This window comes from Dipodomys spectabilis, unplaced genomic scaffold (assembly GCF_019054845.1).
Source record: "Dipodomys spectabilis isolate Male_0828 unplaced genomic scaffold, ASM1905484v1 ptg000173l, whole genome shotgun sequence".
NCBI classification, from domain to species: domain Eukaryota; kingdom Metazoa; phylum Chordata; class Mammalia; order Rodentia; family Heteromyidae; genus Dipodomys; species Dipodomys spectabilis.
This window is the reverse complement of record NW_024870850.1, coordinates 12074215-12132500: the sequence shown is the minus strand read 5'-3', so window position 1 is coordinate 12132500 and position 58286 is coordinate 12074215. Positions and strand designations below refer to the sequence as shown.

The 58286-nt window shown below is 58.4% G+C and overlaps 4 protein-coding genes across 4 annotated transcripts; all 4 read left to right on the top strand.

Moving 5' to 3' along the window:
• Window positions 1-17172: 17172 nt before the first annotated feature.
• On the top strand, window positions 17173-25756 carry Yju2b (YJU2 splicing factor homolog B). Its single transcript, XM_042693734.1, has 10 exons — window positions 17173-17249; window positions 18364-18472; window positions 18997-19050; window positions 20300-20382; window positions 21013-21068; window positions 21680-21740; window positions 22807-22949; window positions 23034-23206; window positions 24891-25029; window positions 25166-25756. Exons 2-10 carry the CDS (start codon window positions 18470-18472, stop codon window positions 25624-25626), a joined length of 1173 nt encoding a protein of 390 aa, XP_042549668.1. The 5' UTR covers window positions 17173-17249; window positions 18364-18469; the 3' UTR covers window positions 25627-25756.
• A 708-nt stretch (window positions 25757-26464) lies between these two features.
• Window positions 26465-29982, top strand: Mri1 (methylthioribose-1-phosphate isomerase 1). Its single transcript, XM_042693735.1, has 6 exons — window positions 26465-26641; window positions 26728-26966; window positions 27636-27811; window positions 28526-28702; window positions 28781-29005; window positions 29778-29982. The coding sequence occupies exons 1-6, from the start codon at window positions 26510-26512 to the stop codon at window positions 29918-29920; spliced, it is 1092 nt and encodes a 363-aa protein (XP_042549669.1). The 5' UTR covers window positions 26465-26509; the 3' UTR covers window positions 29921-29982.
• A 689-nt stretch (window positions 29983-30671) lies between these two features.
• Window positions 30672-32654, top strand: CUNH19orf53 (chromosome unknown C19orf53 homolog). Its single transcript, XM_042693736.1, has 3 exons — window positions 30672-30805; window positions 31927-31982; window positions 32341-32654. Exons 1-3 carry the CDS (start codon window positions 30700-30702, stop codon window positions 32476-32478), a joined length of 300 nt encoding a protein of 99 aa, XP_042549670.1. The 5' UTR covers window positions 30672-30699; the 3' UTR covers window positions 32479-32654.
• A 6210-nt stretch (window positions 32655-38864) lies between these two features.
• Window positions 38865-55806, top strand: Zswim4 (zinc finger SWIM-type containing 4). Its single transcript, XM_042693733.1, has 14 exons — window positions 38865-39030; window positions 40600-40801; window positions 42781-43137; window positions 45695-45843; window positions 45936-46086; window positions 47206-47373; window positions 47810-48157; window positions 49115-49252; window positions 49554-49808; window positions 50374-50509; window positions 51482-51636; window positions 52847-53010; window positions 53685-53766; window positions 54851-55806. Exons 1-14 carry the CDS (start codon window positions 38878-38880, stop codon window positions 55714-55716), a joined length of 3324 nt encoding a protein of 1107 aa, XP_042549667.1. The 5' UTR covers window positions 38865-38877; the 3' UTR covers window positions 55717-55806.
• Window positions 55807-58286: the final 2480 nt, after the last annotated feature.

Sequence of the window (58286 nt, the reverse complement as noted above, 5' to 3'; positions counted from 1 at the left end):
CGGGCGAGGGGTGGGTGAGTGGGGGCCAGAGAATTTGACTTGGAAGAAATAAAGCCGGGCACGGGGGCTCAGGCCTGTCATCCAGCTACTGAGGAGGCTGAGAGCTGAGGATCGAGGTTCAAGGCCCGGGGGGGTGGCAAGAAAGTCCGTGAGACTCTTTATGTCCAATAGACCAGCAAAAGGCCGGAAATGGAGCTGTGGCTCAAGTGGGAACGCGCCAGCCTAGAGCGTAAAAAGCTCAGGGACAGCGCCCAGGCCCTGAGTTCAAACCCCAAGACTGGAACCAAAAAAGACAGACAGACAGACAGACAGACAGACAGAGAATTTAAAAAGCAACAGATACTAGACATCTTGCTCTCTCCCTTTCTCCCAAAAAAACTCCTGGGACAAGACATGTGAACGCTGAAACACCAAGCCCGGGAAGCACCCCACCCCTCCGGAGACGCGCTCCAACGGCCCCCCAACTCTGGGCGCACCCCGCACCCCACTTCTCACCTGCATCGGCTGACCCGCACGGCTACCAGCGCGCCCCCGGCCTGGGCGACCCCCGGGGGTCCCGGCCGCACCAAGTGCCGGGGTCCATCCCCCCCACACACACCCCGCGGGCGGGAGAGGGGGCAGAGAAGAGGGGGTGCGCAGGAGCAGAGCGCCCACAGAGGCAGGCGCGGGCGGCCGGGAGGGAGGGGGGACGGGAAGAAAAGCAGAGGGGGAGAGGAGGGCGAGGGAGGAGGAGGAGGAGGAGGGCTGAGGGGAGAGGGGGAGGAGAGGGAGAAGCGCGAGCGGGAGGCAGGAGGGGAGGAGAGGGAGGGGGGGGGACACCCCTCATTTACAGCCCAATGTTTGTTCACCCTGACCCAGTCAGGGGCCCAGAGTCAGCTCCCAACGACTCCTGGGGGCTGGGGGGGGGCGCGGGGCCGGGAGGGATTTCTCCCCCTTCCCAAATCTTGGGGTGACTCACAGCTCAGAAGAGAGGTCTCCTTTACGGAGACTGGCTTGGCCAAGGCGCAGGGGGCTGAGGAGAGGAGCGTGGGGAGGGGCGGCCGCGGGGGGGGGGGGGGGCCTGGCTGACCGTCCCCCCTCCTCGCTTCTTGTGCCAGAGAAAGAATTCGGGCTTTTGGCAAATTAGGGGCAGCTGCTAATCCAGGCTCCTTTCCATCTAGAAAAAGCTTCCCCCTCCCCACCCCCAACTTCCATCATCAGAGTAGGGGTGAGGGGTGGGGGTGCTTTTAGATGGAGAAAGAACTGAGAGGCAGGGTTGCGTCACCCTGACACACAAAAGCCTTGGACCGTGAGATGGTTGGCATTTGATATGTCCTCCAAATGCCTCACCTCTGTCTGCCTGTTTGTCTGCCTGTCTGTCTGTCTGTCTGTCTGTCTGTCTCTGTGTCTCTGTCTGATACTAGGCAAGTCCTCTCCAATGAGCTCCAGCCCCAGCCCTAATCACATCAAGAGAGAAGGAAGGAAGGAAGGAAGGTAGGAAGGAAGGAAGGAAGGAAGGAAGGAAGGAAGGAAGGTAGGAAGGAAGGAAGGAAGGAAGGAAGGAAGGAAGGAAGGAAGGAAGGAAGGAAGGAAGGAAGGAAGGAAAATATAACAAGCCAAGCACCAGTGGCTCACACCTGTAACCCCAGCCTACTCACAAGGAGCTGAGATCTGAGTGTCACCGCTCAAAGTCAGCACCAGCAGGAAAGTCCATGAGACTCTTTTTTTGTCAGTCATGGGGCCTGAACTCTGGGCCTGGGCGCTGTCCCTCAGCTCTTCAGCTCAAGGCAGCGCTCTACCACTTGAGCCACACACAGCGCCACTTCCAGTTTTCTGTGGTTCATTGGAGACAAGAGACACCTTGGACTTTCCTGCCAGGGCTGGCTTTGAACTGGGATCCTCAGATCTCAGCCTCCTGAGTAGCTAGGACAGGCGTGAGCCACCAGCGCCCAGCCATGACACTCTTATCTCCAATGAGCCACCAGAAAATGTGGAAGTGGTGCTGTGGCTCAAGTGGTAGAGCTCCAGCCTTGAGTGAAAAAGCTCAGGGACAGCTCCCAGGCCTTGAGTTCAAGTCCCAGGACTGGCTCACATACAGACACACAAAAAGACTGCATTAACTATAAAATAAGACATGGTCATAAGAAAGTATGGTGAGCTGTAAAATGTTCTGTAATATAAGATGTTATTAATATACACACACATGTAGGCTGAAAATGTGGTTTAGTGGTAGAGTGCTTGCCTAGCATGCATGAAGCCCTGGGTTCAATTCCTCAGTACCACAGACACAGAAAAAGCCGGAATGGGCACTGTGGCTCAAGTGGTAGAGTGCCAACTTTGAGCGAGAAAGTACAAGGACAGCGCCCAGGTCCTGAGTTCCAGACCCAGGACTGGCAACAAAAATTAATAAATAAAAATAAAGTAGAATGCTGGGCACCAGTGGCTCATGCCTGTAATCCTAGCTACTCAGGGGGCTGAGATATAAAGATCATAGTTCGAAGCCAGCCTGGACAAGAAAGTCCATGAGACTCTTATCTCCAGTTAACCACAGAAAAAGCCAGCAGTGGTGCTGTGGCTAAGTAGTTGAGCGCTAGCCTTGAGCAAAAAGGAGCTCAGGGACAGCGCCCAGGCTCAGAGGTCCAGCCCCAGGACCTGCAAAAACAAAAACAAACCAAAAAATCAAATGTCCTGCTTTTTCCTTTATGTAAATAAGTCCATCATAAGTCAACCCTCTCCGCCCAAGAACGGGAAGGTGTCAGGCTAGGCTGGAACCATTGGTGTCCACCGCCCTAAGGCGCTGGCTGGTCTGGGTCCTCCCCCACCCCCGGGCTTTGGATGTGACCACGTGACTCCACATCCCAGGCTTGGGGCTCCAGAAGTCACGTGGATTCCCCTACCCGGGCCCTCTCCCACGTCTGCTCTCACAGCTGTCCCAGAGGAGGAGCCCCACACAGATCAGCCAACCGACATGACCCTGGCCGATGGGGGAGACACAGACTAACCGCCTCTGTGTTCTAGACGAGCTGCGAACGACCCGCCGAGGGTCCTGACAAGAGCCAACTTGACTGAGCTAGAAGAAGCCCAGATAGCTGGAGGCATTCACAATGGCGATAGCAAAAGAGATGCATGTCTCACATCCTGCACATTTGCGAGCCTTATTTAGCCAGAGAAGATTCGAGGGCCATGTCCAACCTGAGAGGCGGATACAGCACGCGTGTCCTGTCTGCTGCCTCCAATGTCAGCCACGATCACCCCCACCGCGATGGCCTGAATCTGGGAAGCAGTCAGAGGCTCCCCAGACGAGCAGCTGCTGCAGCAGCACTCAGAGGGGAGAAGTGACTGGACCAGAACACGTCTGACGTCAGCAGTGGGTCTACCCATTCATAGGTTCTGATTGGACCAGGAGGCCTCTGACGTCAGCAGTGGATCTGTCCATTCATAGACTCTGCACTTGATGGGCCGGGGAGGGTAAGAAGCAGGCCTAGCGGAGGGGCGGGGTCCTTGAGGGGCATCCATGGACCCGAACCTCCGAAAACTCCACCCACTACCTTTCTGCCTTTAAGTCGACTGTCAGGCATTTCCTCACAGCCACAGAAAGCTGACCCAGGCAGGGGGCAGGGCAGCGCCCTGAGCGCAGGTGGAGACACCATGGACCACCAGCTCCCTCCCTTCATTTGCACCTCTCCACGGAGCTGTAAACACTACAGACTTTTATAGCTCTTCCTGAAGCCTCTCGAGACCTTGCTCATCATCTCCATGTCCTCCAATGGGCTGTCACTCACCGCTCCAATTATTTATAGTCTGCACAGTCTTCAGGTTTATTCTTGGATGTGTTCATCAAGCGTTGAACACTTCAAGGGTGCTGGCATGCTGTCGTTTGTCTGTCTCCCCTGGCCCGCGCCCCATGTCTGGCCCTGGCATTCTGGCTTATAAAAGGCAAAGCCCATGGCGGGGACAGGGCTCCACTGAGGGGGCGTGGCTCGGATTCGGGGGCGTGGCTCCAGCGAGGGGGCGTGGCTTCACAGTAAAGCCCGGGCTCAGCTTTCCTGAGGTGAGGCTCACAGATGGGAGTTGGCTCCTGTGGGTGGGGCTCCGCTGAGGGGGCGTGGCTCCGCAATCACGCCGGGCTCTCCAATGGGAGTGTGTCTTACACTTGAGACCTGACAAATTGGTTGGGGCGTGGCTCACTGGGGAGGGCGTGGCTCCACGGAGGGGCGGAGCTACGTGGTTGGGCGTGGCTCCACATACAGCTAGCTCTTCTCTAGCTAATATATGAAGCCCCTGCACTGCAAAAAAAGGGGGGGAGGGAGAAAGACAGACAACTTCCACAGTCTGGACACCGATTGTTCTTGTAGCCACCTCTAGCCCAGAACTACACAAGAAAATATTTTGGAGACATGGAGAAGTGAGGGGTTAGGGTTAGGGTTGGGGTAGTTAACCTCATCCATAGCCCTGAGTCCCAGCTGGGAGCCATGCCCGCATCTCTCAGCTTTGCCTGAACTTCTCCAAATGCCCGGAGCAATCATTTCCAAAGAAACAAAGGTGGTGTCGTTGACAATTTGGAGGGTCCAGCCCAAGTTTGGGTGACTCCCCTGGCTTGGTTCCTGATGAAGGCAGATGGAGGTCCCTCAGATCTCACTCCAGAATCTTGTCACACACCTGCTCCAACCCGTGCTCATTAGAGTTCTCACCAGCCCCATGGGGTGCCCCCCCCATCCTCAAGATGCTGATCCAGCACTCGGGAGTTCTATTATCTGGAGGAGGCGAGTTGTTAAGATTTTCAGGCAGGGTCTGGGAAGGTAGCTCAGCGGTAGAGCGCATGCCTTGCAAGCATGAGGCCCTGGCTTCGATTCCTCAGCACCACATAAACAGAAAAAGCCGGAAGTGGCGCTGTGGCTCCAGTGGTAGAGCACTAGCCTTGAGCTGAAGAGCTGAGGGACAGCGCCCAGGCCCAGAGTTCAGGCCCCATGACCGGCAAAAAAAAAAAAAAAGATTTTCAGGCATTGGGGCTGGGAAGGTGGCTCAGTGGTAGAGCGCTTGCCTTGCATGCCTGAGGCTCTGGGTTCGATTCCTCAGCACCACATAAGCAAAAAGAAAAAAGCCAGAAGTGGCGCTGTGGCTCAAGTGGTAGAGCGCTCGCCTTGAGCTGAAGAGCTGAGGGACAGCGCCCAGGCCCAGAGTTCAGGCCCCACGACTGGACCCAAAAAAAAAAAAAAGATTTTCAGGCATTGCCGGGTATAGAGGTGTACGCTTGTAATCTCAGCATTCAGGAGGCTGAGGCAGGAGGATCACAAGTTCTAGGTCAGCCTGGAACAGAAGGAGAACGTCCTCGGGAAGCCATGAGAGGAGGGAGAGGGAAAGGATATGGAGGTGAAGAAGACAAGTACGGCACATATGTATGTGTGCATACTTACATGTAGATGTGAAGACACCATCATGAAACCCACCAAAGTTTGAAGAAGAGTGTAAGAAGGGAGAGGAGCTATGGGACTATGACAAAGGGCATAAAGCACACTGCATATCTATACCATTATCCAATAAGACCTCTTTTTTACTTTTGGTGGTGGTGGTGGTGCTCTACCGCTTGAGCCATGCCTCCAGCCTGGCTTTTTTGCTGGCTGGCTTTCCTGCCTGGTCTAGCTTTGGACTGTAATCCTCCAGATCTCAGCCTTCTAAGAAGCTAGGATGACAGGCATGAGCCACTGGTATCCAGCTCCCCTTGTATTATTGGTGTATACGAATTCAAAAATAAGAAAAAGAAAAAAAAATACAAAAAAAGAAGAAAAAGACAAGTAATGCCCTCAACTCAGCAGTAAAAAAAAAAAAATCTTCATAAAACGACCCTGTAGCCCAGGTTTTTTTTTTTTTTTTAACTGCATGTGTTATGTAGGACATGGGTGGAGATCTGGAGTTGACAGTTGAAGTCACTGTTGCTTTTCCGGCAACACCAAGTTGATTTGAAAGAACTGACAGGCTAATTATGATGATTTAGAGTTGAGTGTTTGGCAGAAATCTTCTCAGAAATGAAGGGAATCTGCTGCTAGGGAAAGAAAACAACCGGCAGTATTTATGGACAATGATTAAATTTGAGCTTTCAAGAGAAGATCTGAATTTTGGAAGACTTAGACATCCACCAGGAATCAGACAACTCTGAGGCCTTGGATTTTTTTTTTTTTAATCCTGGTGCTGGAAATTGAGCCCAGGCCTTCTCCCATGCTAGGCAAGGGCTGCTCCTGAATTACGGGCCCCAAACCTACTGAAAGAACTTTTTTAGTTGGGCATGATGGCTTATGCCTGTAATTCCAGCTCCCCAGGAGGCTGAGATCAGAGAATTGAGATTGGAAACCAACTCCGGCAGGAAAGCCTGTGAGACTCTGATCTCCAATGAACCACGAAAAAAAAACTCAAAGTGGAACTGTGGCTCAGGTGGTAGAGCGCCAGCCTTAAGCGACAAAGCTCAGGACAGCTGCCAGACCCTGAGTTCAAGCCTGAATGTTACATTCCTTCAAGAACTCCTAGCTGCCTCCCAACTGGATCAAGACAAGCAGGACATCGTGTCACTAACCATGGGTCTGGTTGTCCCCAAGTGGTGGCAGCTCGGCAGAATCACAGCGTGAATCTGTCCAGCAGCAAAGGACCATGGGATTTCAGAATCACACACATTGTAAGCAAGAGAAGCAGAAACACCCTCCTGAAACACCACCCTTCAGCACCGGGACATATGGCTCCTCTTAAAAACCCCCAAAGCCAACATCTGCTCTCCATTGAAAAAGCCAATCGACCAGAGCTGTGAAGTTCTCATCTCTCTAGGTCTTGGGCAGCTTTCCAAACGGCAAATCTACCCTTCCCAAACAGGCATAGTGCGCCCAAAGACAGGCATGGGTTCATCAAGAAGAGAGGCATGAGGGCAGGCCCAGCAGCTCACTCCTGTAATCCCAACTACTTGAAAATGGAATCAGGAGGATCGATGGCTCATGGTAGGAAACCATGAGTGTCCCTTGGGAGAGGTGACAAGAGGACAAGTCCTCAGACATGTCCAAACTCCAGACGTCTGAGCCACACAGGGAACACAGAGGTGTCGTGGCTGACAAGCTGAGCAGGTGACAGGGGACACACATTTCCCATAGGAAATTTCTGTCTTCCCTGTGGCTGTGTTCTGCGTAGCTGATGATCAGTTAGTGTAGGGTGAACTGGTTATTAGCAATTTCATTTATTGTGGGCTGTTTGGCAAACCCCAACCTGGATAATAACATTCATTTTCATCACGCACATTTTCGGCCTGTAATTGTTCAATGAACAGACATTAAAGTCATGTATGCATCGAGAGAGAAAAGCCACAGCCCGGCCGACAGACTCACCAGCTCCCAAGTTTTCAGATGAAATTCCTTTTCTTTTTTTTCCCTCATCAAATTGTTTTGCTCTTGGCAAGGGAGAACAGGTGTGGGCGGTGCACGATCGTCTCCTAATTGGGGATAAAAACATAAATTTAAGACTTGATGGTTGAGAGGAGGTTACAGATACGGCTGTGAAGACATTGAAAAAAAAAGAAAAAAGAAAAAGGCTCAGGCTGGGAAGGTGGCTCAGTGGTAGAGAGCTTGCCTAGCATGCATGACACAGAAAATTCCAGAAGTGGCACTGTGGCTCAAGTGGTAGAGTGCTAGCCTTGAGACAAAAAAAAAAAAAAAAAGCTCAGGGAGAGTGCCCAGATCCTGAATTCAAGACCCAGGACTTGCCAAAATAATAATGATAAATAATAATAATAACAATAGTCCATGGCAAGTCCTTATGCCAGAATTCACCTTCTGTTGTTTCTTATCTCCCATCTACCCAGATCTGAAAAAAATGGAACAGGAAATGCCAGTGTGATACTCACCATTACTGTGATAAAATGGCCTGAGATGGATCTATGTAAAAAGAAGGAAAGGCTTAGCTGGCATGCCCGTGGCTCATGCCTGTCATCCTAGCCACTCAGGAGGCTGAAATTAATCCAGAGTAATTAATTACTCTCAAGATTAAGGTTCAAAGCCAGGCAGGCAGGAAAGTCTGTGGGATATTTTATTGGTCCTGGAACTTGAACTCAGGGCCTGGGCCCTGTCCCCGAGCTCTTTTGCTCAAGACTAGCATTCTACCACTTTGAGTCACAGTGCCACTTTGGTATTTTTGGTGTTTAATTGGAGATGAGAGTCTCACGGACTTTCCTGCCTGGGCTGGCTTTGAACCGTGATCCTCAGACCTCAGCCTCCTGAGTAGCCAGGATGACAGGTGTGAGCCACGGGCGCCCAGCTCTGTGAGACTCTTATCTCCAATTAACTGCCAAAAATCTGGAAGTGGGGCCATGGCTCAAGTGGTAGAGGGTCAGCCTTGAGTGAAAAAGCTCAGGGACAGCGCCCAGGCCCTGAGTTCAAGCCACAGGACCAGGGCGCCCCCCCCCCAAAAAAAGGAAAGGCTTATTTTGGCTGACAGGTTCAGAGGTTGGGGTTCATGGTCATTTGACACCCTGAAGCCTGAAGGGGAAGAGAGATAGGGGAATACACCTGCTCACCTCATGGTGTCCAGGAAGCGAGGGGAAAAAAAGGCTCAGGACAAGATGGAGTCTAGAGAATCACACCTCCACTGGCACCACTTCCCACAAGGAGAGCCAGGGCCACACCCCTAATGACCTCATTTCCTCTGAGGAGTCCAAACCCAGATGACATCACTTCCTCTCAAGAGAGTAGCAGCCACGCCCCCAGGCCACGCCCCCAGACCACGCCCCAGGTCACGCCCCCAGGCCACGCCCCCAGTCACCTCATTGAAGCTTCAACTCAGGACCTCTCGTTCTTGCTTAGCTTTTCTGCTCAAGAATGACGCTTTGGCCGGGTGCTGGTGGCTCACGCCTGTCATCCTAGCCGCTCAGGAGGCTGAGATCTGAGGATCGCGGTTCAAAGCCAGCCTGGGCTGGAGAGACCGTGAGACTCCTATCTCCAATAAACCACCAGAAAACCGGAAGTGGTGCTGTAGCTCAAGTGGTAGAGCGCTCGCCTTGAGCTGAAGAGCTGAGGGACAGCGCCCAGGCCCAGAGTTCAAGCCCCACAACCGACAAAAAAAAAAAAAAAGAATGTCCCTTTACCACTTGAGCCACAGCTCCACTTTTGGGATTTTGCTAGTTAACGGGAGCTAAGAGACTCATTGACTTTCCTGCCTGGGCTGGCTTTGAACTCTGATCCTCAGCTCTCGGCCTCTGGAATAGCTAGGATTACAGGGCCTGGCCTCACCTAACTTTCTATCAGAGCTGACCTTGAACTATGATTCTCCTGATCGCTACCCCTCGAGTTGCTGGGATTAGAGGCATGAGCTACCTCACCTAGCCCTATGGCTGGTTCTCTTCCTTTTCTCCCCTATGTTGGGGTACAAATAGAAAGGGTGGCATTGTCCTAATCTGCAAATATTGTTTAGAGCTGTTTCCATCTCAGAGTTTAATCTTCTGGTTAAAAACCAGTTTTATTACTAAGTCGCTTGACTAGAAACCTCCATAATCCAGAGAAAGTTCTTTTCTGCTCCCTAGGTTGTGGATGTTGAGAGCCAGCTCCATCCCTTGGGAGTCTGGGTGGGAGGGGGTGGGTGGGAAATGCACAAATTATTTTTTGTTGTTGCTGAGTTACTTTGGGAATTATAATCATTAAAAGCTAATGGTACTTATGAGGTACTTAACACATGTAGCTAATCACATTTGGGGAAATGGATCTAAAGACACCTCTGTACACAGCCCCGGGGTCTTTCCTGGCCTATTTGGTTCTCATTCCCTCCAGGCCAGGTAATTAGAAAGACCTGTTAATTGAGGAGTGTGGGCAGAGCTTTTAGCACACCTGCTCAACTGCTCTCTCAAGACATGTGACCAGGGCTGGGAAGGTGGCTCAGTGGTAGAGTGCTTTGCCTTGCATGCATGAGGCCCTGGGTTCGATTCCTCAGCACTACATAAGCAGAAAAAGCCAGAAGTGGCACTGTGGCTCAAGCGGTAGAGTGCTAGCCTTGAGCTGAAGAGCTGAGGGACAGCGCCCAGGCCCAGAGCTCAGGTCCCATGACTGGCAAAAAAAAAAAAAAAAAAGACACGTGACCAAAATCACATACTAAAAAGAAAAAGATAAGAAATGCCTGTAATCCTAGCTACTCAGGCGGCTGAGATCTGATGATTTGGGTTCAAAGCCATCCCAGGCAGGAAAGTCTCCAAGACTTTTTTTTTTTGTCAGTTATGGGGTTTGAACTTGACCTCCGTGCTGTCCTTGAGCTCTTTTCGCTCAAGGCAAGCGCTCTACCACTTTGAGCCACAGCGCCTATTGCAGTTTTCTGGTGGTTCATTGGAGATAAGAGTTTCACAGACTTTCCTGCCCAGGCTGGCTTTGAGCCTTGATCCTCAAATCTCAGCCTCCTGAGTAGCTAGGGTTACAAGCATGAGCCACCAGCGCTCAGCCCTATGAGACTTTTATCTCCAACTCACTACCATAAAGCTGGAACTGGAGCTGTGGTTGAATCGGGAGAGTGCTACCCAGGACTAGCAAAAGCAAAATGCATCTGTAACAGACATTTTTCTTGTCCTTATTCCCTAACCAATACAGAATAACGATTTACATATCATTTACATTGTATTTGATATTATAAATAATTTAGAGGCGATTTGAACTCCAGGATGTTTGTAGGTTATATGCAAATATGACTTCATTTCTTAAGGATTTTTTTTTTGTTTTTTTGTTTTTTTGTTTTTTTTTGGTTTTTGGCTTTTGGTTTTGTTATTTGGGATTCAACTCAGGCTCTCAGTCCAGGGCCGAGAATCTGCTGTACCTTTGGGCATGAGAAAGGTAAAGCATCTAGGCAGGGAGAAGATGGAGAAGGCCACGCCCACCAGGGCAGGGAGATGATGGAGAAGGCCACGCCCACGAGGGCAGGGAGATGATGGAGAAGGCCACGCCCACGAGGGCAGGGAGAGGAGAGAGCCACGCCCACCAGGGCAGGGAGATGATGGAGAAGGCCACGCCCACGAGGGCAGGGAGAGGAGAGAGCCACGCCCACCAGGGCAGGGAGATGATGGAGAAGGCCACGCCCACGAGGGCAGGGAGAGGAGAGAGCCACGCCCATGGGACCGGCAGTGGATGCGAAAGCCACACCCACTAGGGCTGGGAGCGAATGGCAGGTCAGAGCCAAGAAAGAGAAGACCAAGGGAGAGGAGAGGCAATTTCTTTCAAAGACACATAAGGATCCCCCCTACTTGAAGGTTCACAGCACCGGAAAGGTAGCAAGCCCTTACACACACACACACACACACACACACACACACACACACACACACCACTGGGCCCTTTATGTATTGTTTTTCAGGTAGAGTCTCACATTTTTGCTCAGGAGCCTGAGTCTTCCACCTCATACATCCCTCAAGGCTAGGTTCACAGAAGATACTACCAAGCCCTGATTACATATTGAGATGGGGTCTTGTGAACTTCCTTAACCATGATGACCTCCACCTGTGATTTTCTGATCTCCACTTCCTGGGTCGTTCTGGGATTTCAGACCTGAGCCACCGCACTCGGCTGGATGTCAACGACCTTGACACAAGGTGCAGCAGGGCCATCTGCTCCAAAGCCCGACAGAAGGGCGGTCCAGGAACAAATCAATGGGTGAGCAGATGCAGGCGAGGGTGAGTGGAGTTTTCCTTTAAAAGTAGGGACCTTAGGGGTTCGCTTAGGGGCCTTGACTTTTGATCACAGAATAAGAACTTCTGGACAAGTCACGTTGGTAAGAAAACTTGGCAGAGCTTTATTAAGTAAGCATGCAGACAAGCAGACAGACAGACAGAAGAGCAGGGGCACACTCTAATAAAGGGTGGGTGCTCTAGAGAGAGGAGAGAAAGAGAGACGCAGGGAGCTCCTTGGCTGATGAGGGGATTTATAGGGTAAAGGCAGGGGGTCTGGCTTCAAAGTTATGCTAAGCTAAGTGCTATAATAATCTTTGCTATAATCACTCCTGGTGCTTGGTGCTATTTTCTGAGTTTCTGGATATTTTGGACACTATTTCCAGGTGAGAATCCATCCTGCCATAAAACAGATCCTTATCCTTGAGATAAGGAAGGCGCCTGGCTATCTGCATTTGGGGGCAGGAGGTGGCTTAAATTTGGGGGTTGCCGGTGGCTCACGCCTGCCACCCTACCTACTGAGGAGGCTGAGATCTGAAGATCGTGGTTCAAAGCCAGCTCGGGCAGGAAAACCCGTGAGACTCTGGTTTCCAATGAACCACCAGAAAACTGGAAGTGGCGCTGTGGCTCAAGTGGTAGAGCACTAGCCTTGAGCTGAAGAGCTGAGGGACAGCGCCCAGGCCCAGAGTTCAAGTCCCACGACCAACAACAACAACAAAAAAAAGAGTTTGGGGAAGCATTTTTCTCAGGAAGGCGTACATCCTGTCCAACAAGTGTTCATTCTTGGGGTGAGGAATATATCCCTTAGAAAGGAATGCATCCTGTAGTCTCTCTTTGAAGCAAAGATGGCTCTTCTCTGTCTCCAAATACCATGTCTGTGAGTGGCCTTCACCAGTCCTCATTTCTCTCAAGTTTTTCTGCCTCATTTTCCCCCAAACGGCTTTGGTCCCTTGGTCTTAAGGGAAGTAGCAGGATGAACATGCCCTGCACTTGCTGGAAGCTCACCAGGCCTCATTTTCCCCTAGTCTCCCCTGCTTCTAACTCACTGTGTACCCAGCTCACACAAAGAGAGGTGAGGGAGAGGGAGAGGCAGGGATCCCCGAATTCCAGGTTTGACTGACCCCCACCCCACTTCCCTTCCAGGATGAAAAGATTCCAGAACTTGATAGAAGTGAGGATCGACAAGGCCGTGCATGCTTCCTTCCCAGTGGGCTTATTTTCCAAGAATTTCAGTTTTATTTTCAAAATGGGGGAAAAAAGTGCCGTACTGGGATGGAACTCAAGCCACGCCCCCTCTCCTGGAGCCACGCCCCCGCCGCCGCGGCCCGCCCACCGTCGTGGAACCACGCCTCTGATAAGGGGCCACGCCCCTATAGTGGAGCCACGCCCACTGCCGCTGAGCCACGGAGCATCTCACTTCACACCCAGGCCAGCCTGGCCTTCCAGCCTCCTACCCGAGCTGGAGGACAGGTATACGCCACTGTACACAGCTGTCGGCCGCTGTTGAGCTGAACTGTGAGATCCTCCAGATCGCCACCTCCTGGGTAGGATTACAGACTGGAGCCACCGCACTAGGCCGGCACTTCAAGTTTGATGAAGATGGAACAGTGTTATAGCTCAAATGCAAACCAAAGGCTCCCTCTGGCGGCAGTGTGGAGAACAGACCCAGCTGTGAGCCCCAGCGAAGGGCTGGAAAATCGGCAGAAGGGTCGTCTGGCCAACTGGAGCGAACCAACCATGTTCGTGATCCACCTGCTCTCAGTTAATAGCTAAAGGGGGGAGAGGGAGGGAAGGGGGAAGGGGGGGAAGGAGGGCGGCCCTGGCTTCCATCCGTAGCACCCGTATCAACCAATCAATCAAACAAAAGAACCGAAAGACAGGAATCGAGCACAGAGAAGTCTACTTTACTTGGAAAACACAGCCTAGGGATTTGAACCCCTTGGATGTTCTCAGCCAGGCAGGCGATGCTCCAGGACATGACTCGCAACAGCTCAGCTGCACAAAGTGGCCTTGATTTTTTTTTTTGGGGGGGGGGAGGGTGGAGGGAAGGGAGGAGAGGGGATCTGGGAATCTAAATGCATTGCGCATAAATCATTCTTGGCTCACTGAGAAAAATGTTCTATTTAAAGAAATCCTGCTGTGACCCCTTCGGTAAAGAATAATTAGTCACCACTGAGTCATTTCTTCCAAACTGAGCGTTGCTTCATTGCATCAAAAAGACGTTGGCTTGGCGAAGTCAGGTAAATTATAAATAGATGCGGTGAATAAATTATAGAGCGCTCAAAGGAAAAAGAGGAAAAGGGGAGTGGAACTGGCGCGTTGCTAAGCCTCACCCCAGCCCTCTCCGCCCCAGGGGCTGTCATTTGATTGAAAATGCTCTTAAAGAGCCAGTCACCAGTAGCTCACACCTGTCATCTCTGCTACTCTGGAGGCTGAGATGATATGAGCATTGCAGCTGGAAGCCAGCCGGGCCAGAAAAGTCCATGAGACGCTCATCGCCAATGAACCAGCAAAAACGAACGGAAGTGGCGCTGTGGCTCAAGCGGTAAAGCTCCAGCCTTGGATGAAAAAGCTCAGGGACAGCGCCCAGGCCCTGAGTTCAAACCCCAGAACCACCACAAATTCAGAGACAGAGACAGAGAGATCTGTAGAATGTCAGTGTTTGTCCGATTGGATAACGAAAAACATCTCACCCGAACTTGACCTAGTTAAAGCAAAAACCTCAGTTCAGGATTAAAAGGGAGTGGGGGGGGGGGGCGAGGGTTGGGGAGGCTCCGCCCTGGTTGTCATGACAACCGAGCTGGCGTCTGGGCGGCCCGCAGGAGCCCCGCCCCCAGCGCGCGCATGCGCCCCAAGCAGACGCGGAGTGAGTAACCCTGGCACAAGACCGGAATTCTCTGTCCCGGAGAATTAGGGTTCCAAAGAAGCCGCGAGGGATGGGAAGTTCGTCTGGGCTTCCACTTGGGGGTGAGCAAGACACACACACACACACACACACACACACACACACACACACACACACACGTATTTCTGGACAGTCTCCATCAGTTTCTCTACTTGTAGCCCAGGAGTTCACACCAAACAATAACTCAGAATAATGATCTTATTGAAATTGGTGTTGGTTAGGGTTGTTTTGTTTTTTCTCCTGCCAGTACTGGAATTTGAACTCAGGGCCTCAAGCTTGCTACCACTTGACCCCAAGCCCATGCCTCCAGCCCTCCTTACTTATTTATTTTTATTGTTTTCTTCAAATAGTTGTCCAAAGGGGGTGCAACGAATTATGTCTGTATAGGTGTATAATACAATTTGACCAGTCACGCCCTCCACCTTCTCCAATCCTATTTTAGTTTTTGCATTTGTTATTTTCAAATTGGCGTCTCACTGTCTGCCTAATTGTCCTTCTCTGTGTCATTCGTGATGGCCAGGAGGCACCATTGCACCCAACCATTGAGTGAGATGGTGTCTCTCAAACTTCTATGCCTGAGCCGGCCTGCAACTATCTCTGTAGTCCCAATATCTCCCCCTCTCCTATAGCTGGGATTACAGGCTTGAGCTGCCCTACTGGGCCCATGGAAATTGTTTTAATAAGGGTGAAGTGGAGCATAAGGGAGAGTTCTAGAGGGGGTGAGTTTGCCCAATACATTGTGCACATGTATGGGAATGTCACAATGAAACATCCTTGGTACAACCAATTTAGCCTAATTAAGAAAACCTCATTAAAATTTTTTCTCTGCATTCCCATGTTGAACACATACAAGGCAACAGTAAAGTTCAGATGCTGTGAACACAAGGTCTGGCATGAGCAGAAAGAGCTAAGTCCCACCTCGAGCTGTGTGGACTACATGTTTGTGTTACTCTAATGACAAGAGCGCCTGAGAACTTGCTTCTGAGGACTTCTGAGCCCAGGGATAACAATCTGGGCTCCAGTGGCTGGAAATGTGGCTTTGGGGTAGAGTGCTTGCCTAGCATGCATGAAGCCCTGGGTTTGATTCCTCAGTACCATAGAAACAGAAAAAGCCAGAAGTGGCTCTGTGGCTCAAGTGGTAGAGTACTAGCCTTGAGCAAAAGAAGCTCAGGGACAGTGCCCGGGCCCTGAGTTCAGATCCCAGGACTGGCAAAAAAAAAAAAATCTGGGCTCCAAACATTTTTTTGGTGTGGGGGTGGGGGAGATCAGTTGTGGGGCTTGAACTCTGGGCCTGGGTGCTGTCCCTCAGCTCTTCAGCTCAAGGCGAGCACTCTACCACTTGAACCACAGTACCACTTCTGGTTTTCAGGTGATTTATTGGAGTGAAATCTCCCGGCCTTTCCTGTTGGGGCTGGCTTTGAAGAGCAATTCTCAGATCTAAGTCTCCTGAGTAGCTAAGATGACAGGTGTGAGCCACCAGCACCCAGCTCAATTTATTTATTTGTTTATTTGTTTGTTTTGGGTCAGTTGTGGGACCTGAACTCTGGGCCTGGGTGCTGTCCCTCAGATCTTCAGCTCAAGGCGAGCGCTCTACCACTTGAGCCACAGCACCAGTTCCGGCCTTTTCTGTTTATGTGGTGCTGAGGAATCGAACCCAGGGCCTCATGCATGGGAGGCAAGCACTCTACCACTGAGCCACCTTCCCAGCCCTCTAATTTTTAAAAATTGTTTGTCATCCACGGACTTGAACTCAGGGCCTGGGCTGTCCTTGGGCTTTTTTGCTCAAGGCTAGCATTCTACTTGGATCTACAGCCTCATTCCTAGTTTTCTGGTGGTTAACTGGAGATAAGAGTCTCACCGACTTTGTTACTCAGGCTGGCTTAGAACCACGATCCTCAGATCTCAGTCTCCTGAGTAGCTAGGATTACAGGTGTGAGCCACACAGCGCCAGCTCCAAACAATTTAGCAGTATGGATGGACTCTTTTCCCCACTTTTCACAGTGCCTATGACAAATCGCCGTTTGGCACTAGTGGTCCTCTTTGACCCAATCCCAGGGGCATAGTACTCACTAAGGCAGCTAATAGCCATTGAATGAATCAGATTCTGGCTGGACACCGGTGGGTCACGCCTGAAATCCTAGCTACTCAGGTGGCTAGGATCTGAGGATCGCAGTTCGAAGCCAGCCTAGGCAGCCTCTTATCTCCAACTAACAAGCAACAATGTGGAAGTGGAGCTGTGGCTCAAAATGGTAGACAGGCCTTGAGTTCAAGCACACACACACACACACACACACACACACTATTTTATTTATGGACACTGAAATCTCACTTGTCACTTACAAATGATATATTCTTTCCTGCTCCCAAACACTTAATATAAGAACTGTTACTTGGACGATCATCACCTGCTCAGCTAATCCCAGGGTTTGAGCAGCTCGTGGGCCGTGTCAGGAAGCGGGTCTCGGATTGGTCCTCCGGGAATGACGGTGTGGGCGTGGCTAGGTGATTTACGCACGGCTGGGCGGGGCGATCCCGGATTAGTCCACTCGCGCGGTAGAGGGCCCCGCGGCGTCTTGGGACACCCAGCCAATCAGCGCAGCGTCTTGCCTAGCCCCGCCCCCGCGCCGGCCGGGAGGACGCGACGCCGTCCCGCAGGCCAGGGCGCACTTCCGGGACGGTCGCGGCGCTGGAGCTGGAAGAGGTCCGGTGAGTGCGGGCGGTGCGCGGCGCCGGGACCGGCCGTGCACGGGGTCTCGGGGCCCTGCGGACGGGAGCCCAATGCCTGGAGCCCACCCTGCGCCCGGCGGGTGAGCCGTGGCCCGAGTCCCCGTCATCGCTTCACCCGCGGGACAAAACAGAGGCGCCCGACGGTGGCGAGTCGTGGTTGGATTTTTGTCATTTGATGCGTGAGGCAGAACCGCCAACACCCAACTGATCGAGAACCTTCCGTCCCCCCACCCTCACCCGCACCCCCCAGTCCTGACAGCAATCGGAGCGGGTGGATACTTTGATCAAAATCCCATTTTAGAGATGGGGAAACTGAGGCCCCGGGACAGCCCGCGAGGCTAGGGATCAGCATGATGGCGATCTCTTTTCCCTGTGTCCATCACAGCCCGGCCCCCACCCGGGGAACACGCAGGCCCCGACCCCTCCCGTTCATCCGAGGGTGTCCTCTCCCCCCCCCCCATGGAGATGGGAGAGGAAAACTGGTGGGGGGAGGAGCTTTGCACCCCATCAGTTTCAGGGGGGCGCTCAGAGCACCCTCCCCGTGCCAGCTTGCCACGGGCTGCTTAGGGTGGTAGAAAACCAAGTAGCCAATTAGGGATGCTGCTGTTGTTGTTTGAGACAGAGTCTCCCTGGATAGCCCAGGGGCGAACCTTAGACTCGGTCTTCCTGCCTCCTTCGCAAGCAGGAGGCCCTAAATTCAATCCCCAGGACTGGCAAACAAGATTAAGGGGGAAGAGGAGTAATAGGGGGGTGAGAGGGAGGAGGGTCGGGGAGGAGAGGGATTGCCAGAGGAAAGTAGGGGGACAGGAATATTTTAAGAGATCCCCCAGGCTGCTTTGGGGGTGGGGAAGGCAATCAAAGCCAGGACATCAAGCTACAGCAGTCCAGGTGGAACATGGCTAAAGCTGGGTGGAGTTGGGGTCATGGAGGAACAGGCTCCATTGTAAAATCGCACTGGCCATGGGACGGGCAGGACTGACTGCCTTCCCCCCCCCCCCTCTCATGGAACAGACGCTGCTCTTGGGGGCCGCCTACATCTGCCAGGAGCCTCCTCTGTGCCAGCGCCACCCCTTGCCCCCCCCCATCTTTGCAGGGAAGCTGTAGCCTCTTTGCCAAGCTCTTTGCCAGGCGGGCAGGTCCAAGCAGCGTCCGCCTCACGCTGACCGCCCTGCAGGCCAGGGCTCCAGACAGCTGCCAAGATGGTGAGTAGCTAGCCCTGTACCCCAGGATTGAAGTCTGTGGGGTTCCAGAAGTAGCCCCAGTTCCTCTCCCTCCCAGAGCTCTGAGATATTTATTTCAGTTTGCTGGATACCATAATCACCCAGGGAATTTGTTCTCTTCTTTTTTAAAAAATTAATTTGGAGGGGATTTGAGATGGATGGGGTAAGTGCGTTCTCACTATGTGGCCCGAGCCAGCCTCACACCCACGATCTCCCTGCCTCTGCCTCCCTGAGGGCTGGGATTGCAGGCATGCATCACTGCACTCATGTGTCTGTATTTTTACTGTCCGTTATATCACAGTTCCTGCCCCCCCCCCCCCAAAAAAAAACCTGAAAGACACTACTGGAGGGAAGTGTGAACCTTATGTAATTTTTCCAAACTCTGGTGGCCACTGGCTGATGAAGCAGTGGATTATTGAGGGTACCCCCCCATCTCCCTGTGCCCCCCCCCCCCCCCCGGCATGACTGTATACACTCCGCTGACACCCCTCTGTGCTGTTCTGCAGGGTGAAAGGAAAGGCGTGAACAAGTACTACCCTCCGGACTTCAACCCCGAGAAGGTAAGGGCTCCCCCAGCCCCCAGTCCCCTCCACTCCACCAGGCACCAGGTCCCCACGTCCCAAGCGCTCGGGGCTGTGCGTCCCAGACACGTTATCCTGAGCACAGGCTGCGCTTTCTCTATGGGGAACTTTCCCCGTGTATCAGAGCAGTGAGGGAGCCAGTACCCGGGCTTCACCAGACCTTTGGGGGATTAAGGACCTGCGAGGCTCAGGAAGTGATGAGGGACCAATCATTGTCCCCAGTCGTCAGATAAACTCAGGAAGCTGAGGTTCAGGAAGACAAACTGGGATTACCAACACCCTCTCTCCCCTCCCCCACCTCCATGCAAGATCACACCTTTCTTTTTTTTTTATTTTATTTTTTTTTTGGTCGGCCGTGGGGCTTGAACTCTGGGCCTGGGCGCTGTCCTTCAGCTCTTCAGCTCAAGGCGAGCACTCTACCACTTGAGCTACAGCGCCACTTCCGGTTTTCTGGTGGTTTATTGGAGATAGGAGTCTCATGGTCTCTCCTGCCCGGGCTGGCTTTGAACCGCGATCCTCAGATCTCAGCCTCCTGAGTAGCTAGGATTACAGGCGTGAGCCACCAGCGCCCGGCTTAGATCACACCTTTCTTAAGCTCATCGCCACGGTGGAGAAGCTACAAACACACACACTATATCTCACCGGCTCTTTGTATGTATGGATGCAGCCAACCACAGATCAGAAATGGTCAGAACCCCGCTGGGGGCGCAGCTCCGGTGTAAGGGGCGTGGCTCACGTGGTGGATGCAACCAACCACTGAACAAAACTGGGCTGGGGGCGTGGTGAAGGCGGCCAACTACAGATCAGAAATAACGGGGCTGAGGGGTTGGCTCAGGCATTGGGGGCGTGGCTTATATGGTCCAGGAGGTGTGGCTCAAGTGGTGGAACAGTTGCCTCCCAAGTAAAAGGCCCCAAATTCAAATGAGGCAGAACTTCAGAACCAGCAAACTTCTTCCTCCCGGCTAGTGAGTGTACATAGCTCTGGCAGCATGTCACCTGCAGACAGAGAGTCTATGGGGATTTTCTGTGTGGACTCATAGTGTCCCACAATTTTGGTGCCCAAGGCATCTTGGATTCCGTCCTCCACAGTTACCAAGGGAGGGCCAAATTCCTGATGCCAGTCCTCTGCTTCAGCAAGGTCTCTGAGCCTCCTGCATTGCTGGAAGGCTAGGGAAACCTTCATTCCCCGAAATCAGCGATGCTGACCTACTATCTTCCCTCTGCCCAGCATGGCTCTCTCAACCGATACCACAATAGCCACCCCCTTCGGGAGCGTGCTCGGAAGCTGTCACAAGGAATCCTCATCATCCGGTAAGACTCTGGCCTTCCCTGAGGGTTCCCGCCTTATGTGTTCCCCTTCCTGGCAAGCACTACGGGGCCATACCCCCAAAGCAGAAAACTTTCACACTGGCTGTATCCATCAGCTATAGCCGCATAACAAAACCACAACATTGGTGATTACTAACAAGTCTGGAAGCTTCTACTGGGCTGGGCCTGGCTGTCTCGATGTCATTGGGGTGGCTAGCCAGGGACTGGCTGGTCCAGCAGGACCTTGGCCCTGTTCCATGGTGCTTTTCATCTTGCAGCGAGCTAGCCTGGGTCAGGGTTTCAAATCAGAGTGAACAGAAACAGCTCTTGAGGCCAAGGCCGGGACCTGTGCACTGTCCCAGTAGGACCTGGGACATGGTCATGGTCCAGAGGCACAGGCCACGCTCCTCCTGGACTAAAGAGCTGCAGAGCGATACTGGAAAGGAGGTAGAGGAAGGAGGGGAAAGCACGCAGGCTGGACGAGGCACCATGGCACAGACCTGCGCTCTCAGCTTCACAGGGGAGGCTGAGGTGGGAGGATGGCTGACACCCAGGAACTGGAGGCCAGCGTGGGCTGCATAGCGAGGCGTGACTCCAGACGAGCGCCAATAAAGATGCCTTGCGTTTCCGCAGATTCGAGATGCCGTATAATATCTGGTGTGATGGCTGCAAAAATCACATTGGCATGGGTGAGCCTTCCCCTCCGTGCCCCCCAACTCAGTCCTGCACAGGGCGACCCCCACAAGAGCCAGGCCCTGTGAGGAATTGGGAATCTGGCATGCAGGCCCCGTGGTTCTGATCCCATCTCTGCCACCTCCCAGCCGGGTGTCCTGCTGTGGGTCAGTTTACCGGTCTGTAAAATGGGTGTCAGACAAAAAAGAAGAAGAAAAAAAGGAAAAGGCCAGGTGTGGTGGTACACACCTGTAATCTCAGCACTTGGGAGGCTAAGGTAGAAGGACCATGAGATCAAAATGAGCAGGGGCTCTGTCTCAAAAAGAAATAAAGAAAGGAAGATGAAAAACTGTGAGCATTCTGGAAAGAACTAATGAGAGCCTGGCCTTGTTCCAAATGGATCCCTTGTCCAGGAGGCTTGACAAGGGTCCGAGATGGTCATGTGGTCATTACTGTTGAATAGACCAGAAACCAAGATCCCCAGGGTGAGGTGCCTAGCCTGAGGGGCACCAGCTGGCAGGAAGTGCCAGAGTCGAACCCGGGCCTCTGGCTCCGGCCCTCACCTTGGCTTTAGCACCTGCAGCGCACTGGTGTCACCAACCTCTTCCTGTCCCCCTTTCCCCTCCAGGCGTTCGGTATAACGCAGAGAAGAAGAAGGTTGGAAATTACTACACCACCCCAATCTACAGGTAGGGGTGTCAGGCAGCATCTGGGGGTGGGGCAGTGGGGGGACAGCAGATAAAAGGTGCCCACAAAGACATCCCGTGTGCATCTGGGCATCATCTTTTGATTGGGACCCTCTGTGACTCGCACCTGCTCCAGCCCAGCCCAGGCACTGCCAGCCCCCTCCAGCCCAGCCCAGGCACTGCCAGCCCCCTCCAGCCCAGCCCAGGCACTGCCAGCCCCCTCCAGCCCAGCCCAGGCACTGCCAGCCCCTCCGTGTCTTTACCCCCCCCCCCCAGTTGCTATACAGCTTCCTTCCCATGATGGATTTTGCTAGACATGCTCACTGCTTTGCGCCACGCCTCCTGCACTTTTTGCCTCAGTGGTTTTTCACATAGGGTCCAGGGCCAGCCTGGACCAAGACCTTCCCAATTTCTGCCTCCTCAGAAGCTGGGGTGACAGGTGAACCCTTACAAAGGGGACTTTTTGAAAGCAGAGGCCCCAGACACCGTGTGGTTGTGCTCTTCTCCAGGGCTGGACAGCTCCCTCTACTGCCCACAGTGCCCCTAGCAGGCACAAGCCTGGCAGAGTGGGCCTTGGGTAGGTTTGTTGAACAATAGAGGAGCGAATGGATGGATGGACGAACACAAGGGTGAAGAAGCCAAGTGTGTGTGTGTGTGTGTGTGTGTGTGTGTGTGTGTGTGTCTGTCTGTCTGTCTGTCTGAGAGAGAGATGACAGAGAGAGAGACAATGAGACAGTCCTGGGTCTTGAACTCAGGGCCTGAGCGCGGTCCCTGACCTCTTTTGCTCAAGGATAGTGCTCTACCACTTGAGCCACAGCGCCACTTCTTGCTGTTTGGTAGTTCACTGGAGATCAGATTTTCACACTTTCCTGCCCTGGCTGGCTTCAAATTGTAATCCTCAGTTCTCAGCTTCTTGAGTAGCTGGGATTACAGGCATGTACCACCAGCTTGCGGCTCCAGTGTCACTCTCGAGGAGAAGGTGTGTGTGTGTGTGTCTGTGTCTGTCTGTCTGTCTGTCTGCTTGCTGGGCCTGGGCCCCAGGGCATCGTGTGAGCGCACTGTCCCCCAGGTTCCGGATGAAATGCCACCTGTGTGTCAATTACATCGAGATGCAGACAGACCCCGCCAACTGCGACTACGTGATCGTGAGCGGTGCCCAGCGCAAGGAGGAGCGCTGGGACATGGAGGACAATGCGCAGGTGCTGACCACAGGTGAGCTGCGGCCCCGGCCACTCCGAGGGGGCCCCCAGGCCAGGACCCCCTTCTCACCCAACCACGCTGTTCTGGGCCTCACAGAGCACGAGAAGAAAGAGAAGCTGGAAACGGATGCCATGTTCCGCCTGGAGCACGGCGAGGCGGACCGCAGCACGCTCAAGAAGGCCCTGCCCAGCCTCAGCCTCATCCAGGAGGCCCAGAGCGCCTGGAAGGACGACTTTGCCCTCAATAGCATGCTGCGCCGGAGGTTCCGGGTGAGCTGGGTTCCGGGAGCTGGGCTTGGGAGGAGCAGGGACGCAGGTGGGAGGAGCTAGGAGGGGAGGGGCCTGGGGAAGGGCGGGGACGTGGGTGGGAGGAGCTTGGAGAGGAGGGCCCTGGGGAAGGGCGGGGACGTGGGTGGGAGGAGCTGGGAGGGGAGGGGCCTGGGGAAGGGCGGGGACATGGGGTGGGAGGAGCTTGGAGAGGGGGGGCCTGGGGAGGAGCGGGGACATGGGTGGGAGGAGCTTGGAGAGGAGGGGCCTGGGGAGGAGCGGGGACATGGGTGGGAGGAGCTTGGAGAGGAGGGGCCTGGGGAAGGGCCGGGACATGGGGTGGGAGGAGCTGGGAGGGGAGGGGCCGGGGGAAGGGCGGGGACGTGGGTGGGAGGAGCTGGGAGGGGAGGGGCCTGGGGAAGGGCGGGGACATGGGGTGGGAGGAGCTTGGAGAGGGGGGGCCTGGGGAAGGGCGGGGACATGGGTGGGAGGAGCTTGGAGAGGAGGGGCCTGGGGAGGAGCGGGGACATGGGTGGGAGGAGCTTGGAGAGGAGGGGCCTGGGGAAGGGCCGGGACATGGGGTGGGAGGAGCTTGGAGAGGAGGGGCCTGGGGAAGGGCGGGGACATGGGGTGGGAGGAGCTTGGAGAGGAGGGACCTGGGGAGGGGCGGGGACATGGGGTGGGAGGAGCTGGGGGAGGAGGGGCCAATGGGAGGGGTGGTTCACAGAGTAGGAGGAGCCTGGTGTGGGTGTGGTTGGGGGCGTGGCTCCAATCCAAGATAGGCAGCCTGGCTTGCCCAGTTCCTCTGCAGCTATTCGCAGGGGTGGCACCCCGCCTGTCCAGTGTCTGTGCAGCTACTGTAACAAGTCAGTCACTCAGGCTGGAGAGGACGACCATGATGCGGGGCCTCAGCAGATTCGGTGTCCAAACATGTCCCCTTTCGCCTTCGTACCTTCTAGCTGTTTCTTCACGGTAGAAGGGACGGACAGGTTCCCACCAGCCTCCAGGATAGGGCAGAATGTCACTCATGAGGACACCCCTCCTCTCTCCCTCCCCCGCCCGTGGGGCAGGTGCTAGATAGCTGAACCACGCCCCCAGCCGCGCGTGCGCGTGCGTGTGAGTGTGTGCATGTGTGTGCATGTGCATGTGTGTGCGTGTGTGTGTTACATTAGGGCTTCACCTCCCTTCCTTGCAGTCTCACTTGGCTTTTTCTGCCCAAGGCTGGCACTGTACCACTGAGCCACACCTCTACTTCTAGCTTCTTGCTAAGAATCTCATGCATGTGTCTGCCCAGGCTGGTATCAAATGTCAATCCTCAAATCCCATCCTCCTGAGGAGCTAGGATTACAGGAGTGAGCCACCTGCACCCCGCTCCCCAGCCCCTTTTCAGAGATGGAGATAAGACCTCCCTTACTGCCCCGACAAGCATGCAGACCACCACCCCCTTCCATTTTTATTTCCTATGAGGTTAAATGGAGGATTCAGATTCAACACAGTGGACAGGGAATGTGGCTCAAGTGGTAGAGCGCCTGCCTAGCAAACACAAAGCCCTGCGTTCAAGTCCCAGTACCAACACCACACACACACACACACACACACACACACACACACACAGAGTGAGGCAGAGCGGATGCTCTGAGACCCCTTCTCTGACAGCTGCCCCTTCCCGGCGTCCCCCGACCCTCAGGAAAAGAAGAAAGCCATGCGAGAGGAGGAGGAGAGGGACCAGGCCTTGCAGGCCAAAGCCAGCCTGGCCATCCCGCTAGTGCCTGAGACCGAGGACGACCGCAGGCTGGCGGCGCTGCTCAAGTTCCACACCCTGGACTGTGAGTGAGGGCTGTGAAGGCGGGTGGTCTAGCCTGTGCAGGTGATGGACCAGAGCTTTGCGCATGCTCCGCCCGCAGTCACACAACCCCCAGCCCCTGGGCGGTCCTTCAGCGCCCTGTCCAATCTCCTCTGCAGCCTATGAGGACAAGCAGAAGCAGAAGCGCTCAGAGGTCATCAGCCGCTCCTGGTTCCCTGCGGCCCCCGGACCCGGGGCCACGGGCAGCAAAGCCAGCGGTGTCCTGAAGAAGCTGTCCCAAGCTCGCAGGGCCATCGCACCGGCCAGCTCGCCCTTCACGGTGGGGGACCTGGGCATCGTGCGGCGCCGCTCCTCCCGGGATGGCCTGGAGACCCCGCCACACCCCGAGAGCCCCGCGGCCGGGGAGACGCAGGGAGCCGCACAGGACCCTCCGGCACCCCCGCAGGACAGCCATCAGGACACCCCCAACCCCAGCAGGCCGCAGACGGATGCACAGGACACAGCCCTGCCTGCCCCAGCCCCCGCACCCCACAGACCTCGAGGCCCCCCAGACGCGCCGCACCCCGACGGCCCCAACCCCTCGCTAGTGGCCGACTACTCAGGCTCCGAGAGCGAGTGAGGGCGGCCGGGACCCCGGAGACCCCGACACGGACTGCAGCCCTCCCCAGACCTCGCCTCCTCAAAGATGGAGTTATTTATTTGGTCTTGTTGACCGGCTACCCCACATTAAAGCCCTGTTCGTTGTCCCCCGCCGCGGGTTAGTGCTCGGGTGGGTGGCAGGATGCGTTCGTCCGCTCCGGGTCTGAAGATGGCGGCTGGGCGGGGCTGGGGGTCCAGGCGGGCTTCGGGGGAGGCGGTGGGGCGAGGCAGGGGCGGCCAGGGAGGGGTGGGGGCGGAGGGCAGCCTTCGCAGCTTCTGAAGGAAGTCGAGGGGAGCACCGGGCTGCGCAAGGGGCGGGCAGGAGTGGATGGAGGAAGGACGATCTCCTTTCCCTGCCTTCCGGGATCCTGCGAGCAAACACTCGGCCTTCTTGGCCAGCCAGGCTTGGGCAGGGCACACGACCTAGTACCCAGCAGGTACTCCATAAATGATGTCGCTTTGTGCTTCCCAGAGCGCCCGTGACGGGCCTGGTCCCCGGGTGTGCAGAGGATCTGCGGGCCTGGCTTGAGCAGGTGCCTCGAGCTGCGCCAGCTTCCGGCCCCGGGCCCCGCCCCTCCGCGCCGTCTGCCACGCCCCTGATCCGTGGCTCCGCCCCTGGGCGTGGCCATTTCATCCCTGCGCGCCGAAGTGGCTGCTGCGCATGCGCCACCATCCAAGGTACGGACCCGCCCCTCGCGCAGCCGTTCTCCCCTGGGTGCGCGAGCGGGTGTGTGCGCATGCGCGTGCGCCCTTTCCTAGGGAGGCCCCTCCCTCCGGCCTCGGCCACGCCCCTCCGCGCGTCCAGCCCCGCCCACGCGAGCTGGCGCTGCGGTGCTGCGGCGAGCGGACGCGGCGGCCGCGCCATGGCGCTGGAAGCCATCCGGTACTCCCGAGGGTCGCTGCAGATCCTCGACCAGCTGCTGCTGCCCCAGCAGAGCCGCTACGAGGCCGTGGGCTCGGTGCAGCAGGCCTGGGAGGCGATCCGCGCCATGAAGGTGAGGCCGGGGCCGGGACTGGGGGCCCGGGGCGGGGCCGGGCGCAGCGGCACTGACACCCGGATCCCCACCCCACCCCCGTGCAGGTGCGGGGCGCCCCGGCCATCGCCCTGGTGGGCTGCCTGAGCCTCGCCGTGGAGCTGCAGGCCGGCGCCGGGGGCCCGGGGCCGGCCGCCCTCGTGGCCTTCGTGCGAGACAAGCTGAGCGTGCTCGTGTCCGCGCGGCCCACCGCCGTCAACATGGCCCGCGCCGCCCGCGCCCTGGCCGACGCCGCGGCCCGCGCGGCGGAGGAGGAGGGCGCCACGGAAGCGGCGGTCCGGGAAAGGTCAGGAGGACTTGCGCCGAGGGGACACTGAGGCACGGCGCGAATCCGCAGCCCCTTGCACAACCCTTTCACTGAGGTCACCCTGGGAGCCGCCCAGCCTTCCTCCGCCCGTGGGGACCCCTTTCCACCGTGTTCTCTTGGCCTGGGGCTTGAACTGGGGGCCTGGGCGCCGTCCCTGAGTTTTTTCTTTCTACTCAAGGCTGGCGCTCTACCACTTGAGCCACAGCGCCACTTCTGGCTTTTTGCTGGTTCATTGGAGATAAGAGTCTCCTGGACTTTCTTGCCTGGATTGGCTTTGGATTGTGATCCTCAGATCTCAGCCTCCTGAGCAGCTGGAATGACAGGCGGGAGCCACCGGGGCCGGCTTTCGTGGGTGCTCTTGAGGAATGTTTGTGTCTTTTCCTGAGTTCTTCCATTCCCCTCCATGTTACCTGCCTTCAGCTGCCTCAGGGCCTTTGCACGTGCTGTTGCAGTACCCAAGTCTCCTGCTCTTTGCTGTCTGACTTTGCCACTTTTTTTTCCTTTTATTATCTGTTCCTCTGCCCACCAGCCCGCACACCTTTCAGCAATTTAGTATTGGGCCCAGGCTGAACCAAATTGGGCAGAAAGGAAAGCCAAGGTGGACTCTGAAGCCCCTGACTGATACTGAAGGCCCCTTGTCTGCCACAGAGTGATCTGCCACGCCGAGGACATGCTGGACCAAGACCTTAGAGACAACCAGCACATCGGGGACCTCGGAGCCCGCCACCTGCTGGAGCGGGCAGCCCCTGGGGGGGGCAAAGTGACGGTGCTGACACACTGTAACACTGGCGCACTGGCCACCGCTGGCTACGGCACAGCCCTGGGTGAGTCCCTGTCCTTCACCACCTGGAGTCATCCCTGGTACTGGAGGCTGGGAGTCGGGGGAAAGCCTGGCCTAAAGCATGAGACCCTGTTTCAGAAAGGAGGAGGAATGAAGAGGGAGGGAGAGAGTGTTGAGAAGAAACACATAAAAATAACAACAAACATACACTGTGTAGACAGACAGACAGACAGACAGCTAGCTAGATCTTTCTACAGAAACTAAGGGGGTTGGCTTCAGGTATGGCTGTATCCAGGAGCCCAATAAATGGACATCAGAACCCCTCTGTCCCATCCTTCAGTTCTGCCCTCCATTCACAGGTTGGGGGACCCCTGGAGTTCAGGTGATAAGGAAAGTAGCTGAGGGTGCCCAGAAGTCAGATGATGACACCTTGCCTGTCTCACATGATCATTTTGATGGGCCTGGCTTGAGCGAAAGTCCTAAAGAGTAGGCAGATGGTGGGCTCCTTGGGAAGAGTGACTTCCCAAAATTAACATCAAGGTAGCTGAGCCCAGGAGAGGGGGCGTGGCCGGGATGGGGCAGGCATGACTAAGTTCAGATCAGGTAGAGGCCAGGAGAGGGGCGTGGCCCCGCGGAGGATTGACAGGTCTGGGGCTGAGGATGGGAGGCAGGCTTGTGCCTGGGGGGAGCCTGGGAGCTGCAGCCCTCACCTTGTGCACCCTGTCCCTGCCCCCCATCCTCCTGCTCCTCCTGGCAGGCGTGATTCGCTCCCTGCACAAGCTGAACCGCCTGGAGCACGCCTTCTGCACCGAGACGCGGCCCTACAACCAGGGCGCCCGGCTGACGGCCTTCGAGCTGGTATTCGAGCAGATCCCCGCCACCCTCATCGCCGACAGCATGGCGGCGGCCGCCATGGCCCACAAGGGCGTGTCAGGTGAGCAGGCCGGGCCCGGGCTGGGCTGCAGGCCCCCGGGGACCTGTGTGTGACACCCCAACTTCTCCCCACGCACAGCCGTCATCGTGGGCGCCGACCGCGTGGTCGCCAATGGCGACACAGCCAATAAAGTGGGCACCTACCAGCTGGCCATCGTGGCCAAACACCATGGCGTCCCCTTCTACGTGGCGGCCCCCAGCTCCTCGTGCGACCTCGGGCTGCAGACTGGCAGGGACATTGTGATCGAGGAGCGCCCAGGCCACGAGTTGACCGAGATCAATGGGGTCAGGATAGCCGCTCCCGGTAAGCTGTTGGACACGAGAGGGGTCACAGGAGCCAGGAGTGGGGTACGGGGCATCCACAACCATGGCCCAGGATCAATCACGGTCTGAACTTACAGCTACCCAATTACACAAGGAGCAAGGATAGCCGGGCATGGGAGGGCAGCACTATAATCCCAGCGACTCCCGGGAGGCAGCAGTAGGAGGATCAGCCCTCTCCTTAGAGGCCAGCCCTGGCAACATTAGCCAGACCCACGGACAAGCTTAAAACCAACGCTTGCCTTGCATGCATGAGGCCTGGGGTTCCATTCCTCAGCACCACATAAGCAGACAAAGCCAGAAGTGGCGCTGTGGCTCAAGTGGTAGAGCGCTAGCCTGGAGCTGAAGAGCTGAGGGACAGCGCGCAGGCCCAGAGTTCAAGCCACGACCAACAAAAAAATAAAATAAAAACAAAGGACTAAAACTATAACAAAAAAAAAAAAAAAGCTAGAGCTAGAACAGCACGTCACCTGCTTTTACATACATTTTTATTTTTTTCTGAGCTCGTGCAAAGACCCTGAGGTCAATGCAGAGATCTTTAGGCAATAGTTAGGTATGTTGAAGAGATCAGGGCTGGCAGGGGCGTGTAACTTTTATCTCTGGGTTTACTGTTCATGCCTTGCAATTTGGGGATGAGGACTCCCAGGATTCTTCAAGGGTTCTCCAGGCTGTAAGAACTTTTGTGGTGGAGACCAGTGACCAGGCTGGGAATTTTCAGACTCGGTTCTCAGCCCCTTATCTCCTCTCACCTACAGGAATTGGGGTTTGGAACCCGGCCTTTGACGTCACACCCCATGAGCTCATCACTGGAGGGATCATCACAGAACGGGGAGTCTTTACCCCGGAGGAGCTCCGGGCAGCCCTTAGTGCCACCGTCCCCTCTGGGGGAGGACCCTAGGGGACCCAGCTCCCCCAGCCCTGCCCCATTCCTCAGGTTTTATAATAAATGTCTTGAACAGATTCATCCCAAGCCGATCTTCCTCCCTGCCCACAAATCCTTCTAGAGTTCACGCCTGTTATCCTCACTATTCAGGAGGCTGAGATATGGAGGGAGGATCGTTGGTACGAAGCCAGCCTGAGCAGAAAAGTCCGTGAGACTCTTACTTCCAGATTAAACACCAAATAGCCCACAGTGGAGCTGTAGCTCAAGTTCAAGGACAACGCCCAAGCCCTGAGTTCAAGCCCCCAGGATGAGCACACACACACAGAGTGTAGACTTTTAAATTTAATATTTAAAGAAACAGGGCTAGGGACACATAGCTTCAAGCCTACCATGGGTTAGCCCTGAGTTCATCCATGCAGCACCAATGATGATAATAATAATACTCAAATCACCATTGCTGAGGTTTTGGTAACCCCGTTAAGGTCTCTACTAACGATGTGAACTCCCTCATCGTCGGCCTGAAGCCGCCGGTGCGCTTTAGGAACATGAAGTTTTATGAAGCATTGACTCCCTGTTAACTGTCACCGCGCTGACACATTTTCCCTCCGCGAGCCCAGCGCTGTCCCTTTAACTGCGTCCCGTGAGCCCCCGCGCTCGCCGGCTCGCCCCGCTGCTACCCGTGAGGCCTCGCGCCCGCCCTGCTGTATCCCATGGTACCCGGCGGTTTCCGCCTGCCCTTTACCCCGCCCCTTCCGGAAGCGCGTAGGCCCTCCCCTTCCGGCGCGGTCCGGGCCATGGCGCAGGGGCAGCGCAAGTTCAGGCGCCGAAGCCCGGGAAAAGCAGGAAGGCGGCGGCCGGGGCGGCGGCGGCCGGGCGCAGCCGCGGCCCCGAAGAAAGGCGGTGAGGAGGGGGGGCGCGGGGGGCGCGGGGGGGAGCGCGGGGGGGGAGCGGGGGGCGCGGGGGGGGGGGGAGCGGGGGGCGCGGGGGGCGCGGGGGGCGCGGGGGCAGCGCGGGGGGGAGCGGGGGGGCGCGGGGGGGGAGCGGGGGGGGAGCGGGGGGGCGCGGGGGGGGGGAGCGGGGGGGCGCGGGGGGGGGGAGCGGGGGGAGCGGGGGGCGCGGGGGGGGGGGAGCGGGGGGGCGCGGGGGGGGCGCGGGGGGGGCGCGGGGGCAGCGCGGGGGGGAGCGGGGGGGCGCGGGGGGGAGCGGGGGGGGAGCGGGGGGCGCGGGGGGAGCGGGGGGCGCGGGGGGAGCGGGGGGCGCGGGGGGGGAGCGGGGGGAGCGGGGGGGGCGCGGGGGGGAGCGGGGGGCGCGGGGGGGAGCGGGGGGAGCGGGGGGGGGCGCGGGGGAGCGGGGGGCGCGGGGGAGCGGGGGGCGCGGGGGGGGAGCGGGGGGGAGCGGGGGGGGCGGGGGGCGCGGGGGAGCGGGGGGAGCGGGCCGGGCGCGGGGGGGAGCCCGGGGGGAGCGGGGGGCGCGGGGGGGAGCGGGGGGGGGGGGAGCGGGCCGGGCGCGGGGGGGAGCGGGGGGCGCGGGGGGAGCGGGGGGGCGCGGGGGGGAGCGGGGGGGCGCGGGGGAGCGGGGGGGCGCGGGGGGGAGCGCGGGGGGGAGGCGGGGGGGCGCGGGGGGAGCGGGGGGGCGCGGGGCGCGGGGGGGCGCGGGGGAGCGGGGGGCGCGGGGGGGAGCGGGGGGCGGGGGGCGCGGGGGGGAGCGGGGGGCGCGGGGGGAGCCGGGGGGCGCGGGGGGAGCGGGGGGGGAGCGGGGGGGGAGCGGGGGGGGGGGGGGAGCGGGCCGGGCGCGGGGGGGGGAGCGGGCCGGGCGCGGGGGGGGAGCGGAGGGCGCGGGGGGGGGTGGAGCGGGCCGGGCGCGGGGGGGGGGGGGGCGGGCCGGGCGCGGGGGGGAGCGGGGGGGGGGGGGGGAGCGGGCCGGGCGCGGGGGAGAACGGGGGGGGGAGCGGGGGGGCGGCGCGGGCGGGCCTGGCGAGGGGGGACGCGGCCCCAGCCTCACGCGGGCTTGTCTCTCCGCAGCTCGGGTTATCGCCCCCAAGAAGGCGCGCATCGTGCAGCAGCGGAAGCTGAAGAAGGTGAGAGGGGGGAGGGGGGCGCCCGGGCCTCAGTTTCCCCCCGTGTCGCGAGCGCCCGCGGGTGTTGACCTGGAGCCGGGCGCCGGTGCCCACGCCCGGAACCCCGGCGAATCAGGAGGCGGAGATCTGAGAGGCTCTGGGTTCGAAACCAGCCCGGGGCAAGAAAGGCCGCAAGACGCTGAGTCTGTCATTTAGCAGCAGAAAGCCAGAGGTGGAGCTGTGGCTCCAGCGGTAGAGCGCAGCAGCCTTGAGCGAACAAGCATAGGGATAGCGCTCAGGCCCTGAGTTCGAGGCCCAGGACACCCCCCCCCCCCACACACACACACACACATGTCGATGTAACCCCCTCGCCCCTCAGGACCTGGAGGTGGGGATCCGGAAGAAGATCGAGCACGACGTGGTGATGAAGGCCAGCTCCAGCCTGCCCAAGAAGCTGGCACTGCTGCGGGAGCCTGGCAAGAAAAAGGGGGCCACCTCCAGCCCCGCGCCGTCCTGAAGGCCACCCCCCCCCACTGCTTTCTTCCCATTGGGCGACCTCCAGGGACCGCCCCCCCTCGCCCCGCGTGGGAGCTGACCACCAGGTGTACAATTTGGCAGCAAGGACTTCTATGCCACTGGCGTCCCCTGTGTCTGCCCTATCTTAACCCAGCAATAAACCCGTCCTGTCCCTCCTGCCGTCTCTGCCCTCCTGTCAGACCTGGGTGTGTGCGCTCCAGGCCGCCGCCAGCCCAGGGCTGCAGACTTCAGCGCCTCCATCTCCTGCACGCGCTCCACGGTCGGTGGCGTCGATCTTCCTGCCTCTCCTAAGGTCTTGGTGCTGCTTCCATAAGGGTTACTGTGAGCCAGGCCGTCCTAGAACCTTCCACGTGTCACCCGCACCCAGGGACGCAGAGCCAGCATGGAAGCCCAGCTGGCAGCTTCCTGTGCCCCTCAGTGGTGTCCATGCTCAGCGGCTCCCCCGTCCGTGCCTGGACGTGCCAGGCCTCGCCCGGCTCCGCATGGCTGCTGCCGCCCCGCGCTGTGTGCGGTGCTGTGACTTGTCTTCCTCAGCCAGCACCGGAGCAGGTAACACTGACACAGCCTTGTTTTGATGTTTTGTGGTACTTGGGTTGTGATTTGAACTCGGGGCCTTGGGTGGCGACTTTTACCACTTGAGCCACTTCCACCCCAAGTGCTTGCTTTGGTGTGTTCTGATTCTGTGGTGCTGGGATGGACCCTGGCACCTGCGGGCACGCGCCTGCCTGCCACGGTTTTAATGTGTCTGGGACAAGGTCTCCCTAACTTGGCCAAAAACCCATAGTCCTGCTGCCTCTGCCTCCCAAGCAGCTGGGATTACAGGTATGCACCACCACGCTTCACCCGAGCATGTGGACTTGGTCTCCTAGGGTAATAATGATAGCAATAATAATAATGGTGGGAAAATATTCTTTCTTGGATGCCAGGTGTTCTATGTATTCATTTATTTTTGGTAGTGCTGGAGGATTTGGTTTGGGCTGCTGATATTACAAAGCCACGCCTCTAGTCCTGTTTGTTCTTTTTTTGGGGGGGGATCCGGTTGTGGGGCCTGAACTCTGGGCCTGGGCGCTGTCCCTCAGCTCTTCAGCTCAAGGCGAGCGCTCTGCCACTTGAGTCACAGCGCCACTTCCGGCTTTTTTCTTTTTGCTTATGTGGTGCTGAGGAATCGAGCCCAGGGCCTCATGCATGCAAGGCAAGCGCTCTACCACTGAGCCACCTTCCCAGCCCTCTTCTATTTATTTTTAGGATAAGTGGGCCCTTCCTGCCCTGGGCCACCAACTGCAGGCTTCCCTTCTCCCCATCCCCCTTCAAAAATATGCCACTTCTCCCAACTTGTTATTGTGTAGGTGGAGTCTTGGAGAGTTTTAACCAGGCTGGGCATTAAACTGCAATCCTCCTTTTCTCAGCCTCCCAAGGAGCTAGGATTATAGACCTGTGCCACTAGTCTCAGGAGGCTGAGGCAGGAAGATCAGGACTTAGAGGTCTACCTGGGCTCTACGGCAAAACATTCCCTTAAAACAGCTGTTCAGGAAGGTGGCTCAGTGGTAGAGCGCTTGCCTTGCATGCATGAGGCCCTGGGTTGGATTCCTCAGCACCATATAAGCAGAAAAGGCCGGAAGTGGCGCTGTGGCTCAAGTGGTAGAGCTCTGGCCTTGAGTTGAAGAGCTGAGGGACAGCGCCCAGGCCCAGAGTTCAGGCCCCACGACCGACAAGAACAAAAAAACAGCTGTTCTGATGTGTGCAGAGTCGTCATCTAGCGCCTACACCTCAGCCCCACGGGAAGGGGGCTACTGGGTCTTGAGCCAGAAACCTCTTACTCACCAGCCCACAGAACTTTCCTCATGCATCACAGTGGTGCCCCAGCCACTAACTACCAGTTTTCTGGTAGTTAATTGGAGATGAGTCTCAAGGAAGCCAGGTGCTGGTGGCTCACGTCTGTCATCCCAGCTGATACTCAGGAGGCTGAGAGCTGAGGATCAGGGTTCAAAGCCAGCCTGGGCAGGAACGTCCGTGAGACTCTCTCCAGTGAACCACCAAAAAGTGAAAGTGGCCTGGAGAGATACAACCAAAAAATACTGTCAAGGACTTGCCTGCCCCAGCTGGGCTTTGAGCCGGGATTCTCAGATCTCAGTCTCCGGAGTAGCTGGGATTGCGGTGTGTCTCTTGATGGCAGTTTGTCCCAGACAGTGCCTGTCCACATCCCTCCTCCACCCCCGGCCTTCGGTGCTCCTCCCCGCCAGCTGGGTTGGAGAACCGAGGTCCAGGCAAAGGCTCCCCACGGAGCTGCCCCAGCCCAGCCAACATCTCACCGCCATCCTCTGAAGCTTGGGATCCTGCTCTGCCAGGGCCGGGCCTCGGTTTTGTGCACCCCAGGGCCTTTGTCCATTCTAGGCTAGCGCTCTACCTGTTGAGCCACAGCTCCACTTCTGGCCATTTGGTGGTTCATTGGGGATTACCGTCTCAGACTTTCCTGCCAGAGCTGGCAGCCTCCTAAATAGCTGGCATGAGCCACTGGCACCTGCTGGCGGCCGTCGCCTGGCTCTGCCACAAGGGGGCGCCCTGCCCGGGAGCGCGGCACCCAGGCTAGCCTAGGAACTTCGTTTTGTTTTTCTTTATTTTTGCCATTCCTGGGGCTTGAACTCAGGGCCTGGGCACTGTCACTGAGCCACAGCAGTTTCTGTTTATGTGGTACTGAGGGATCGAACCCAGGAACTAGGCACACACACTACCACTAAGCCACATTTCCAGCTGTGTGTGTGTGTCCCAGGACTTGAATGCAAAGCTTGAGCTTTTACACTCAAGGCTAGCACTCTACCACTTGAGCCACAGCTCCATTTCAGGCCTTTTTGGTGGTTCATTGGAGATCAGCACCTCACAGACTTTCCTGCCCTGCCTGGTTTTGAACCTCAGTCTCTTGAGGATCTAGGATTACAGGCATGAGTCACCAGCCCCCCAGCGGAACTCCTCTGATGGTGGAATGTCAAGCCACCTGCTCTTCTTAGGCTCCCTGCTTCTGGGGAACCCCACCCCACCTTCCACATCAGGTTCTGCCCACCCCACCCTTGGCAGTATGACCTTGGTGCCCACGTCACTTGCCATCTCTGAGCCCCAGTACCTCCCTCCCACCCCTCAGAGTGGGGAGCTGGGGGGGGTCATTTGTGCTGCTCCCTTGGCAGCTTCTGTCTGGACATCCCCTTTCCACCACCCCATCTTGGCTCTCCAGACTCCATTGTTCTCGCTGCCCTCCTCTCCCCCGCCTGCAGGGCAGTGGGTGACACTTTGCCTATGAATAGGAGTTTCCAAAAGGAAGACGCTGGGCCAGCAAGGGACTGGAAGCCAGCCACGCCGCCCAGGCTGGCTTCTGGCCAGCCCGCGGGGTGCCAGGCACCCCCTGACCCCCCCAGCCCCCCACCCCCATCTGCACTGCATGGAGATGAAGCCTGTGTCCTCTCCCTACCTGAGCCTCCAGGGAAGCCCTATTTCTTCCAGAAGGCAGGGAGGATGGGGGGGACACACGGGTTTGGGGTCAGGAGTTTTGCATGCCCAGACAGTGAGCTCACCCCTACCCCTGCCAGCAGGAGGAAGAAATGTGGCCGCCGCAGTTTCCCAAGCCAGGGCTCGCTGGCGTCCCCAGAGGGGGTGAGCTGCCTGGCTGGAGCCCACGCCACCGCCTCCCTCTCCTAACAGTATTTTTAGCAAGGGACAGGCTTGAGAGGAGCCAGGCCACTTCACCTCCCGGTGGCCCCCCTGGCCCTTCTGACCCGCAGTGCATGCACCCCCCCCATCCCAGGGCTGTGTGGCCTAGGTCAGCCTGCTCACCCTCTCTGAACCTCTCTTTCCTCACTTGTAAGGTGCGGCTAGGAGCACCAGGTTGCCCTTCCCAGCTGCGAAAGGGGGTGCTGTCCGTGTTCAGACCTCATCACATACGAATGTGTCCAGCCCTGAGAGGCCCCATTTTCTGTTCCCTCAGCCCCCACCCCCTGCACTGGTTCAGGACCCAGCTTAAGGCTGGGATCCCACCTTGACAGGAGCTCAGAGGTACGACAGAGAGGGGTCCTGTTTGTATTGAAGCGCCCTAGATCCCTCCTGCGCCCCAGTGACTCCTGCCCCATAATTTCGTCCAAGTCATCCCCAATACCTCTGTAAGAGAAGGCCCAGGCTGGGGGCGTGGCGGAGCAGGGGAGGGGCTCTGATAGGGTATTTTGGTGGGCGTGTTTTCCTCTGTGGGCGTGGCTTGGCAGGCACTTGTGCGGTTGCTTGGGGGCGTGGCTCTGTGGTGCACTAGCTACGTCATGGCTTCAAAGTTGTCGGAGGGGCGTGGCTCCGCGGGCAGGTCCCCTGTGCCAGGCCCAGGGTTCCAATGGCCTCCCTCCGACCCTCCCCTGACTTCCGCCAGGCTGGCTCTTCCTGCCAGGTGACCTCAAGGCCAGCAGCTTCCTCTCCGAGCTTCAGTTTCCTCTCATTTGCAGCAATATGGGGAGGTTAACACTGGCTCTTGTGTCAGAGCAGGGCCTACCTGCTACACATGCATCACCATTATTAATAAGTATTATTATTATTATTGCTATTATTGCTGTGGAGCACTCGGCTTTTTTTTTTTTTTCTTGTTGTCGGTCGCGGGCCTTGAACTCTGGGCCTGGGCGCTGTCCTTCAGCTCTTCAGCTCAAGGCGAGCGCTCTACCACTTGAGCCACGGCGCCACTTCTGGTTTTCTGGTGGTTATTTGGAGATAAGAGTCTCAGGGACTTCCCTGCCCCTGTTGGCTCTAAACTGTGATCCTCAGATCTCAGCCTCCTGAGTAGCTAGGATGACAGGCGTGAGCCACCCAGCTTGGGACCCGTTTTAATACCACATTTTATTTAAGCTACATCTTTTCTAAAATGTCATTTCAGCACATAATCAGTGTTAAGTTTGTGTGTGTGTGTGGTGTTGGGGACGGAACCCAGGGCCCTGGGTGTAAACTAGGCCAGCAGCCTACCTGTGAGCTGTTCCAATCTCTACAAATCCTTAGGGAACTATGTCACCATGGCTTTCCCTGGGACATCTCGGGGCTGCAGTGTGTGTTTACTGTGGAAGCGCAGGTGTGCCAGCCTGGAAGGCCACTTGGTGACACCCAGGACTTGCAGGTGGGGAAGGAAGGGCTGGGGCGGCCTGACAGAGGCCTGGACTGGGGGTGCGGGGTGGGGGACAATCTGGCTTCTTAGGGTCCAGCATGCCTGCCCCTCCCCCTCTGCAGAGCATCTGAAGAAGACAAAAGGGCAGCACAGAAGCGGCCCCCTTCCGGAGGTCATGGCTTGAGCACCTACTGCATGCGAGGCGCTGTTCCAGGTCCTGAAGGACTCTGCCCAGCTCGGGCCTTGAGCGCTCGCAGTCCGAGGAAAACTTACACAGCCCCCCACGGGGATACCCCACGAACAAGGAGGTGAGCAGGGCGGGGGAGGGAGGCCAGCTCGCAGCCACAGGCGGTCAGAGGGCCGCGCGCATTCAAACAGTAGGAAATCTGTGGAGCCTAGGCAGGATGTGGGGCAAGTCCCGGATGGAGGCTCAAGGGGTGCTTCGTGGAACCCCCAAACCGAGCTCCGTTTCTGCACCCTCCCCTAGCTCCTCCAGGAAGGCTGGGGCCGCCGCCCCCTCTCCCAGCCTCTGTCTGCGCTTGACCCTGAACCCCGAGAGGCTGAGCGGGTTCCTCCGGGCCACACAGCCCCGCGGGCGGGAGACCCGCCGTCCTGTGTCCCTGGCGGCTGGGCCTTGATGACCGGCCCCGCCTGGCACCCGGAAGCGACCCTCGGTAAACAAAGCCGTGTGTGGGCGCAGCCCCAGCTGCCCGGGGCTCGCCGTCCAGCCGGAGGGGGCGGGGGAAGAATGTTGTGAATGAACGCAGGGCCCGCCCCGAAACTCTGCAGAAGGCCCGCCCCCGCTGGGGTTCTCTCGTTCCGATTGGCTCCTGACGCCTTGTGATTGACAGTCCCACTCGCTGCACCTTATGATTGGGTGAGCCGGAAAGGACTAACATCTCAGCGATCCAATGGGCAACGGCGGTCCGTAGACAGGTCTGCAGGCGCAGCCAATGCGGAGAGAGAGCCGCGGAGGCCGAGGGGAGTTCCAATGGGGACAGGCGCAGGGGGCGGGACCACCGCGGAGGATAAAGCGGCGGCCAGGCGGCTTTATTGTTGTGAACCGTCTTAAAGGGGCCGCGTCACCCGGCCGGCCCGGCTTGGGGCTGGGTTGGTGGGGGGACGGTGCGACGGGGGCCCCGAGACGGCGGTGCGCGGAGAAAGGACGCGAAGACAAACAAGGCGGACCGGAGCCGGCAAAGCAGAGCCGACCCCGGACCGACCCCGCAGCAGACCCCGCCGCGGCCCCGGCCCCGGCCCGGCCGGATGGAGCCCCCCGCGGCCAAGCGGAGCCGGGGCTGCCCCGGGGGACCCGAGGAGCGCGAGGCCGGGGCCGGGGCTGCGCGGGGCCGGGGCCGGCCCGAAGCGCTGCTGGACCTCAGCGCCAAGCGAGTGGCGGAGAGCTGGGCCTTCGAGCAGGTGACGGGGGGGCCCCGAGCGCGACCCGGGCCCGAGACCCCCCTCACCCCTCCCGGCGCCCTTCAACCCCGTGACCCACCGCGCCCCGCCCCAGCACCCCAGATCCCACGTGGGACATTTCCGCCCCCTCCCCCCCAACCCCAGGGCCGACCCCCGGGGTTCTCCTACCGACAGGGGCCTCTGAGCCCTACACGCCGCCCCTACTTGGGGACACTATCTCCCCCAGGCTTTCCTGGAGGACACCCCATGTCCCTAGGCCTCTGACCCCCACGCTCCCTTCCCCTGCCCCCCCAGATCCGGACCGGATTCCCCTGATTAGAAGACACCACCCCCACTGCCGCATCCCAGCTCAGGACACCTCTTCCGACCCCCCCCTCCACTGGGCCCCTGCACCTCCAGACCTAGCCCCCCTAGTTAGAGATAGGGATTACCGGGGTTCAGATTCTGCCCCCCCCCCCCCCCCCCGCGCATCCAGGCCTTCCCGAGGGCAGGCGGGAACCTGGCAGGTGCACCGGGAAGCGGCGCCATTGCTTGGGGAGCTCCGAGCGCCCTGGACGGCGCCCCCCACCGCCTCACGGGGGCTCCCCAGGGCCTGAGGGTGCTAGCAGCCCCCCCCACCTCTGTCCTCTTGGACTTTTCAGGGTGTTTGTTGCCAGCCTTTCTCAACTTAGGACTGGTGGGTTTGGTCGAGTTGCGATGGAGCTGGTTCTGATTCATGGACGGGAAAAATCCCTCCTTAGTCACCAGCCAACTGTCACTCACCCGGCCGCCGGCTCCCCGCTTCCCGGGAGCCTGGGTGGGAGGGGAGCTGAGGAGGGCCGCTGCCCCTGCTTAGAGTGCATAGTGAAGATCTCCTAAAACCACCCTCGAAGTTCTTGGGCCTGGCCCTGGCTGCTGCGAGAGAAGCCCCTGGAATCTTCTGTAACCCTTTGAGACTTGTCCTCACTCGGGAGAAACTGGGGCACAGAGAGGTTGAGAAACTTGCCTAAGGCCACCCAGCCAGTGAACAGCAAACCAGGATTGGAACCGGGGCTCGACCAGCTGGTTTCATTGCCTGGAGCCCACAGGGGTGGCCAGGACGCCCCTCCCTTTTGGGGGCCCTGCCTAAGGAATGGCACCACCCAGGCCGTGGATTCTGAACACATGAATTCACCCCACCTCTGAGCCTTAGACCCCAGCTGTTCTTAATGGAGCTCCTTGAGAATTAGGGGGAATCACATAGATAAAGATCTCAGCCCACACCATGGCTCAAGCCTGTAACCCTAAAACTCAGGAAGCTGAGCTCTAAGGATCAAAGCCAGCCAAAGTAGGAAGGTCCTTGAGACTCTTATTTCCATTTAACCAGCAAAAAGCCAGAAGTAGAGCTGTGGCTTGAGTGGTAGAGCACTAGCTTTGAACAAAAAAAGCTAAGGGACAGCACCAGGGCCCTGAGGTCAAGCCATAGTATGGCATGCATGCATGCCTGAACTAGGCTTCAGAGGTCAAGTGACTCGTGCAAGGCCACCCAGCTTGGAAATCCCAACACCAGGAATATTAGTCCAGATTTCTAACCCTCTGCCTCTCCTGCAGGTGGAAGAGCGGTTCTCTCGGGTACCTGAGCCTGTCCAGAAACGCATCGTGTTCTGGTCTTTTCCACGAAGTGAGCGGGAGATATGTATGTACTCATCCCTGGGGTACCAGCCCCCGGAGGGCGAGCAGGACGCCCGGGTGCCCTTCACACGCGGGCTCCATCTGCTACAGAGCGGGGCTGTAGACCGGGTGCTGCAAGTGGGTGAGTGTTGGCCCTGCCCCTGCCCAGGAGCTTTGGAGTGGGCGGGGCAGGCCTGGCGCAGAGGCCCAGGTACCACAATGGCACTAAAGCAAAGCCAGCCCTGCGCTCCAGCTGGGAGCCCAGATGGAGAAAACAGGTGGGAAGGGGAGAGGATCCGCCAGAAAGCTGGGGAGCAGAGGTGCTGGCCCTGAGCAACGTTCTCAAGACTCTTTGTCTCAGAAATAAAGTAAGCAGGGCACCAGTGGCTCTCGCCTGTCATCCTAGCTACTCAGGAGGCTGAGATCTGAGGATCGTGGTTCAAAACCAGCCCCGGCAGGAAAGTCCATGAGACTCTTATCACCAATAAACCACCAGAAAACCAGAAGTGGCGCTGTGGCTCAAGTGGTAGAGTGCTTGCCTTGATCTGAAGAGCTGAGGGACGGCACCCAGGCCCAGAGTTCAAGCCCCAGGACCTACAACAACAAAAAGGAAAGTAAAACTCAGAAGAGGTGGGGACATGGCTCCAGGGTAGAGCATCAGCCTTTGTCCCAAAGCTCAAGGCCCCTGGATTGAAACTGACTTCAGGTGTGGGTTCGTGTGAAAGCCGGGCACTCGGGTGAGAGGCTCTCGGCCCTGGTGATCAAAGGCTCACATACAGGAGATGACTGCTGTCCCCAAACATTTATTATGTTATTTTTATAAAGAACTAAAAGGCAGAAGCAGGAGGCCTTCAAACAGGAAGAAATGATAAAACATTTATAAAGCAGGAAAAGCCAATTACCAGGATCTGGGAGCCACACAGGTGGACAGGGGTGGAATTAACCCCACTGGAGCCCAGAAATACGCACAATGAGGATGTCCATTGAAACATAAAATGAAGACGTGAAACACTGGAACCGGCTGCTCAGGGCGCTGGGATGTGAGGATGACGGTTCAAAGCCAGTTCGAGCAGGAACATCTGAGACACTTACCTCCCACGAACCACCAAAGTGCCAGAAGTGGTGCTGTGGCTCAAGCAGTAGAGGGCTAGCCTTGAGTGGAAAAGCTCAGGGACAGTCCTCAGGCCCTGAGTTCAAGCCTCCGTGCCAGCTGGCCCTGTCAGCCCTATGTCTGGACACAGTCCAGCCAGCGCAGGCCCCTGACCACCTCTGGTATGAGGAAGCCCCAGGCACCGCATGACACAAGTTGTGCCCTGGCTGCCCAACCTGTTAGATGAGCCCCACGTGACATCCAGGCTGCCCAGAAGCCAGGGAGGGGGGAGAGGGGTGATCTGGCCTGGGCCTGCCCCAGTACCCCACACCCTCAAGTGATAGAGCCCTGGGAATCTTCCTGGGAAGTCCTAGGCTTCTAAAGCCAGCCCTAGCTGTATCCATGGTAACCAGAGGGGGCTTTAGCGCCTGGCTCTGTGAAGCACTCCTCATTAGAATAAGGCAGAAGGGGCGTGGCTTACATGCTAGAGCACCAGCTATGAATGGAGACTACAAGGCCTTGAGTTCAAGTCCCAGTACAGGCACACATAAACAGGACAAGAATAAGAATATGTCTAGGACTTGAAACTTCATGCAGTGCTCTGAACACCTGTCACGCATTCACTTGTTTATTACAACCACGTTGGCTTTTTGTGTTAGGTTGCTTTTCTTTGGGTATGTGTGCTGGGAGTGGGGCTTGAACTCAGGGCCTGAGGGTTTTGTTCGTTTGTTTGTCTTTGCCATCGCTTCTGGCTTTTGGGTGGTTAACTGGAAGATAAAAATTCTTGTGGACTTTCCTGCCTAGACTGGTTTTGAACTTTGATCCTCAGATCTCAGCCTCCTCTGTCTCCAGGATTACAGGCGTGAGCCACCAGCGCCAGGCCATGATGATTGGGGGGTTGGGGGGGAGGGGAATGAGGCGCGGCCAGAGCAAGCGTGGAACGCTAGGTTTCTCAGCTTGGCTGTGTACATTGCTTGCACCCCGCTGATGGGATTCTGGGGTGTCATGGCCTGGCTTGCCTTTGTTCTCAGGGTTCCACCTGAGCGGGAACATCCGGGAAGAGGGGAGCCCCGGGGAGCCGGAGCGCCTGTACCCGGTCTCCATCAGCTTCGACCGCTGCAAGATCACGTCGGTGAGCTGCGGCTGCCACAACCGGGGCCTCTTCTACTGCGCGCACGTGGTGGCCCTGTCGCTGTACCGCATCCGCCACGCGCGCCGCGTGGAGCTGCGCCTGCCCATCTCCGAGACGCTGTCCCAGATGAACCGCGACCAGCTGCAGAAGTTCGTGCAGTACCTCATCAGCGCCCACCACACGGAGGTGCTGCCCACAGCCCAGCGCCTGGCCGATGAGATTCTACTGCTGGGCTCCGAGATCAACCTGGTACACGGTGAGGCCCGGGTGTGGGGGAGGGACAGACAGCCAGGGCCACTGTGTGCCTCTGTCACGCTGTCCTGGGTCCCCTGGGGCCTGGCATGGCTGTACCTGCCTGTAATCCCAGCACTAGGGAGGCTGAGGCAGGAAGGCTCCCGTTCAGGGCTCAAAGAAAGACACTGCCTCAAAAACAAGAAAGAAGCTGGTAGCCTGGAGCTGGTGGCTCACGCCTGTCATCCTAGTGACTAAGGAGGCTGAGATCTGAGCATCATGGCTCAAAGCCAGCCCAGGCAGGAAGGTCTGTGAGGCTCTCTTGGCTGTGGGGCTTGAACTCAGGGTGTGGGCGCTGCCTCTGAGCCTCTTTGTGCTCAAGGCTAGCGCTGCACCGCCTGAGCCACAGCGCCACCTCTGTCTGTGAGGCTCTTCTTTCTAATAAACCAACAGAAAACCGGAAGTGGCACTGTGGCTCAAGTGGTAGAGCAGTAGCCTTGAGCACAAAGAGGCTCAGAGGCAGTGCTCAGGCCCCAAGTTCAAGCCCCACGACCAACCAAAAAAAAAAAAAGAAAGGAAAACCTGGTGAGGGGCAGGGGTGAGGGGAGAAGAGGTGAGTCACACACCACTGCCCCCTGTGAGTCCGAGGAGCAGGCTGGGAGGGGTGGGGAGAGGTGTTGTCAGGTGAGCGATGAGTGGAACCAATATGGCAGGAGGTCGGAAGGACTGGGAGAATCCTGTGCTTCCCCAGTCCTGTCGGGAAGACTACAGATGCATGAGAATTGGGTGGTAGCCTTGGGGGAAGAATTAGGCGTGGCACTGGGTAGGTGTGGGCTTATTGGGGTGAACTGATGGTGGGGTGAGTAATAAGTGATCAAGTCCAACAGGGACGTCATTGAAGGTGGGGCTGGACAGGAGGCTGTGATTGGATGATGGAGGGGTGGGAGAATAGGAGAACCAATAAGTGACCCACAAGGGGATAGGTGGGCAGGCTCAGGGAACTTTCAGATCTGTGGACTGACCGTGGCAGGTGGCAGGGAGAGGGGCTGCATGTGCCATGGTTGTTGATAGGCTCAGGGAGCCCCAAGAGGCACAAGGATGGGGGATGGGGGAATGGACAGAGCAGGGGTGGGGCATGTGGTGGCAATTTTGTGAGATGGTTGGGTGAGTAAGTGGAAGCAATGGATGGTGACTTGGGTGGGAGGAGTAATTAATGCACTTGTAGATGGATATGCAGACCTGCGCAAGAGTTTTAAGAAATGAGTGGATTGGAGATGTGCAGATCAATCAAGGGATTGGTTGGTTGGATCCATGAGTTGATAGGTGGGTAGGTGGATGAATAGATGGATGGATAGGTGGGTGGGTAGAAGGATGGATGGATGGATGGGTGGATGGGTGGATGGATGGGTGGGTGGATGGATGGATGGATAGGTGGGTGGGTAGATGGATGGATGGATGGGTGGGTGGGTGAATGGACAGATGGATGGGTATATGGGTGAATGGATGGATGGATGGATGGATGAATGGATGGATGGATGGATGGGTGGATAGATAGGTGGATGAATGAATGGATGGGTTGATGGATGGATGGATGGATAGAGGAGTAGATGAATGAATGGATGAGTGGATGTGTGGATGGATGGATAGGTAAGTGGGTAGATGGATGGGTAGGTGGATGAGTGGATGCATGGGTGGGTGGTGGATGGAGGGATGGGTGGATAGATGGATGGATGGATGGGTGGGTGGGTGGGTGGATGGATGGATGGATGGGTGGGTGGGTGGATAGATGGATGGGTGGTGGATGGAGGGATGGGTGGATAGATGGATGGATGGATGGGTGGGTGAGTGGGTGGATGGATGGATGGATGGGTGGGTGGGTGGATAGATGGATGGGTGGATGGATGGATGGATGGGTGGGTGGGTGAGTGGGTGGATGAGTGGATGGGTGGGTGGATGAGTGGATGGGTGGATGGGTGGGTGGATGGATGGATGGATGGGTGGGTGGATGGATGGATGGGTGGGTGAGTGGGTGGATGGATGGGTGGATGGATGGATGGATGGGTGGATGGGTGGATGGATGGATGGATGGATGGATGGATGGGTTGGTGAGTGGGTGGATGGATGGGTGGGTGGATGGATGGGTGGGTGGATGGATGGATGGATGGATGGATGGGTGGGTGGGTGGGTGGGTGGGTGGATGGGTGGATAGATGGATGGGTGGGTGGGTGGATGGATGGGTGGGTGGGTGGGTGGGTGGATGGATGGATGGGTGGATGGATGGATGGGTGGGTGGATGGATGGATGGATGGATGGATGGATGGATGGATGGATGGATGGATGGATGGGTGAGTGGATCGATGGATGGATGGATGGATGGATGATGGATGGATGGATGGGTTGGTGAGTGGGTGGGTGGGTGGATGAGTGGATGGATGGATAGATGGATGGACAGATGTGTTTCTTGTGGGGTGGCTGGAACTTTTGGACACATCTAGGGACTTGGGGAAGTGGACAGACATCCTCTTTCCACACCCATCCCGGTCCCACCTCAGCTTTCCGCGGTCCCCTCCCTGTCCCCGCAGGCGCCCCGGACCCCACGGCGGGCGCGGGCATCGAGGATGCCAACTGCTGGCACCTGGACGAGGGGCAGATCCAGGAGCAGGTGAAGCAGCTGCTCTCCAACGGCGCCTACTACGGGGCCAGCCAGCAGCTGCGCTCCATGTTCGGCAAGGTGCTGGGGGAGGGGGGGCGCGGGAGGCGCGGGCACGGGAGGGGGGGACCCCGCCACCCCTTCCTCACCCCCGCCCCTCCCGTGCCACCCAGGTGCGGGAGATGCTGCGCATGCGGGACTCGAACGGGGCGCGCATGCTCATCCTCATGACCGAGCAGTTCCTGCAGGACCCGCGCCTGGGCCTGTGGCGGCAGCAGGGCGCGGGCATGACGGACCGATGCCGGCAGCTGTGGGACGAGCTGGGTAAGGCCCGGGCCTGGGTGGGCGACGCCCATCGGGTACCTGCAGTCCTCCAGCCCCTGCGGCTGCCAGCAAGCCGGCTTAAATACTAGGGGGCGGCTGGGCGGGGCTTAGCGACGGGGCGTGGTCTTCTGTTGTGGGCGGGGCTTGTTAAATGTAGGCGGGGCTGGTGACCTCTTGATTAGGATGCGTAAGGCTCTAGGCTCCATCCTCAGCAAATCAAATACATGAAAGGGGGGTGGGGGGAGTTACCAAGTGGGCATGGCAGTGTTCTAGTAAAACTTGTTTTTTGTTGTTTTGCCAGTCCTGGGGCTTGAACTCAGGACCTGTCCCTGAGCCTCTTTGTACTCAAGGCTAGCACTCTACCACTTGAGTTACAGCTACATTCCAGCTTTTTGGTGGTTCATTGGTAATAAGAGACTTTACTGTCTGGGCTGACTTTCAGCCAAGATCCTCAGATCTCAGCCTCCTGAGTAGCTAGGATTACAGGAAGGAACCACCAGCACCTGGCGATATTTTTATTTTTTAAAATACTTTCTCCCAGCTTTGGGAGAAAGTATGTGGCTCAGTGGTGGAGCACTGGCCTAGCATGCATGAAGCCCTCGGTTCGATTCTTCAGAACCACATACACAGAAAAAGCCGGAAGTGGCGCTGTGGCTCCAGTGGTAGAGCGCTAGCCTTGAGCTGAAGAGCTGAGGGACAGCGCCCAGGTCCAGAGTTCAAGCCCCACGACCAACAAAAAATAAAAAATATAAACAAAAGCAACCTTAAAAAATATAAACAAAAGCAACCCAAAAAGCTGCCCATGGTGGCTCATGGCTACTCAGGAAGCTGAAACCTAAGGATTGAGGTTCGAAGCCAGCCTGGTAGTTACTCTAGAAGTAGAATCTCAAGGAGTCTGCAAGAAGCTAGAAGTAGAGGCATGGCACAAGTAGTACAGCACAAGACTTGAGTGGACAAGACAAGCAGAAGTTCAAAGTCCTGAGTTCAAGCTCCAGTTGCGCACGCGCGCGCGCACACACACACACACACACACACACACACACACTATTAAGCGGGACAGTCTTCAGCAGGGCGCTGCCCCTGTGGCTCGTGCCGGACCCCCACCCCATGCCTTCCCAGGGGCCTTGTGGGTCTGCATCATCCTGAGCCCCCATTGCAAGCCAGAGGAGCGTGCGGGCTGGCTGCAGCTGCTCGCCACGTGGGACAAGCTGGACGCGTGCCCCTTGGAGGAGGGCCAGTATACCTTCCACGGCCCAAACCTGCAGCCCACAGCGTCTCCCAGCCAAGGTAAGAGCTGTGCCCAGAAAAAAAACCGCATCAATACCTCCGTCATGACTCTGTGTCTCAGGAGACAGACGGAGTGTGAGGAAGGGAAAGGGGAATGCTAACCATTTAGTGTCCTCCCAGCCAGAGGGAGGAAGTATTGAGGGCAGGAGCAATGGTGGCTTGGAAGGCGTCTGCAGCCCTAGGCTGGTCTCCTGGCTCCAAGCAACGGAGGATGGAGAGAGAGAGAAGACAGGTGGGGGAGGAGTAAGGAGAGGAAGAGATGCAGAGATGCAGAGAGAAGAGAGTGGAGGAGATTGGGGCAACAGACAGACACAGGATTGATCCTGTCTTCACCTCAGGAAAGCTGGTCTAGCCCCAGGTTGGTGCCCGGTGGAGGAAGCTTCCCGGCCATCTGTGTACATCCCCTGACAGGACCCCATTGGCCTCTGTTCCGCAGGCTCGGAGGAGGAGGAGGGGACCGCCGCCAGTGCCCGCCACACCATCTTTGGCCGTGCCCTGCAGGCGGGGCAGCTCCACTGGGGAAACACACACCTGCAGAGCATCCTGTCCAGCGACTCCCACGGCCCCCACCTCCTGGGCAGCATCGGCCCGGACAAGACGAACTTTGACCCTCAGGGCCGCCCTCTGTGGCTGGGCGAACCTCTCCCCATTGCCTGCGCCCGTGTGGACACCCTGCGGGCCCACGGCTATCCCCGCCAGGCCCTGCGGCTGGCCAGTGCCATCATCAACACGCTCCGGCTGCAGAGACGCCACCAGCTGGAGAGCTACAAGCAGAGGAAAAAAGGTGGGTACAGATGCTGTCCTGGGGGGGAATGGGGGCCTGCACACCCCAGTGCCAACCACACGGGGGCAGCAGCGAGCTGGACGCGCCCACCAGCCCTCCAGGTGTCCCGAGCAGGAAGGAGCTTAATACAGGGTATTGAAGATGGCCCAGGCAGTGACAGAAATCCTGGTCTCATTTCCTGGCCATCAGCATCTGGTGCAAAGGAGTCTGGGAAATGTGGCGTGGTGCTGCAGGGAGGCGCCGGCCTCCTGAGAGGCTTGGAAGACGGGGAGTTGTGGATGTGGAATGCTTTTGACTTTGTGTTTCACATAAACCAAAGACCCGGAAGCCAAAGAAAGAATCGTGAGCCGGGTGCCGGTGGCGCGCCCCTGTCCATCCAACTGCCCGGGAGGCTGAGAGCTGAAGGCCACGGTTTGAAGCCAGGCCAGACGATTAATCTTCAAGTAGCCACCAAAAAAAAAAAAGCCAGAAGTGGGACTGTGGCTCAGCTGGTAGAGCACTAGCCTTGAGTGGAAAAACGCCAAGTAAGAGAGCACAAGGCCCGAGTTCAAGCCACAGTTTCAGTAGAAAGGAAAAGAAGCAAAGAGACAGGGGACAGGGAGGCTTCCACGACATTTCTCCAGGAGGTGGGGGTGAAGAAGCCATGACCCGGAAGTCAAACAGGATGACAGTGATGGAAGGGCCGAGGGGGGGGGGGCATACTTGTTCAGAGCCCTGGCCACCCCCCCCCCCAGGTCCTCCAGAGGAGGCGGGAGGTTAGTGGTAACGGGGCAGGAGCGCAGTAGAGCCCAGGGCTTGGAGGAGGGGCTTGGTGCAGCGCCTCCAGTCAGGCAGGACTCAAGCTGTTTGGACTCAAGTGTCAAGACTAGGAATTGGGAGGGGGCGATGAGGAGGCGGAAGCCCCCCTCAGGGGTCTGGGTGGATGGCGGGAACTGAGCTGCCTCGCTCCCCCTGCAGATCTGTTGGAGAAGGGGGTGAGCAGCGTGGTGCACGTGGAAGGCTGGGTGGGCCACCCCCTGGACCCCATCGGCTGCCTCTGCAGGGCGCTGCTGGAGGCCTGTCGCCTGGAGGAAGAGTCGCTCTCTCTGTACCCAGGTACCCACTTGGGGGACCCATGGCGGGGGCGGGGCAGCCCCCACTGTCCTCCATGCCCCTGTCACCTTAACTCTTGGCCACGCCTCGGGGTTGTGCCAGGAGCCAATAAGCTTTCACCTCTCTGGAGGGTGAGGTCACCATAGGCCTCATTCTTGCTTGAAACGCAGATCCCGCCCATTGGCGAATGTTGGGAAGTTTGGGGTGGCCTCCCCCCCCAAAAAAAGCACCCCATCCTACCCCGGCCTCAGGGGTCCCCAAGGAGGGGCTCTGCCCTCCTTAGCCCTGGCCTCGTCTCCCCCAGACTCAGGCTCCGAGAAGAGGAAGGTGTCCTACCAACACGTGCCGGTGCCCGGGAGTCCTGGCGAGTCCTACCTGGCGCTGGCGCTGGAGGTGGCCTTGCTGGGGCTGGGCCAGCAGCGGGCCCTGCCCGAGGGCCTGTACGCCCAGGATAAGGTGGTGCGCCACGAGGAGCAGCTGCTGGCCATGCTGGAGGAGGTGGAGCTGGACGACCGGCTGGTGCAGGTGCTGCGCAAGCAGGCGGGGCTGCTGCTGGAAGGTGAGGCCCCGCCCCTGGCCCCGCCTCCCGGGCCTTCCAGTCACTCATGCCCCCCAGGGCAGCTCCTAGTGGTCAGATCAGCTCGCGGTCCCGCCTCCACCGGTTTCTGGCAGCCAATGAAGGGTGTGGCCCTGCCCCTTGCTTGTTGGGAGGCCTCATCCTTGATACTGGAATGGGAGGCAGGCCCACCCCCGGGAGTACCATATGCTCCACCTCCTGGGCCTCTTTGGCCCCGCCCCTGGCGTGTTTTTATTGGCTTGTTAGCTGAGACTCCGCCCCATATTGCAGCAGAAGCCAATCACCGCTGTCCTCTGCAGATCCTCCAACGTGGTTGGGTCAGCCTTGCTGGTCTTGGGTCCGAGGCTGCACCCCAGTGGCAGACCGGCCTCTTGGACCTCCAGCCCCACTCAGCTTAGGAGTCCTGCCCCCACCAGGCTGCACTCTGGGACTCTTCTCGCACTTTCCAGTGCTTGTCTGGGTCTCTGCCCAGAGCTCCTCCCATCCTCCACCTGGCATCTGGGGGACCCGGGAGCGGGGGCTGGCTGAGCTCAGGCTGTCCCTGCAGGCGGCCCCTTCAGCGGCTTCGGGGAGGTGCTCTTCCGGGAGAGCGTGCCCATGCACACGTGCGCGCGCTACCTGTTCTCCGCGCTGCTGCCCCACGACCCCGACCTGGCCTACCGCCTGGCACTGCGAGCCATGAGGTGAGCGCGGGCCCCCGGGCGTCCCGGGGGGGGCCTGCAGCCCTCGGGCTTGCACTCACAGGGCCTGCTTCTTCAGTCTCAACCTTGGCATCCGGTGCCACCCTGGCCTTTGCATGGTTAAATGTATGGTGTAGAGCTGGCGCTCTACCCCTTGAGCCATGGCTTCACTGTGGGCTTTTTTGATGGTTCATTGGAGCTGAGAGTCTCATGGGCTTTGCTGCAGTGGCTGACTTTGAACCAAAATCCTCAGATCGCAGCCTCGGATCCCCCCTCTCCCTACCCGCAGGCTCCCATCCCCAGTGCTGTTTTAGCCTCCTTATGTGGGAGAATTGATGTTTGGCCAATTTAAATGGTTGTCCTTCAGATCTGTCCATGTGGCTGTGAGTGGCAGGACTTCCTGCTTTTTTATGGCTGAATAGTATTCCATTGTGCATATAGACACACAGTGTCCTCTATTGCTGGACCCAGGGTTGACTTTATATCTTGCCTGCAGTGATGAGTGCTGGAGGAGAGACAGGTGCACGGTCTACAGTAGGTTTGTGTGTGTGTGTGTGTGTGTGTAATGCAGATTTCCATACCAGCTGCACTTATTTACATCCTACCCAAGGCAGGCTTTTTCCTCTCACATACTCACCAGCAGGTGTTTCTCTTTTCTCTTTCTTGTGTTGAGACTGGCTGTGCAGGCCAGCTTGGCCTTGAACTCACCATGTGGCCATCTTCCTGCCCCAACCTCCAGATCTTCCCACCTTAGTCTCCTGAGTGCTGGGATTACAGGCATACTCCATTACACTTGGCTCACCCTCTCTTATAAACAACAGCACAATGGGCATCTTGCTTACATGCTTTCCCTTCTTCCTGGGTGCCCAGGATTCTGCTGGCCAAAGAGGGGAAACTGAGGCTAGGGGTCTATGGGGCTCTTCATCCAAAGATCACAGCTTTGTCTCACAGCAGCCTTGTTGGTTTCCTGCCCAGACTGCCGGTGCTGGAGACTGGGTTCCGGGCCGGAGAAACTCATCCCAGCCCGCCGGGCTCCACCATGGGCACCCGCGTCCCCCGCTGGTTCATTCTTGGGCACCTGGAGACCCGCCAGTGTGAGCTGGCCTCCACCATGCTGACCGCCGCCAAGGGTGAGGATCTCTGCTCTGGCCTCGCTTCCTCAGCCTCCTCCTCTTCCAGCCTCTTCTTTCTTTCCGCCGTTCAGGACCTACGTGCTGTTTCTGGGCTTTCAGGGTCAAGACTGGTGCTCTACCCCTTGAGTCACAGCTCCACTTCCAGCTTTTTGAGTGATTAGTTGGAGATAGGAGTCTCATAGAGTTTCTTGGCAGGCTGGCTTTGAACTGCGATCCTCAGATCTCAGCCTGCTGAGTAGCTAGGATTACAGGTGTCACCACGCCCTTTTTTTTTTTTTTACCAGTCCTGAGGCTTGAACTCAGGGCCTGGGCAGCTGTCCCTGAGCATGTTTGCTGAAGGCTAGCACTCTACCACTTGAGCCAGAGCATCACCTCCAGCTTTTTCTGTGTCTGTGGTACTGAGGAATGGAACCCAGGGCTTCGTACATGCTAGGCAAGCACTCTACCACTGAGCCACCTTCCCAGCTCAATCCAGGGCCTTTTTGCATTCGGATCTAGTGCTCTACCCCACAGAACCATGCCTCCACTACGATCCAGACCTTCACTGCTGAGCACACTAAACCATGCCCCTGCAATCTAACCATTCCCTCAGCCAGTGAGCTACAGCCACCACAAACCACACCCCTGCTGCAGAGTCTCCCTTCAACTACTGAGCCACATCCTTTACTTTGTAGGGTATTGGGGAAAAAATCAGCTAAGAGGGGTGACTCATACCTGTCATCCCAGCTACTCAGGAGGCTGAGCTCTAACGATGCCAGAGCAAGCCCAGGAAAGAAAACAAACAGCTAACATTCATGTATTGCAGGTTCTCAGGGACTGGGAGGCAGGTACCTACGTTGCTTTGGTGTAATGCATTTTACAGATGGCTCAGCAAAGACCCAGAGTGGGCAAGTGGGTTGCTGAAAACCACACAGCGCATGAGTGGCACGATGGGGATTCAAATCCTAGCATTCTGTGTCCAGAGTTGATGCCTTTGGTGATGACCCGATGCTGGTGGCGCGGGAAAGGGAGCGCAGAGTAGACCACAGGCATGGAGGAGGAGAATGATTAGGGTGTGGATCTTTGCAGAACTGCCTGGACTGGCTGTAGACGCATGCGCATGCCCCCGGTAGTGGAAGCCCTGTGGGCAGGGCCTCCGGCTGCAGCGCAAAGTGCCGGGTTGGGGAGAAAGGGATTCAGCCACGTCCTCGTCCCTCCTTCCACCCAGGAGACCCCAAGTGGCTGCACGCGGTGCTGGGCTCCATCCAACAAAACATCCACTCTCCGGCCTTGCTCTTCAAGCTGGCGCAGGACGCCTGCAAGACGGCCACCCCGGCCAGCGCGCCGCCGGACACCACGCTGCTGGGCATCGCGCTGGAGCTGGGGCTGCAGGTGACGCCCAGGTGGAGGGAAGAAGAGCTGGGGCCTGAGAGATCACCACGCCTTCGATGGGGCGTGCCTTCGCATGGCCACGCCCCGTGGGCGGGGCCGACGGCCTGTCTAGGCATAGGGGTGTGCCCCTGTGGTGAAGATGGAGGCCACGCTGCAGGAGCGCAGCAAGCCTGGGGGCGGGGCTATGCGGCAGGGGCGGGGCCACGTGGCAGAACCCTTACTTGGCATTCCAGCCTCCTCCAGCTCGGGGGAGGGCAGGGGCGGAGCCTGGGTCTGCTCCCTGCTGCTACTGGTTAGGGACCATGAGTGTGGGCGGGGCTGAAAGGAAGGATGCCACAAAGTCAGCCAATAAGGAGCACCCTTGGGGGCGGGGCTTGAACTCGGCCTGGGCGCTACCCCTCAGCTCTTCAGCTCAAGGCGAGCGCTTTACCACTTGAGCCACAGCGCCACTTCCTTTTTCCTGGTGGTTCACTGGAGTTCAGAATGTTACGGTAGCCTGGCGCCAGTGGCTCACGCCTGTAATCTTAGCTATTCAGGAGGCTGAAGATCTCGGTTCAGATTTCCTTGGGCCCCTCAAGGGGACTCTCCCCTTCCCCCCCTCCCTCCACGGTAGCTCCCCAGTCCGCCTGGAGACTCTTTAAGAGCTCCCTTCTCTTCCCTGCACCACGCTGTAGGTGATGCGGATGACCCTGAACACCATGACGTGGCGCCGGCGGGAGATGGTGCGCTGGATGGTCAGCTGTGCCACGGAGATGGGTGAGAGCCGGGGAGGGACGTGTCGCCTCCCAGTTCTGGTTCTAGATATCTCTGGGGGAACTGAGTGGAGACTTTTCTGGGGATGCAGACTGTGCTGGGAGTGGAGAGAAAGAGAGAGGATGGAACGGCCAGGCACAAGCAGAAAGAGGTCTCAAATCCTAGCCTTCCACACCTGCGGTTCCAGCCCAGTACACTTTCCCCCTGCTCCATCGGAAAGCTACTGAGTTTCTGTCCACATCTAGTATGGTAACGCACACCTGTAATCCCAGCACTCGGGAGGCAAGCTAGAGCAGGAGGATCTCAAGCTGGGCTGCACTGGGGACAGGTGGCTTACGCCTGTAATCCCAGCTACTCAGAAGACAGACCTGAGAATTGTGGTTCCAACCTAGCCTGGGTAAAAAAGTCCCAGAGGTTTTTTTTTTTCTTTCGGTTGTGGGGCTTGAACTCAGGGCCTGGGCGCGGCCCCTGAGCCTTTCCACTCAAGGCAATGCTCTACCACTTGAGCCACAGCGCAGCTTCCAGTTTTCTGGTGGTTCATTGGAGATGAGAGTCTTCATGGACTTCCCTGCCCAGGCTCGCTTTGAACCATGATCCTCAGATCTCAGCCTCCTGAGTAGCCAGGATGACAGGCCTTCTTATCTCCAACTAGCTACTCCCCCCCCCCCAAAAAAAAGGTGAAGCAGAGCTGTGGCTCAAGTGGTAGAGTGCCAGCCTTGAGCGAAAAAGCCAAGCCAAGTGAGAGGGCCTGGGGTTGGGGATTTAGCTCAGTCAAAGCAAAGCCCTGAGTTCAGCCCCCAGCTCTGGGGCCTGAGTTCAAACCCCAGTCTACCACACCCACAGCCAACGTCTAGGGTGGAGTTGCGGCTCAGGTGGTAGAGCACCCATCTAGTCAATCCAAGCCCCTAATTCCACCCCAGTATCGGAGAGAGAAAGGCTCGGTCCAGCACGGTGAACGAGTGGTTGGGCCATGGCCACCGGGCCTGGCTGTCCAGCGCGATCGCCTCCCCCCCCCGTGGGTGTGGGTGCGGGGCGCACGCGGGTCCTGCGGGGAGGGGGTGTCTCTGAGCCTCGCCCCTCCCCCCAGGCGCTCCCGCCCTGATGAAGGTCATGAAGAGCTGGTCCTCGCTGTTCACGCCGGTGGAGGCGGCCACCCTGGTGGCGGTGACGGCCACCACGCACGCCACGCTGCTGCGGCTGCAGCTGGACGCGGCGCGGCGCGAGGAGCTGTGCGCATGCGCGCGCGCGTTGGCGCTGCAGTGCGCGCTGCGGGACCCGCAGAACTGCGCGCTGCCCGCGCTCACGCTGTGCGAGGGCCACCAGGCCGCCTTCGAGGCCACCTACCAGATCGTGCTGGACGCGGCGGCCGGGGGCCTGGGCCACGCGCACCTCTTCACGCTGGCGCGGTACATGGAGCACCGCGGCCTCCCCCTGCGCGCCTACAAGCTGGCCACGCTGGCGCTGGCGCAGCTCAGCATCGCCTTCAACCAGGACAGCCACCCCGCCGTGAACGACGTGCTGTGGGCCTGCTCGCTCAGCCACGCGCTCGGCCGCCGCGAGCTGTCGGCCATCGTGCCGCTCATCATCCGCAGCGTGCACTGCGCGCCGACGCTCTCCGACATCCTGCACCGCTGGACGCTGCCCGCGCCCGGGCTCGGGCCCCTCGGGGGCCCCCGGCGCGCCGCCAAGCCGCCGCTGGGCGCCGACCGGGCCCCGCTGTGCCAGCTCCTGGACGCCGCCGTGGCCGCCTACATCGCCACCAGCCACTCGCGCCTCACCCACATCAGCCCGCGCCACTACGCCGACTTCATCGAGTTCCTGGACAAGGCCCGACGCACCTTCCTGCTGGCGGCCGACGGCCACGTGCAGTTCGCGCAGTTCCTGGACAGCCTCAAGCACACCTACAAGGGCAAGAAGAAGCTCATGCTCTTGGTGCGGGAGCGATTCGGGTGAGGGGGTTCGCGGGTGGCCAGGGGGGACCCCCCCTACACACACACCCCGATCTCCTGGCACCTGGGTCAGTATTAAGTCAGGGAAAGAGTCCCGAGGGGAGGGTCCCGCCCCGTCTGTGCCTAGCCGTGTGCCATTCGTGTGCCAGAGACTCAGGAGCAAAAGCCATACCACCACCACCCCAGAGGCCCGGAGGGGGGGCGGTGTATCGGGTCCCCCCCCCCACATTAGCAATAGGCAAGCTCCCCACTCTCCAAGTCCCGGGCCTGGCCGAGTCCCCTCCCCCCACCTGAGGAGCTGCGAGGCAGGGCTGGCCAGAAGCTGCCCCCCCCACAACATGGCAGACCCCCTGCCCACCCAGGGCCACCCCGGAACTTATATTAGCTTGTCTGAACCCCTTTTCCATTTTTCCTACCCACTCCCCACTGCTCAGGGGCCCATCCTAGCAGCCCTGCGCCCCCAGCCAGAACCAGGAAGGATTTCAAGAGACCGATCGTAGGCCTGCGTTACATACCTCACCCCACCCCTAGGCCTCTGTCCAGCCAGCACCCCCCTTCCCTTAGGCACCAGTGGGGCGATCGCCACCCCACCTCAGTCACTGGATGCATAACTCAGGAAGTAACCTCAGCCTGGCTACTCCCCAGCTAGGTGCTGGGGATACAGACACGAGAGCCAGCGAACCCCGCCAACCCCCCTCGACCCCATCCGGAACTAGGGGCAGCTTGGTGTATTCTGACTGTCCATCTCCTGCCAGCTTCACCCCAATGTCCCCCTCTCCCCAGAGAGGGGACAGGGTGCCCTGCCCCGACCCAGCGCTCTGGCTTCTCCTTGGTTGTACATTAAGGAAAAAGTTGGCGTCATTTTGTAACTTCCTTTTTCTATTTATTGAACCAGACATTGTACTGCCTTTGATCCTGTCTTTATTTTTTTCGAAGATGGGCACGCAGCCTCGTTGCGACCTTGCGCCCCTGGGTGAGGCCTCAGCGCCCCCACGCCACCACCGGGCCAGGGCCACCGAGCGGTCCTTCTGCAAAAAAGAAAAAAAGTCTGCAGCTCCCTTGGGGCGCTCGATGGGGGCTGGAGAAGCAGCCATCCTCATTCATCGCCGGCCGCATCCGCAGCCCCGGCGCCGCCGGGAGCGGCCGCCAGGGGGCGCCCCGGCCGCGCGCGCTCGCCATCCCGGGTCACTTATCCACAGGGGAATCCTGAGCTGAGGTTAGGCCCCGCCCCGCGGGGCGTGGCTTAGAGTGTTTTCCTCCTCCCCATTGGTGGGTGTGGTCGGTTTGCTTACATGTTGTGGGCGTGGTCAGGAGGTGTCTGAGCTTTTAGGCAAATGAGGCTCCCCAGACTCCAATAGATCGCCACGTCTGGGGGCGTCAAGGAAGTCGCTGGCAGTCTTCCTTCGGTGGCTCCCCGAAAAGCAGCTCCGTTCCAGCCTTTCGAATCTGACCGTGTCCCGCTCCCCCCCTCCTCCGGGGCAACCGAGGACAGTCGGCCAGGAGGGGAGGCGGAGCAGCTGGTGGGAGCCTCGACTGCGCGCGCAACAAGGGGCGGAGCTTCGACCAGCGCGGGCCTGGTGATTGGCTAGCGGCCCCGCCTTGCGAGTCTGCGCGGGCGGATCCCGGGGCGGCTGCGTGTCCGCCGCGCCCCCTGGCGGCCACAGCTGCTGCTGCGCCCGCCGCGGCCCTTGCTGTCTCCAAAATGCCAGCCTCGGACCTGGGGGTCCCCAAGTTCCACCGAAACAGATACCGGGCACCCAAGTAGCTCTGCCCTCCCCTCCAATCTGGGTAATCCGCTAGGTCCCAGCCCCCACATGGGGTCACCCTGCCACCCCCGGGACACCCTGACGGTCGCGCTTCGAAGCCTCTGTCCTGGGGAACCCATTTCCACCTCCCAGGGAGCGGATGGGGCCTGGGGGGGGACGTGGGGGGGCCAGGAGCCCAGCGCGGCTGCGCGGCAGGAAACCGGGCCCGTGTGCATTTCACGGAACAGGTGTGAGCAGCGCGCGCAGCCGGGCGCCCGGCCCGGGCGGGGGTGCGGACGGGCGGGGGTGCGGACACGGGCCCGGGCGGGGGTGCGGACACGGGCCCGGGCGGGGGTGCGGACACGGGCCCGGGCGGGGGTGCGGACGCGGGCGCGGGCGGGGGCGCGGACACGGGCCCGGGCAGGGGTGCGGCGGCCCGGGCGGGGGTGCGGACACGGGCGCGGGGCAGGGGTGCGGGCGCGGGGCAGGGGTGCGGACGCGGGAGCGGGCAGGGGTGCGGACACGGGCCTGGACGGGGGTGCGGACACGGGGCCGGGCGGGGGTGCGGACACGGGCGCGGGGCAGGGGTGCGGACAGGGGCCTGGGGTAGGGGTGCGGACAGGGGCCCGGGCAGGGGTGCGGACACGGGCGCGGGGCAGGGGTGCGGACGCGGGCCCGGGCAGGGGTGCGGACGCGGGCCCGGGCAGGGGTGCGGACACCGGCCCGGGCAGGGGTGCGGAGGCACGGGCAGGGGTGCGGACAGGGGCCCGGGCAGGGGTGCGGACGCGGGAGCGGGCAGGGGTGCGGAGGCACGGGCAGGGGTGTGCAC

What these genes read in the sequence shown, in the direction of transcription:
- Mri1 (XM_042693735.1), top strand. Translation starts at nt 26,510, where the DNA reads ATGGCGCTGGAAGCCATCCGGTACTCCCGAGGGTCGCTGCAGATCCTC. An exon ending in GAAGCGGCGGTCCGGGAAAG is followed by an intron (nt 26,967 to 27,635) that starts GTCAGGAGGACT and finishes TGTCTGCCACAG; the next exon opens with AGTGATCTGCCACGCCGAGG. An exon ending in GGTCAGGATAGCCGCTCCCG is followed by an intron (nt 29,006 to 29,777) that starts GTAAGCTGTTGG and finishes TCTCACCTACAG; the next exon opens with GAATTGGGGTTTGGAACCCG.
- CUNH19orf53 (XM_042693736.1), top strand. Translation starts at nt 30,700, where the DNA reads ATGGCGCAGGGGCAGCGCAAGTTCAGGCGCCGAAGCCCGGGAAAAGCA. An exon ending in CGCGGCCCCGAAGAAAGGCG is followed by an intron (nt 30,806 to 31,926) that starts GTGAGGAGGGGG and finishes GTCTCTCCGCAG; the next exon opens with CTCGGGTTATCGCCCCCAAG. An exon ending in AGCAGCGGAAGCTGAAGAAG is followed by an intron (nt 31,983 to 32,340) that starts GTGAGAGGGGGG and finishes CTCGCCCCTCAG; the next exon opens with GACCTGGAGGTGGGGATCCG.
- Yju2b (XM_042693734.1), top strand. An exon ending in CAAAAATCACATTGGCATGG is followed by an intron (nt 21,069 to 21,679) that starts GTGAGCCTTCCC and finishes TTTCCCCTCCAG; the next exon opens with GCGTTCGGTATAACGCAGAG. An exon ending in TGCGCAGGTGCTGACCACAG is followed by an intron (nt 22,950 to 23,033) that starts GTGAGCTGCGGC and finishes TGGGCCTCACAG; the next exon opens with AGCACGAGAAGAAAGAGAAG.
- Zswim4 (XM_042693733.1), top strand. Translation starts at nt 38,878, where the DNA reads ATGGAGCCCCCCGCGGCCAAGCGGAGCCGGGGCTGCCCCGGGGGACCC. An exon ending in AGAGCTGGGCCTTCGAGCAG is followed by an intron (nt 39,031 to 40,599) that starts GTGACGGGGGGG and finishes CCTCTCCTGCAG; the next exon opens with GTGGAAGAGCGGTTCTCTCG. An exon ending in GTCGCTCTCTCTGTACCCAG is followed by an intron (nt 49,253 to 49,553) that starts GTACCCACTTGG and finishes CGTCTCCCCCAG; the next exon opens with ACTCAGGCTCCGAGAAGAGG.